The sequence below is a fragment of the Lithobates pipiens genome, unplaced genomic scaffold, assembly GCF_037356315.1.
Source record: "Lithobates pipiens isolate NorthernLeopardFrog02 unplaced genomic scaffold, aLitPip1_a1.2 Scaffold_8, whole genome shotgun sequence".
Taxonomy (NCBI): domain Eukaryota; kingdom Metazoa; phylum Chordata; class Amphibia; order Anura; family Ranidae; genus Lithobates; species Lithobates pipiens.
In genome coordinates, this window is record NW_027507903.1 from 668117821 (window position 1) to 668189909 (window position 72089).

A 72089-nucleotide genomic window follows, 5' to 3' on the forward strand; every position below is an offset into this window, starting at 1 on the left:
AATCTCTGTATTCCTCTGCCGTTAAGTAGTTCACTAAAGGTGGACTCACGGTCAGACTCTTCTCCGAAGCAACCTTCTTCCACCGATTGGATCCAGCCGGACTCGGGGGCGGAACTTCACGCCGCCTCCGGGAAGACTTTACACGCCCCACTTTCTCCAAAAGAGGCATAGTAATTTCCGTAGTGGTGGTAGAAGCAGTGTCCATCTGCTCCAAAGTAGTTTCCTCAGCAGTCTCAGTAGCAGCCATAGCGGCATCTCTCTCTGGGATGTCAACAACGACAGGTGTTAACGCGGTGGAAGGCTTTACTGAAGGGGCGAATCTGGCCGACTCCTTGGTTGTCACGCCCGTGGCCCAGTCCACGCGGTAGGCCCTTGGTGGCGTGACTGACTGCTCCACTTTGAAAGTGTACTCTCCACACTTCTTGCACCTGGAGAAAGGCCAAGGTTTAGTGACCAGGCCGTCGCACTTTCCGCACAGCATACCCAGGCCCTCAATGTCTCCAGTGGTAAACAGCACGAACCGCCCCTGCGGCAGCAGATGAATGCCCATGTCCGTAAGTACAGTACCAGGCAACTGTATTCCTGCGTGACCCCTTCCAAGAGGCATCCTGGGTCCTGGCGCAGGCTGCATTCCTGGAACACGGTACATTTTCCAGAAAAAGACTTTCTCCAAACTCCAAGAAAGTATCGACCAGTCTTTCCTCTTTCCACGACACACTCTCACGAGGTGCCTTGTGCAGGAAAGAACAGCTCAGACTCCTCCCACTGGGATGCTAGGGTTGCGCAACTTCGCTGGCTTTTCGGCAAGGGCTCCTCCCATGCTTACGCACCTCAGTGAAAGTCAGAGTAAAGATAGCGCCGTTACAAATACACAACCCTCTGTCCTTGCTTTACCATGTGTACAGTTCCTTTTGTAAGCTAACGGTAAAATCCCGGACTACGATATCTCGATGATATCCTCATATTTTCCAAGTCCCTGGAGAGCCACCACACAAATGTCTGTCGTGTGCTTCAGAAACTAAGAGAGAACAATCTCTATTGTAAACTGGAGAAGTGCGAGTTCCATCGTGAACAGGTTACATTCCTGGGCTATGTCATTTCCACTGCTGGTTTTTCGATGGACCCAGAGAAACTTTCAGCAGTCCTACAGTGGCCTTGACATGTGGGTTTACGTCCTCTGCAGTGTTTCCTGGGTTTTGCCAACTACTATCGGAAGTTTATTCGTAACTTCTCATCTCTGGCCAAGCCCCTGACTGATATGACCAGAAAGGACGGTAACCCACAGAGTTGGTCTCCGGAGTCCATTAAGGCCTTTGAGACTCTCAAGGCTGCCTTTCTTTCTGCTCCTGTGTTGGCACATCCTGATCCTACGTTGCCTTTTATCCTAGAATTTGATGCTTCTGAGACTGGAGTTGGCACCCTTCTATCTCAGCGTCCTAACTCTGAGAGCGCTATGCATCCATGTGGCTACTTTTCCAAGAAATTGTCACCTGCTGAGTGCAATTATGAGATTGGTGACAGAAAGCTGTTGGCGATCATTTTAGCCCTGAAAGAATGGAGACATCTCCTTGAAGGTACCACTGTGCCTGTTCTTATTCTTACTGACCATAAGAATCTTACAGTCTTGTCTGAGGCTAAGCGACTCTCTCCCAGAAGGGCGCGATGGGCTCTTTTCTTGTCGAGCTTTAATTACATTGTCTCATTCTTACCCGGTACTAAGAATGTAAGGGCTGATGCCTTGTCACGACAATTTTCCTCCAGTTCCAAGTCGGAGTCGGAGTCGGTTGCGGTTCCTATGATTCCTCCTGATCGTATCTTGGCTACGGTTCGCACCATTCTTACTCCTCTTTTGGGTGACAAAATTCTTGCTGCTCAGGTCCATGCTCTTCCTGATAAACCTTGTGACTGCTGCTTTGTCCCAGAGAGTCTCCGTACTGCTGTGCTCCAGACTTACCATTCTCCCAAGGCAGCTGGCCATCCTGGGAAGAATCAACTCATTTGGGCCATTTCCCAACAATTCTGGTGGCCTAGTCTACGGCTGATTTTACTGCCTTCGTAGCTGCCTGTTCCGTGTGTGCTCAGAGTAAGACTCCACGACACCTTCCAGTGGGCCTCCTACAACCCATACCCAATGGAGAGAGGCCCTGGACTCACCTGTCAGTGGATTTCATTGTGGAGTTGCCCAACTCCCAAGGCAACTCTGTTATCCTTATGGTGGTTGACCGACCGGTTCTCAAAGATGTGTCATTGTATTCCACTTAAGAAGTTGCCCACCTCTAAGGAATTGGCTTCCATTTTTGCTCAGGAGATCTTTTGCTTACATGGGCTACCCAAGGGGATTGTCTCAGACAGGCGCAGTCAGTTTGTCTCCCGGTTCTGGCGAGCCTTTTGTGCACAGTTGGGAATCCAGCTTGCGTTCTCTTCTGCGTACCACCCACAGTCTAATGGCGCCGCAGAGCGAACCAATCAGTACTTGGAGCAATTCCTACATTGCTATATTTCTGACCATCATAACAACTGATCAGACCTATTACCATGGGCAGAGTTTGCTCACAACAGTGCCTTGAATTGTGCTTCCTGATTGTCTCCATTGTCTCCATTTATGGCGAATTATGGTTTCCGAACCTCCCATGTTGCCTGACTCGTTTGTTCCGCAGAGTATTCCTGCGTTAGAGGAGCATCTCTGTGGTCTTCGTTCCACTTGGGTACAAGTCCAGGAGGCTTTGCGTCATGCTAATGATAGGTACAGACTCCATGCTGACCGCAGACGCCTGCCTGCGCCTTCCTACCAGGTTGGAGACAGGGTCTGGCTGTCATCTCGCAACCTCCGGCTTCGTGTTCCCTCACTGAAGTTTGCATCTCCGTATCCTTCGCAGGATTAACCCAGTGGCTTATACCTTCTTCCTAGTATGCGCATCTCAAATGTGTTTCATGTCTCCTTATTGAAACCGTTGGTCTGTAAACGATTTACCACCTCTGTGCCATCCCCTCACCCTATTCAGGTTGAGAATCATGAGGAGTATGAGTTACAATCCATTGTTGGCTCCCGTAGGTTCCGTGGGCGCACACAGTACCAGGTGCATTGGAAGGGGTACGGTCCGGAGGAACGCTCCTGGGTTTCATCCTGGGACGCACATGCCCCTGTCCTCCTCCTCGAGTTCTATAGACAGTTTCCCCTCAAGCCCGGTGGCCCTCCGAGGGAGAGGGGTCATTGAGGAGGGGGTACTGTCAGGGCAGGCTTAGCCGTTCCTTCTCTGGGCTGGCAACTCAGCTGTCGGCTAATTGCCTGCTCTCATTTCTCTCCACAGTTACCAGCTGTTCTTGATCATGCTCGTCTGACCTGCCTACTTAAAGCTGTCCAGCTCACTTCACCTCTGCCTTAGCCTTGGTCACATCACAAGAAACCATCTCCTGCGGTTCTGTTTAAAGACTGGCTTGCTGACATCCCTTCTGGCTCCTTATCCTGCTTGCTGTTGCTCTACTTGGATCCCTGACTTCTGGCCTGGCTGATTACCCGATCTGGTTATTGAACTCTGGCCTGGCTAATTACTCAATCTGGTTACTGGACTCTGGCTATGCTTTGACTACGCTTTTTCTATTTACCTTTTTATTTTTTGAGATAGCAGCCCAAGATATACCCACTGAGCTGGAGAGCTTGATCTCGTTTGCCATCCTTATTGATTACAGACTCAGAGAAAGACTTTCTCTTAAGGAGCGCTTGCGGAAGCCTCCTGTATGTTTGCCTCTGAGCTTTGTAGTCCCACCCATGCCTCCCTCACCTCCAATGCCTTCTGGTACCGAGTCGGTCATTGACGATGAACCCATGCACCTGGGCTTCACGCGTCTCTCTTGCGGATGAGAGAGCCTTTACGAGGAGGGACAGATTGTGCCTTTATTATGGCCAGGCGGGTCACTTTTTGAAGTCTTGTCCTACCCGTCCAGGGAACGCCCAAACCTTGAGGTCCTGTCATGGACAGACCTTAGGTGGCGTTGTTTCGTCCCCAGTTATCCAGAAGGATAAGCCCCTGGTTTCAGTCACCCTTTCTTGGGCTGAGTCGTCCATCGAGATACAGGCTCTAATCGACTCTGGGGCTGCAGGCCTGTTCATTGATGTTTCTCAGCACTTGATTCCACTGCAGCTGCATGACACTCCACTTGCCATTGAGGCTCTTGACGGGAGACCTTTACAGCATGCCCATGTGACTCATGAGACGGTTCCATTGTCCATGGCCGTAGGGGTGCTTCACCATGAGATAAATTGGAATTGGATTATTTCCTCACCCAGGTTTCCACTGGTTATTGGTTATACTTGGTTACAGAGGCACAACCCCTCTTGATTGGCTCCGTGCTGAGGTTCTCTCCTGGTCACCACAATGCAGTGAGACATGCTTCCTGAAGGTATCCAAAGTCCTGTGCACCTCTTCACTCCCCTCCCTGCCGGAGGTGTACCGCGATTTTAGCGATGTCTTTGATAAAGGTCAAGCCGGTAGTTTGCCTCCACACCGGTCTTATGATTGTGCAATTGACCTTCAACCTGGTGCCATACCTCCTCGTGGCCGGGTTTACCCTTTGTCGGTCTCGGAGGATAAGGCCATGGAGGAGTATGTTGCTGATGCACTTTCTCGAGGTTTCATCCGCAAATCCTCATCTCCTGCTGGTGCTGGTTTCTTTTTTGAAGAAGAAGAAGAGCGGTGAACTGAGACCTTGTATAGATTATAGGGGTCTCAAACGTGTCACGATTAAGAATGCCTACCCGATTCCATTGATTATACAGTTATTTAACCGCCTCAAGGGAGCAACATTTTTCACGAAGCTTGACTTGAGAGGGGTATACAATCTCATGCGCATTAAGGAGGGCGACGAGTGGAAAACCACGTTTAATACCAGAACAGGCCATTATGAATACCTGGTAATGCCTTTTGGCCTTTTTAACGCTCTGGCAGTTCTCCAGGAATTTATTAAGGATGTCCTCTGAGATTTGTTGCAATTGTGTGTGGTGGTTTATCTCGATGATATCCTCATATTTTCCAAGTCCCTGGAGAGCCACCACACAAATGTCTGTCGTGTGCTTCAGAAACTAAGAGAGAACAATCTCTATTGTAAACTGGAGAAGTGCGAGTTCCATCGTGAACAGGTTACATTCCTGGGCTATGTCATTTCCACTGCTGGTTTTTCGATGGACCCAGAGAAACTTTCAGCAGTCCTACAGTGGCCTTGACATGTGGGTTTACGTCCTCTGCAGTGTTTCCTGGGTTTTGCCAACTACTATCGGAAGTTTATTCGTAACTTCTCATCTCTGGCCAGGCCCCTGACTGATATGACCAGAAAGGACGGTAACCCACAGAGTTGGTCTCCGGAGTCCATTAAGGCCTTTGAGACTCTCAAGGCTGCCTTTCTTTCTGCTCCTGTGTTGGCACATCCTGATCCTATGTTGCCTTTTATCCTAGAAGTTGATGCTTCTGAGACTGGAGTTGGCGCCCTTCTATCTCAACGTCCTAACTCTGAGAGCGCTATGCATCCGTGTGGCTACTTTTCCAAGAAATTGTCACCTGCTGAGTGCAATTATGAGATTGGTGACAGAGAGCTGTTGGCGATCATTTTAGCCCTGAAAGAATGGAGACATCTCCTTGAAGGTACCACTGTGCCGGTTCTCATTCTTACTGACCATAAAAATCTTACATTCTTGTCTGAGGCTAAGCGACTCTCTCCCAGAAGGGCGCGATGGGCTCTTTTCTTGTCGAGCTTTAATTACATTGTCTCATTCTTACCCGGTACTAAGAATGTAAGGGCTGATGCCTTTGTCACGACAATTTTCCTCCAGTTCCAAGTCGGAGTCGGTTGCGGTTCCTATGATTCCTCCTGATCGTATCTTGGCTACGGTTCGCACCATTCTTACTCCTCTTTTGGGTGACAAAATTCTTGCTGCTCAGGTCCATGCTCCTCCTGATAAACCTTGGGACCGCTGCTTTGTCCCAGAGAGTCTCCGTACTGCAGTGCTCCAGACTTACCATTCTCCCAAGGCAGCTGGCCATCCTGGGAAGAATCAACTCATTTGGGCCATCTCCCAACAATTCTGGTGGCCTAGTCTACGGGCTGATGTTACTGCCTTCGTAGCTGCCTGTCCCGTGTGTGCTCAGAGTAAGACTCCACGACACCTTCCAGTGGGCCTCCTACAACCCATACCCAATGGAGAGAGGCCCTGGACTCACCTGTCTATGGATTTCATTGTGGAGTTGCCCAACTCCCAAGGCAACTCTGTTATCCTTATGGTGGTTGACTGGTTCTCAAAGATGTGTCATTGTATTCCACTTAAGAAGTTGCCCACCTCTAAGGAATTGGCTTCCATTTTTGCTCAGGAGATCTTTTGCTTACATGGGCTACCCAAGGTGATTGTCTCGGACAGGTGCAGTCAGTTTGTCTCCCGGTTCTGGCGAGCCTTTTGTGCACAGTTGGGTATTCAGCTTGCGTTCTCTTCTGCGTACCACCCACAGTCTAATGGGGCCGCAGAGCGAACCAATCAGTACTTGGAGCAATTCCTACATTGCTATATTTCTGACCATCATAACAACTGATCTGACCTATTACCAGACATAGCCCTGTAGTTGTGAGGTTTCTCAATTTATATATATATATATATATATATATATATATATATATATATTTATATTTATTGTATATACATATTAAAAAATGATCGCCCGTAAAGCTCCTGAAAACTGCCTCCCATTCATTGCAATGAGTGCTTTCACAGTGGGGCGGTGCGATTGCGGGACGGTTTGGGAGTGCTGTATACACCGCTCCTCCACCGCCCCTGTCCATTGCAATGAATGGGCAGCGCTTCGGAAAGTGCCTGAAAAGTGTTTCGGGAGCGCCGCAACACAGGAGTTTTCAACATTTTTTTGGGGCTTAAAAGAGCCCCGTTATTGGCCAAAAAGCACCGCTTAAACAGCGGTAAATCGCTAAAACGAGAGGCGCTTTACCGCTAACGCATGGGCGGCCCCAAGTGAGAAAGGAGTCTTAACCCCCCTCCTGCCCAGGCCAATTTGAGAGAGATTTTTTATCATTTATTTTTTACACAAATAGAGATTTCTTCTCGTGATGTTTAATCACTTCTGGGGTTTTATTTTTGGCTATACAAACGAAAAAAGAATGAAAAAAAAAAAGTTTTTCTTTCTGTCTCTGTAGATTTTGTAAATAAGTAATTTTTCTCCTTCACTGATGTGCGCTGATAGGTGGCACTGATATGCAGCACTGATGAGGCGGCACTGATAGGTGGTACTGATGAGGCGGCACTGATATGCAGCACTGATGAGGCGGCACTGATAGGTGGCACCGATGAGGTGGCACTGATATGCAGCACTGATGAGGCGGCACTGATAGGTGACACTGATAGGTGGCACTGATGGGCACTGATTAGGTGGTACTGATATGCAGCACTGATGAGGCGGCACTGATAGGTGGCACTGATGAGGCGGCACTGATATGCAGCACTGATGAGGCGGCACTGATAGGTGACACTGATAGGTGGCACTGATGGGCACTGATGATATTCAGCACTGATGAGGCGGCACTGATATGCAGCACTGATAGGTCGCACTGATGATATGCAGCACTGATGAGGCGGCACTGATATGTAGCATTGATAGGTGGCACTGATGATATGCAGCACTGATGAGGCGGCACTGATATGTAGCATTGATATGTGGCACTGATGATATGCAGCACTGATGAGGCGGCACTGATATGCAGCACTGATAGGTGGCACTGATGATATGCAGCACTGATGAAGCGGCACTAATATGTAGCACCGATAGGTGGCACTGATGATATGCAGCACTGATTAGGTGGCACTGATATGCAGCACTGATGGGCACTGATAGGTGACACTGATTAGGTGGCACTGATATGCAGCACTGATGAGGCGGCACTGATATGCAGCACTGATATGCGGCACTGATGATATGCAGCACTGATGAGGCAGCACTGATATGTAGCACTGATTGGTGGCACTGATGATATGCAGCACTAATAGGTGGCACTGATGATATGCAGCACTGATGCGGTGGCATTGATATGCAGCACTGATTAAGTGGCACTGATGGGCACTGATAGGTGACACTGATTAGGTGGCATTGATAAGCAGCAGTGATGAGGCGGCACTGATATGCAGCACTTATTAGGTGGCACTGATGGGCACTGATAGATGGCCCTGATTAGGTGGCACTGATAGGTGGCACTGATGAGCACTGATAAGTGGCACTGATATGCAGCACTGATGAGGCGGCACTGATATGCAGCACTGATTAGGTGGCACTGATGGGCACTGATAGATGGCCACGATTAGGTGGCACCGATGAGGTGGCACTGATAGGTGGCACTGATGAGCACTGATAGGTGGCACTGATATGCAGCACTGATGAGGCGGCACTGATATGCAGCACTGATAGATGGCACTGATATGCGGCACTGATGAGGTAGCATGGATATGCAGCACTGATAGGTGGCATTGATATGCAGCACCGATGAGGCGGCATGGATATGCAGCACTGATAGGTGGCACTGATATTCAGCACTGATGAGACGGCACTGATATTCAGCACTGATAGGTGGCACTGATGAGGTGGCATGGATATGCAGCACTGATAGGTGGCACTGATATGCGGCATTGATGAGGTGGCATGGATATGCAGCACTGATAGGTGGCACTGATATGCGGCACTGATGAGGTAGCATGGATATGCAGCACTGATATGCAGCACTGATTAGGTGGCACTGATATGCAGCACTGATGAGGTGGCATGGATATTCAGCACTGATAGGTGGCACTGATATGCAGCACTGATGAGGCGGCATGGATATGCAGCACTGGTAGATGGCACTGATATGCAGCACTGATTAGGTGGCACTGATATGCAGCACTAATGAGGCGGCATGGATATACAGCACTGATAAGTGGCACTGATATGCAGCACTGATGAGGCGGCATGGATATGCAGCACTGATAGGTGGCACTGATATGCAGCACTGATGAGACGGCACTGATATGACGGCACTGATGAGGTGGCATGGATATGCAGCGCTGATAGGTGGCACTTATATGCAGCACTGATGAGGTGGCACTGATATGCAGCACTGATGAGGTGGCATGGATATGAAGCACTGATAGGTGGCACTGATATGCGGCACTGATGAGGTGGCATGGATATACAGCACTGATAGGTGGCACTGATATGCAGCACTGATGAGGTGGCATGGATATGAAGCACTGATAGGTGGCACTGATATGCAGCACTGATGAGGTGGCATGGATATGAAGCACTGATAGGTGGCACTGATATGCGGCACTGATGAGATTGCATGGATATACAGCACTGATAGGTGGCACTGATATGGAGCACTGATGAGGTGGCACTGATATGCAGCACTGATGAGGTGGCATGGATATGCAGCACTGATGAGGTGGCACTGATATGCAGCACTGATGAGGCAGCATGGATATGCAGCACTGATAGATAGCACTGATATGCAGCACTGATATGCAGCACTAATGAGGCGGCATGGATATACAGCACTGATAGGTGGCACTGATATGCAGCACTGATGAAGCGGCATGGATATGCAGCACTGATGAGACGGCACTGATATGCAGCACTGATGAGATGGCACTGATATGCGGCACGGATGAGACGGCACTGATGAGGTGGCATAGATATGCAGCACTGATAGGTGGCACTGATATGCAGCACTGACGAGGTGGCACTGATATGCAGCACTGACGAGGTGGCACTGATATGCAGCACTGACGAGGTGGCACTGATATGCAGCACTGATGAGGTGGCACTGATATGCAGCACTAATGAGGTGGCATGGATATGCAGCACTGATAGATGGCACTGATATGCAGCACTGATGAGGCAGCATGGATATGCAGCACTGATGAGGCAGCACTGATATGCAGCACTGATGAGATGGCACTGATGAGGTGGCATAGATATGCAGCACTGATAGGTGGCACTGATATGCAGCACTGATGAGGTGGAACTGATCTGCAGCACTGATGAGGTGGCATGGATATACAGCACTGATAGGTGCCACTGATATGCAGCATTGATGAGGTGGCACTGATATGCAGCACTGATGAGGTGGCACTGACATGCAGCACTAATGAGGTGGCATGGATATGCAGCACTGATAGATGGCACTGATATGCAGCACCGATGAGGCGGCATGGATATGCAGCACTGATAGGTGGCACTGATATGCGGCACTGATGAGGTGGCATGGATATGCAGCACTGATAGGTGGCACTGATATGCGGCACTGGTGAGGACGGCATGGATATGCAGCACTGATAGGTGGCACTGATATGCTGCACTGATGAGGCGACATGGATATGCAGCACTGATATGCGGTACTGATATGCGGCACTGATGAGGTGGCATGGATATGCAGCACTGATATGCGGTACTGATATCCGGCACTGATGAGGCGGCATGGATATGCAGCACTGATAGGTGGCACTGATGAGGCGGCATGGATATGCAGCACTGATAAGTGGCACTAATATGCGGCACTGATGAGGCGGCATGGATATGCAGCACTGATAGGTGGCACTGATATGCAGCACTGATGAGGTAGCATGGATATGCAGCACTGATAAGTGGCACTAATATGCGGCACTGATGAGGCGGCATGGATATGCAGCACTGATAGGTGGCACTGATATGCGGCACTGATGGGGCGGCATGGATATGCAGCACTGATAAGTGGCACTAATATGCGGCACTGATGAGTCGGCATGGATATGCAGCACTGATAGGTGGCACTGATATGCAGCACTGATGAGGTAGAATGGATATGCAGCACTGATAGGTGGCACTGATATGCAGCACTGATAGATGGCATTGATATGCAGCACCGATGAGGCGGCATGGATATGCAGCACTGATAGGTGGCACTGATATTCAGCACTGATATTCAGCACTGATAGGTGGCACTGATGAGGTGGCATGGATATGCAGCACTGATAGGTGGCACTGATATGCGGCATTGATGAGGTGACATGGATATGCAGCACTGATAGGTGGTACTGATATGCGGCACTGATGAGGCGGCATGGATATGCAGCACTGATAGGTGGCACTGATATGCGGCACTGATGAGGCGGCATGGATATGCAGCACTGATAAGTGGCACTAATATGCGGCACTGATGAGGCGGCATGGATATGCAGCACTGATAGGTGGCACTGATATGCAGCACTGATGAGGTAGCATGGATATGCAGCACTGATAGGTGGCACTGATATGCAGCACTGATAAGATGGCATGGATATGCAGCACCGATGAGGCGGCATGGATATGCAGCACTGATAGGTGGCACTGATATTCAGCACTGATGAGACGGCACTGATATTCAGCACTGATAGGTGGCACTGATGAGGTGGCATGGATATGCAGCACTGATAGGTGGCACTGATATGCGGCATTGATGAGGTGGCATGGATATGCAGCACTGATAGGTGGCACTGATGAGGTGGCATGGATATGCAGCACTGATTAGGTGGCACTGATATGCAGCACTGATGAGGTAGCATGGATATGCAGCACTGATAAGTGGCACTAATATGCGGCACTGATGAGGCGGCATGGATATGCAGCACTGATAGGTGGCACTGATATGCGGCACTGATGGGGCGGCATGGATATGCAGCACTGATAAGTGGCACTAATATGCGGCACTGATGAGTCGGCATGGATATGCAGCACTGATAGGTGGCACTGATATGCAGCACTGATGAGGTAGAATGGATATGCAGCACTGATAGGTGGCACTGATATGCAGCACTGATAGATGGCATTGATATGCAGCACCGATGAGGCGGCATGGATATGCAGCACTGATAGGTGGCACTGATATTCAGCACTGATATTCAGCACTGATAGGTGGCACTGATGAGGTGGCATGGATATGCAGCACTGATAGGTGGCACTGATATGCGGCATTGATGAGGTGACATGGATATGCAGCACTGATAGGTGGTACTGATATGCGGCACTGATGAGGCGGCATGGATATGCAGCACTGATAGGTGGCACTGATATGCGGCACTGATGAGGCGGCATGGATATGCAGCACTGATAAGTGGCACTAATATGCGGCACTGATGAGGCGGCATGGATATGCAGCACTGATAGGTGGCACTGATATGCAGCACTGATGAGGTAGCATGGATATGCAGCACTGATAGGTGGCACTGATATGCAGCACTGATAAGATGGCATGGATATGCAGCACCGATGAGGCGGCATGGATATGCAGCACTGATAGGTGGCACTGATATTCAGCACTGATGAGACGGCACTGATATTCAGCACTGATAGGTGGCACTGATGAGGTGGCATGGATATGCAGCACTGATAGGTGGCACTGATATGCGGCATTGATGAGGTGGCATGGATATGCAGCACTGATAGGTGGCACTGATGAGGTGGCATGGATATGCAGCACTGATTAGGTGGCACTGATATGCAGCACTGATGAGGTGGCATGGATATTCAGCACTGCTAGGTGGCACTGATATGCAGCACTGATGATGCAGCACTAATGAGATGGCACTGATGAGGTGGCATAGATATGCAGCACTGATAGGTGGCACTGATATGCAGCACTGATGAGATCGCATGGATATACAGCACTGATAGGTGCCACTTATATGCAGCATTGATGAGGTGGCACTGACATGCAGCACTGATGAGGCGGCATGGATATGCAGCACTGATAGGTGGCACTGATGTGCACTAATTAGGCAGCACTGACTGGCATCACTGCTGGGCACTGCTGGGGCTGCACCGATGATCAGTGCCCTGATTACCTGTACAGTCTCCCCTGTGAGGAGATGCTTCTGATCGTCTCTCCTCTGCTCACCCTCTGTCAGTGTAGAAGTAATACTCTGCAGAAAGGAACAGCAGCCATACTCTGCAGAAAAGAATAGTAATAATGCTCTGCAGAAAGGAATCAAAGAAGTACTCTGCAGAAAGGAATAGAAGTAATACTCTGCAGAAAGAATACTACTAATGCTCTGCAGGGGGCAGTGATACTCTCTAGAAGGGAATAGTTATTCTCTGCAGCATAGGATAACAGTGATAATCTGCAGGAAGTTATAGTAGTAATACTCTGCAGTAGGTGCAGTGATTGTAGGTTGGGGGCGTGTCACTCTCTCCAGCTCCTCCCTCTGCTCATCCTAGGACCGTAAAAAGGGCGGGGCTCTCCACGTGGCCCCGCCCCAGTATCGGAGAGCCCAATCATCTCCCAAGCACGCTTCTATTTTTGTAGTTTGTCCTTATACGTTTATGTTACTATAGTAACTCGGCCGCCACCAATCACGACGCAGCCATTGCTTAATCCCGCCCACTGGCCGAGACTCCCTGCAGCTGTCAGCGCAGTGCCCATGCTCCTAAGTGTCCAATCAGCGGCCCCATCTCTATACCAACAGCCAATCCATGGCCTGGTTTCTTGGTGTCCGGTTGTTGCTTTTGTTGCGAGCCGGGATTGGTGAGTGAGAAAGTTCCTGTGACCAATGAGCGGCGGAGTCAGGAAACTTCCGGCCAATGAGGGTAGAGCCGTGTGTGTGCAGGCAGAGCGGCGTGCGGCGTGATGGAGGGGATCGAGGTGGAAGTGAGAGCCGAGACCGGAGCCTTCTACACGGTGAGTGAAACTACCCGAGGGGGAGGGGAGAGTACCGGGACAGGGCCTACTCCTAATCTCACAAATACCATCCCCCACCATAATCTCTGTACACCCCTCCCCCATACCTACCACTGTACCCCAATACTGACCATCCCATCCCCCCCCCCCATAATCTCTGTACACCCCTCCCCCACACCTACCCCAATACTGACCACCATCCCATCCCCCAACACCCCCCCATAATCTCTGTACACCCCTCCCCCACTCCTACCACTGTACCCAAATACTGACCACCATCCCATTCCCCCAATACTGACCACCGTACCATCCCCCACCATTCCTCCTCACCCCCCCCCCATAATCTCCGTACACCCCTCCCCCACTCCTACCACTGTACCCAAATACTGACCACCATCCCCCACCACCCCCCATAATCTCTGTACACCCCTCCCCCACTCCTACCACTGTACCCCAATCCTGACCACCATCCCCCACCACCCCCCATAATCTCTGTACACCCCTCCCCCACTCCTACCACTGTACCCCAATCCTGACCACCATCCCCCACCACCCCCCATAATCTCTGTACACCCCTCCCCCACTCCCACCACTGTACCCCAATACTGACCACCATCCTATTTCCCCCCAATACTGACCACCGTACCATCCCCCACCATTCCTCCTCACCCCCACCATAATCTCTGTACACCCCTCCCCCACTCCTATCACTGTACCCCAATACTGACCACCCCCCTAATCTCTGTACACCCCTCCCCCACACCTATCACTGTACCCCAATACTGACCACCATCCCATCCCCCACCACCCCCATCTCTGTACACCCCTCCCCCACACCTACCACACACTAATATGCCCCCCCTACCAATCCCCCACTCTACCCCAATGCTGACCACCATCCCCCCCCCCATTGCTGACCACCGTCCCCTGTCCTCCCCCCTCCCCCCATTGCTGACCACCGTCCCTTGTCCCCCTCCCCCCAATACTGACCACCATCCTGTCCCCCAATACTGCCCCCTGCCCCCCGTCACTTCCTGTCTATCAGGGCGGGGACACTCTCACCTCCTCTCTCTCTGTCTTCCAGGGTTATGTTCAGGATGTTCACGAGGAGACCGTCACTGTGTCCTTCCCCAACAAGTGAGTACACATGGCAGGGCCGGGTCTATGGATATCAGGAGTCCATCGGGGGAGGGGGGACTCCACCATTGGGATTTCTATCAGCCCCACCAAGGAGAACTGGGAGATCCCATGGAACACCCCAAAGTGACCCGGAACACCAGTTGAGGCTCCCAAGGGGTAAAAGAAGCCAGCAGGCGGCAGCCTAGCGGATAACTAACACCCCCCCCCCCATGGGGCCCTCGACTTCCTCCACCACCCCCCCATGAAGGGACCTTCATGGTGGGATCACCAAAGATGACCACCAAGGATGCTTTTACTAGAATTTGTCTTGTATCTTTTTTTTTTTTTTTCTTTTATAATAATCCCTGGTGATCCTTCCAATGATGGTCCTTGTTTAGGCATTTCCTTTTATGAGGTGACAACGTCGGAGCATGTTGTCACGGGACATGGACAGATGTTGTCACACTATACCAGGAAGGGACCTTTGTGGTGGGATCACCGAGGATACTTTTAATGGAAGTTGGCTTGAATCTCTCTTGACGATCCTTTCAAAGATGGTCCATGTTCAGGCACTTCCTGTTATGGGGTGGCAGCGATCTCCCACTTGCTCTCCTACGTTGTCACCCTGTCACTGTCCTAAATGGTGACCAGGAGCTCCCAGTGAAGGCGGCAGGAAGAAGGTAATAATGTCATCCTATCAGGATTTATATCTCCTAACTTTGTGTCTTACCCTTCCCCCCCCTCCAGCTCCTTCCCCGAAAGACAAGTGCCCATCTGTGAAGTGAGACTACCGCCCCCTGCTGCTGAGAGTCTGGAGATTTCCGAGGAGGACCAGGTGGAGGTAATGACCCGCCACAGCGAGACCGATACGATTGTACGTAGGGGTGGGTGTGTATTAGAATGAATGTAACCTGTAAACTTCCTCCCCCAGGTGTTGTCCCACCCCAACGATCAGGAGCCCTCCGGTTGGTGGTTGGCTCAGGTCCGGATGATAAAGGGCGATGTGAGTACGCGGGGCACTCGGATTTGGGGGCGGGGGGGCACTCAGATTTCAGATTTGGGGGCGGGGGGGCACTCAGATTTCAGATTTGGGGGCGGGGGGGGCACTCGGATTTCAGATTTGGGGGCGGGGGGGGCACTCGGATTTCAGATTTGGGGGCGGAGTGGGCTGCGCACTCGGATTTCAAATTTCACGTCTCGCTGTCCTCTTCGATTCCTCAGTTTTATGTGATAGAATATTCGGTCTGCAACGCCCCGTACAACGAGATCGTCACCGCCGACCGCCTGCGACCCGTCAACCAGAACCAAGTGGGTCGGATCTTCTTCAAATACTGCCTGCCGATCCCAGAGGACCTCCGCAAAATGTGAGTTGGAGCGTGGTGATTGGCTGGAGTGTATGGGCGTGGCATGTTATGGGTGGGGCTATACAGCAACCCTGCCTTTTTTTAAATATAGGGTCCCCCCCCCTATTATTATTATTTAAATATTTTATTTTTTGGGGAGGGGTGAGGAAGAAATCTGCTTTTAAAGCCCCGCCATCAACTTTTTGTGGCCTCTCATAGTCCCCACTTACCCCTCCTTGTCTCCTGTTGCTCTTCATACATCTCAAAGCCCCTCCCAATCAAATCAGCTTCCTCCTGAAGACACCCCCCCCACTTCATACACTTTAAAGTGCACCCCACTTAACCCCCCCCCCCATAAACTTTTGCTGCCTCCTGTAGCTCTTTATGCATCTCTAATTGACTACTCCCCCACCCCCCCCCTTTCAGTAGCCCCCCCACTTCCCCTCCATTGACCTCCCCATCACCCACTTGTCTCCTATTGCTCTTCATAAGTCTCAAAGGGTCTTGGCAATCTTCTTATACCCTAGACCAGCGTTTCTCAACTCCAGTCCTCAAGGAGCCCCAACAGGTCATGTTTTCAGGATTTCCCTCAGATGAAACGGCTGTGGTAATTACTAAGGCAGTGCGACTGATCAAATCACCCGTGCAAAATAATGGAGAGCCTGAAAACATGACCCGTTGGGGGCGCCTTGAGGACTGGAGTTGAGAAACACTGGCCTAGGCCAGTGATTGGCGAACCTTGGCACCCCCCAGATGTGTTGGAACTACATTTCCCATAATGCTCATGCACTCTGCATTATAGTTGAGCCTCATGGGAAATGTAGTTCCAAAACATCTGGGGGTGCCAATGTTCACCAAAAGCTGCCCTAGGCTAATGACCAGACAAAAAATGGTGGGCTGTATAAGGGATTTAGTGGCAGTAAATAAAGTTTTTACTATCCAAAGTTAAAACAACAACAAGGGCAGAAGATTTAATGGCAAGATGAAAAAAATCACTGTATTTGGCCACTAGATGGCAATATGTATAATCATTGATTATGAAATTGAAAATATTGTATTTGGCCACTAGATGGAGCAAAGTATAGGAATTTTGATGATATGCAGCTCCCTCTAGTGGCCAAATACAGTACTTTCAAATAATCAATTCTACATTTGGCCACTAGATGGCGATGCAGTACTTTCAATTTAATAATCAATTATACGTATCGCCATCTAGTGGCCAAATGTAGAATTGATTATTTGAAAGTACTGTATTTGGCCACTAGAGGAAGCAAAGTATAGGAATTTTGATACGATATGCAACTCCCTCTAGTGGCCAAATACAGTACTTTCAATTTAATAATCAATTATACGTATTTGGCCACTAGAGGGAGCTGCATATCATATCAAAATTCCTATACTTTGCTCCATCTTGTGGCCAAATGCAGTACTTTCAATTTCATAATCAATGATTATTCGTATCGCCATCTAGTGGCCAAATGCAGTGATTTACATTCAAACCGCACTGGATTTTGCCTATTTGGTCTCTTGCCACACCATGAATGTACATTCACCTACATAGGGTGGTTATGTGACTTCTTAATGAGTCGGCTACCTTTTTGTTGGGAATTTAAAGTGGAGGGCCACCCTGAAAAAAAAAAAACATACATTAAAAATTTAGAAAAAAAAAATGATTTTTTTTTTTAACTTGCCAGAAATGCCTGCTGCTAGGCACATCGTCCTAATCTGCCTCTTCCTCTTCCGCGGAGATCTTCTGTTTTCTCTCCTCCGTGCGGCGTCTTCTGGGTAATGGGTCGCGCTGTGTTCTGGGAACTGTGTGTCCCAGAACACAGCGCGCCCTGTTCACAAAGCGCTGCGTGACTCGCGCAGTAGGAAATGGGTAGTGAAGCCGCAAGGCTCCACTGCCTGTTTCCCTTATCCAAAATGGCGGCGCCGGGACCAGAGAGCCGAGGGACGGGTCAGCCTCGGGTGGCCGACATCACAGGCGCCCTGGACAGGTAAGTGTGCTTATTAAAAGTCAGCAGCTACAGTGTTTGCAGCTGCTGACTTTTAACTTTTTTTATTTTTTTTTAAACCGGCCCTCCTCTTTAAACTGCATTTCTCTTTGTATATTTTTGGTATTGGTGGTCTGGGGGGGGTGGGGGGAGACACTCCTTGATCAGCAAATAACAACATGTTTTTGTCCTAAATTGCGTTTTTTTTTCCCCCCTTCCTTTTTTGTCTTTGTAGTTCAACCAATGTGGAGGTCCACAAGGAGTTTAAGAGAGTGGTGGGGGCCAACTGTGTCTTTATGGACAAAACTGGAACTGAACTTGTTGTACTGGTGAGATTGGATCTGGGGGGGGATTCACATTAGATGGGGGGCCTTTTAGAACTGGTACCTAACGTCCCTCCTTCTTCCCCCCCCTTCTTTTTTTTTTTTTTTTTTCCTCAGTCCACAGATGAGACAGTCCTCAAACGGTCGTCCCTACTCAGCGACATCCACCTACGTGCGCTACGTACCAAACTCAGGTTCATCACCCACAACGAGGAGGCAGCTAAACAGCTCGAGGTGAGGGGGGAGGGGTTTGCCTTCCTCCTGAAGGGTGACACACATAGAAGAGGGCAAGGGGTCTGTCCTCCTCCTCCCTCCTCCCTCCTCCCTCCTCCTCCTCGTACATAGAAGAGGGCAAGGGGTCTGTCCTCCTCCCTCCTCCTCCCTCCTCCTCCTCCTCCTCCTCCTCGTACATAGAAGAGGGCAAGGGGTCTGTTGTCCTTGTTCTCCTCCTCCTCCTCCTCCTCCTCGTACATAGAAGAGGGCAAGGGGTCTGTCCTCCTCCTCCAGGGTGATGCACATAGAAGAGGGCACGGGTTGGCTGATGCCTGTAGAGGGAGGAGGGCGGGGGGGGCACGGGTTGGCTGACGCCGGTAGAGGGAGGGGTGGCACAGGTTGGCTGATGCCGCTCTGTCATTACAGGTCAGTAAGGCAAGGGGTTTGTCCTCCTCCTCCGTAATGCACATAGAAGAGGGCAAGGGGTCTGTCCTCCTCCTCCTCCAGGGTGATGCACATAGAAGAGGGCACGGGTTGGCTGATGCCTGTAGAGGGAGGGGCGGGGGGCACGGGTTGGCTGATGCCTGTAGAGGGAGGAGGGCGGGGGGCACGGGTTGGCTGACTCCTGTAGAGGGAGGAGGGCGGGGGGCACGGGTTGGCTGACTCCTGTAGAGGGAGGAGGGCGGGGGGGGCACGGGTTGGCTGACGCCTGTAGAGCGGGGGGCATGGGTTGGCTGACGCCTGTAGAGGGAGGAGGGCGCGGGGCATGGGTTGGCTGACGCCTGTAGAGGGAGGAGGGCGGGGGGGCACGGGTTGGCTGACGCCTGTAGAGGGAGGAGGGCAGGGGGGCACGGGTTGGCTGACGCCTGTAGAGGGAGGAGAGCGGAGGGGGCACGGGTTGGCTGACGCCTGTAGAGGGAGGAGAGCGGAGGGGGCACGGGTTGGCTGACGCCTGTAGAGGGAGGAGGGCGGGGGGGGCACGGGTTGGCTGGCGCCGGTAGAGGGAGGGGTGGCACAGGTTGGCTGATGCCGCTCTGTCATTACAGGTCAGTAAACAGATTGCGGTGGCGTATCGAGAGGAGTTTGCAGTTCGGGAAGATCTGATTGGTCTGGCTATCGGGGCACACGGGGTGAACATCCAGCAGGCTCGGAAAGTTCCCGGAGTGGCGGCCGTTGAGCTGGACGAGGACACGTTTACATTCAGGATATACGGAGAGGTGATGCTATGTGATTATTGGTGGAGTGCATACTCTGTAATGGCGGTGAAATAATAGTTAGTGGTTTTTGTCTCCTTCCGCAGTCAGAGGAAGCCGTTCGCAAGGCTCGGGGGTATCTGGAGTTCTCAGAGGCCTCAATGGACGTCCCGAAGGCTCTTGTGGGTAAGTGGTGTCCTGTCAGATGTATTATAGTATATGTATGAGAGAGCTCCTCCTCCTTTTTTTTTTTTTTTTTTTCTCTTCTCCCTTCCCCCTTTGTCTATTGAGGAAGTTAGAAAGTTGTATAGTGTTGGGTTATACTGCCCCCTATAGAAGATGTGGACACTGGCAAACGCATCCAGGGTTACCTCTCCTCTACCCATCATACCTTTTGTTTTTTTATGCTGGTGTCCTAGGAAGAATCGGCCGGAATTTGAGCTGTCGACGGACAGCTTTACCCCATAGGGTGGTGCTTCTTGTCTGTAGGAGTAGCTTGGCTGGGGTAAGGAACCCTTCCTAGTCTTGCACAGGGACAGCGCGATGTTGTGATGTAGAACTTTTCACCTTTTTTCTCCAGAGATAATTTTTGTATTTCGCCTTAATCAGAACATCATTCATTCTTCTCCCATCTGTGGAGATCCAATTCCTCATAAGAAGGTCCGTTTTTTTTTTTTTTTTTTTTTTTTTTTTTTTTTCTTCCCCTCTTTTCTCACCCCCCCCCCCCCCCCCATTATCTGGGCTGAGCGTCCCATCTTGCTGTCACTGCTTCCTTTCCTGATGGTCCACCTTATGGCAAACCAATTGGGCAATCCTTGATGGCTCGGGCACCCCATCATTCAAGCTAGTGGTGTTTGAGAACAGCTTCCACCTTCTTCTGCCTAGGTGCGCTCTTCTGGATCTTTTAGTGCCTCTTGAAGAATTGTTGGGCATCAGGCTGCGGTTTCTCAGATCTGTAAGGCTTCCACCTGGTCCTCTGTTCATACCCCACCCAACCCCCCCCCATCCGATGGAAGTCCAGGCCTCCTCTGATGCCAGCTTTGGATGTAGCAACCTTGAGGAGGAACTCTATACAGTGCAAGTTCTGATGGGTGTTTGTGATCCTGTTTAGTGTTTTGTTGTGTTCTCCACCCCTTAGTTGGATTGATTTTGGATGTGTCACCTTTTTATGACTTCCATTAGAGACTTTCTCGATAGATGATAAAATAAGTTTGCCTTTTCTTTTTCTTTCTTTCTTTCTTTTTTCTTTCTTTCTTTTTCTTTCCTGCTCTTGGTATTGCTTTGCCATGCTTAGGAGTAAAAGGGGCGAGGCCTGGACCGGACTTCAAATGATTTCACATTGTTGCGTGTAAATATCCGTTATAAATGATCTCTGGGACATTTGGGAGGGGGGGGGGGGAGTATAAACTTATTGGATCTTCAGAGAAGTAATTAAGCCAAAAGTGGTTTTGGCCTCAAGGTTACCATGTATAGAGTTGGGGGTAGTAGTAGTATGCAAATTTTTTTTTTTTTTTTTTTTTTTCTTCGGTCGCAGATTTGTAAGTGAGGGGGTTGTAGTTTTGGGGTAGAGTGGGGAGGGACTGCATTATGGGGCTTTGGTGTGAATGGATTGCAGTGTGCGTGTGCGTTTTTGGGCCGAGGGGGGGGGGGGGGTGCAGTGTGTGGGTTTTGGGGCTGAGGGGGTTGCAAGGTGTGGGTTTGGCGTGTGATTGTTGGTTGTATTTTATGGAGGAAGGGTGTGGTCTGTTGCATTTAAAACCCCATACACACTATACAAAAGTATGTAGTGCAAGGGCCTGATTGCATACAAATTTAATCTCTTTAGATTTACCAAAACCATATAATATAATATGGAGGTAAAATCTTAAGACAAAAATCTGCAAAAAAAAAAAATCTAATAGTGTGTATGGGGGTCTAACGGAGTGCTGCTTGCAATGGTAAATACTTTCCTTTTTGGGTCTCTTCAATGCAAGGCCCTTCCCAGCACAACCTTTTTCCACCTAAACCATCCCCATCCGTCCCTCCTTAGTGCAGACCCGATCCAAGGGCCCCTTCCCGTATTCACTGTACATGAATGTCCGGATAAGCTGGTCACCCATAGGAATGAATGGGGCCGCAACCAGGGAGGTCTTTACTGGAGAGGCTGGATGGGGCCATAGAGTGCCGCATTTGACTGGCTGGCGGGGGTTTGATTAATTTAAGGGTGAAGTCCCAGTAAAATCCTCCTCCTTTTTTATAGAGCTTGATCTTGTAGTGGAATCGGTGTGGTGTCACTCCTGTCATTTCATGCGTGGGGTTTTTTTTTTTTTTTCTTCTTCCAGGAAAGGTGATCGGGAAGAACGGCAACGTCATCCAGGACATCGTAGATAAATCCGGTGTTGTCCGGGTGAGGGTGGAAGCCGAAGCAGATGCCACAGAGGAGACCAAAGAGGTAAAAATCCATTCACAGCTCCGTGTTTATGGAGAAATATCAGCGCTCAACCACAAGTCAGATAAGATACAAGGCTCCTCCCCCTTTCTTCCTTCTCCCACTGACCACCAATGTAAGGGACATTCTTCCCACTGACCACCAATGTAAGGGACATTCTTCCCACTGATCACCAATGTAAGGAACATTCTTCCCACTGATCACCAATGTAAGGAACATTCTTCCCACTGATCACCAATGTAAGGAACATTCTTCCCACTGACCACCAATGTAAGGGACATTCTGACCACCAATGTAAGGGACATTCTTCCCACTGACCACCAATGTAAGGGACATTCTTCCCACTGATCACCAATGTAAGGAACATTCTTCTCACTGATCACCAATGTAAGGGACATTCTTCTCACTGATCACCAATGTAAGGAACATTCTTCCCACTGATCACCAATGTAAGGAACATTCTTCCCACTGATCACCAATGTAAGGAACATTCTTCTCACTGATCACCAATGTAAGGAACATTCCTCCCACTGATCACCAATGTAAGGAACATTCTTCTCACTGATCACCAATGTAAGGAACATTCTTCCCACTGATCACCAATGTAAGGATCATTCTTCCCACTGATCACCAATGTAAGGAACATTCTTCTCACTGATCACCAATGTAAGGGACATTCTTCTCACTGATCACCAATGTAAGGAACATTCTTCCCACTGATCACCAATGTAAGGAACATTCTTCCCACTGATCACCAATGTAAGGAACATTCTTCTCACTGATCACCAATGTAAGGAACATTCCTCCCACTGATCACCAATGTAAGGAACATTCTTCTCACTGATCACCAATGTAAGGAACATTCTTCTCACTGATCACCAATGTAAGGGACATTCTTCTCACTGATCACCAATGTAAGGATCATTCTTCTCACTGATCACCAATGTAAGGAACATTCTTCCCACTGATCACCAATGTAAGGATCATTCTTCTCACTGATCACCAATGTAAGGGACATTCTTCTCACTGACCACCAACATAAGGAACATTCTTCTCACTGACCACCAATGTAAGGAACATTCTTCTCACTGATCACCAATGTAAGGAACATTCTTCTCACTGATCACCAATGTAAGGGACATTCTTCTCACTGATCACCAATGTAAGGAACATTCTTCCCACTGATCACCAATGTAAGGAACATTCTTCCCACTGACCACCAATGTAAGGAACATTCTTCCCACTGACCACCAATGTAAGGAACATTCTTCCCACTGATCACCAATGTAAGGAACATTCTTCCCACTGATCACCAATGTAAGGAACATTCTTCTCACTGATCACCAATGTAAGGAACATTCTTCCCACTGACCACCAATGTAAGGAACATTCTTCCCACTGATCACCAATGTAAGGAACATTCTTCCCACTGATCACCAATGTAAGGGACATTCTTCTCACTGACCAGCAATGTAAGGCCGCGTACACACGCGGGGACTGTTCGCTGAAACTGTCCGCTGAAACCAAGTTTCAGCGGACAGTCCGCTCGTGTGTGGGCTTTCAGCGGACAGTTTCAGCGAACAGTCCGCTGAACAAGGTTTTTCGGAAATTCCGAAAAACTGTCCGCTGAAATCTTGTTTCAGCGAACAGTCCGCTCGTGTGTAGGCTTGTTCGTCAAACGAAGTTCCGCGCATGCTCAGAAAGGATTTACACGCCGAAAGTTATAATGCAGTGTATAGGATGTCGTCTTTTTCGTCCCGTCGTACGTGCCGTTCACGTCATCGCGCACGGTTTCAGCAAACTGTTCGTCCGTCGTGTGTGGCCATGTCCGTCCATGCTAATTTTGAGCGGACTGTTTGCCGAAACTGTTTGACGGACAAAGTTGGACGAACAGTCCCCGCGTGTGTACGCGGCCTCAGGGACATTCTTCTCACTGACCACCAATGTAAGGAACATTCTTCCCACTGATCACCAATATAAGGGACATTCTTCTCACTGATCACCAATATAAGGGACATTCTTCTCACTGATCACCAATATAAGGGACATTCTTCTCACTGATCACCAATGTAAGGGACATTCTTCCCACTGATCACCAATGTAAGGGACATTCTTCTCACTGACCACCAATGTAAGGGACATTCTTCTCACTGATCACCAATGTAAGGAGCATTCTTCCCACTGATCACCAATGTAAGGGACATTCTTCTCACTGACCACCAATGTAAGGGACATTCTTCTCACTGACCACCAATGTAAGGGACATTCTTCTCACTGATCACCAATGTAAGGGACATTCTTCTCACTGATCACCAATGTAAGGGACATTCTTCTCACTGATCACCAATGTAAGGGACATTCTTCTCACTGATCACCAATGTAAGGGACATTCTTCTCACTGATCACTTCTGATGATCCCACTGTTGTCTCACCTCTTGTCTTGCAGGGTATGGTGCCGTTCTTGTTTGTGGGGACTCAGGACAGTATCAGCACAGCGTTGGCCCTCCTGGAGTACCAGATCTCCCATCTTCAGGTCTGTCTGTCTCTCTCCTTCTACAACGAATGGAATGGTCCTGTTCCTGCCCTCAGGACTCTGTGCATTTTTTTTTTTTTTGTTTTTTTTTTTTGTGTTTTCCTTTTTATATCAGGCTGGAGGCACACATTACTGCCATATTGTATAAAAGGCAGAGGCTGACCATACACTGGAAAAGTTAGACTAGTTCACCCTAATCCTATTGCAGGGATCTTGGTGGGATCCCTGGCAGATATAACCCATGGTGTTTGTATTAATACCAGATTCTATTTGTACCATTCATGGGTTATCATGTGACCAGCTCCCGCGCTCTATCATGTGACCGATTTTGTGCCTCATGATTGGCCCAGAAGTCCATAGTGATGTGTTCTAGCCGGTTTGTAGCTTTTATTGCGCCCCCCCCCCCCCCCCCGGTTCCTGGGGCCATACGCAGCAGCGTGGGAACGAGGAGGAAAGGTGAGTAGATGCTGCTGGGGGAGGGGGAAAGGGTAAGGGACTCTTCTACCTTTCCCTGCATGGGTAAAGGAAAGTGTAACTTTTGAGATAAGTGACCATCTCCCAAAAATGAGCACGAAGGACAAAGGCTTCAATAGTGTGTTATCTTTTTCAAACACAGCTCATTTATTGCATGAAAAACTTTCAGTTGGATGTACAAAAACCTCTTGCTGGCAATAAAAATTCAAAAAGTGTCGCTCCGCCCGACATGTTTCGTCATACGTGACGTCTTCCAGGGGCACCGGAAGTGCGGGTGTTCATTTTGAATTAGAATTTTTATTGCCGGCAAGTGTTTTTTTTATATGATGGTTATTTGCATCAAAGAAAAAAAATTTTACTCGATAAATTGCACTATTGGAGCCTTTGTCCTTCTGTTTGCTCCATGCTCATTTTGGGAGGTTGTACCTTCGAGGAAGGATGACTGATGGTGGCCATTGAGTGAGGAGGACGCCGCCCAGAGTTTGTTTACACACTTTGAAACTGGGATCCGTCTCGGACCCCGCAATGAGCTATATCTGCTGGTGTGTGTGTGTGACCTCGCTACTAACACAGGAGGTCTACTCCTTCTGGTAAGAGGTTTTTTTTTTTTTTTTTTTTCTTCTGGCGTTTGCCTCACGGAGGGATTCATGTTTTTAGTGGCAGTGGAAACCCTGAAAAATCTTTCCAGATCTGTATCGCCGTGGAGACCTTGCATTGCCATCTGCTCCTCCTCAACCTGTAGCCCCAAAACTAAAAGGGATAGGTTTTGTGCTCTTGGGTGCTCCTCAGAAGGAACCATCCCTGGAGGTCCCTGTGCTCCCCTAGATTGTCAGAACATGCTGGGATCCTTCTGCCGGTACCCCTTGCTGAGCATAGCGTACCTTCAGAGGCATCCATGAGACCTGATCACCTGGAGACAGGTCCTCCTTCCATGACTGCAGAGGAATTCCCTGACTAAGCCCATTTACAAGCAAAACGCGTTAGTTGGAGTCTGCATCTAGCAGGAAATGTACTCCTCCTTTTTAAATTTAGACTTTTGGTCTTGGCAGCCGTGCAGCTAAATTTTTATTTTATTTTTTCTTCCCAATCTCCCTGGATATGGGAGTGGTCTATGAGGATCCTGTGTGTGTGTGTGTGTGGGGGGGGTTATGTAAGGTTATTCAGGTCTAGGTCAGTTCCTGTGGCAGGCATCCGCTTCTTAATCTAGAATTGTAATCGTGTAGTATTTGCATGAAGGACGTTACTGTCCTGCAAAACGCATCTCCCTCTGCTCTCCCGGCCCTTATCCCGGTAGTCACCCCTGTGTGTCTCTTTCCCTCCTCCCCCCCAAATCCAGGAACTGGATCAGCTTCGGATGCAACGCCTGCAAATTGAGGATCAGCTGAAGGGCCTGGGAGGCGGGGTTCGCATTGGCCCCTCCCGGTTGGAGAAGGAAAGGATCGGAGGGCAGCTAGAAGGAGGTACCACCTTCGCCTCTGTCGCCGGTAGAGGCCGAGGAAATTACGGTGGGTTTTAGCGACTCTGCTGATAAAATGGGGGGGGGGGGGGGGTTATGAGGTTGCTAAACGCAATACTTTATATTTATGGTAAAAGAGGTTTTATTGAGGAACCTGTAAGGTTTTCCGGATTTTATGATGTCCAGAGATAATTTTCAGAAGCAAAACGGACTTCCTGTTCTATAGAGTTCTCTTAACCCATTCCAAGGGCTGGCCAGTTTTCTACCATGCAGGGCGGAGCTTATTTGATGACCTCGTTTCTATATATATATATATATATATATATATATATATATATATATATATATATATATATATATATATATATATATATATATATATATATATATATATATACCCAGCCAGAGATATCACTAATTTTTATTTTTTTTAGCATTTTATAAGGCTGAGCAATTTTCACAAGGAGGTTGGTGGCAGCATTTGATTATATATATATATATATATTCACCTTTTGGTTTAGCTGCAGCCATGTAACTACAAGTCCCAGTGTAACGGAGTCTCAGGCTTCCTCTGCTCAGGTCTTGTGCGGTGTGTCTGTATGGATTGTTACTGTCTGGCTTTTTTTTTTTTGTTTTTGGCCCTTGCAGCTCCAGGGTCTGGGGACCCGCATTACCCTGCTCGGAACGGCGGTGTTGGTGGTGGAAACCGGCCGAGACCGTCCCGCAGGAGAGTCGCCGATGAAGAGAGAACGATATTGGGTGATCAGGATGTGGGGGCTGGGCACCCGGTCCAGAATGGAGTAGGTAAGTGGCTACCTCCCTTCTTCTTCTAGCCCCAGTTGAGATTTACATACAAGTGATTGAGCTGTGTAGCTCTATATGGGAGATTCCATTAGAGAGTCTGAAAGCAAACAGTTTGTGCAAATATATATGGCTGGTCAACCAAACAAACACCATATGGTGTGTGCTGGTTAGTGGTGCTATATATATATATATATATATATATATATATATATATATATATATTATAATTTTTTTTTTTTTTTTTTTTATTTCACTGAGGTGGTTACAGGCCCCTTTTTTAAGCTTTGGAATGCACTTCTTCTTTAGCATGAACTGCAGCATTGGTAATGGATTTTTTTTTTTTTTTTAACTACAGACTTTCTCTTATCCAATTACAGTATGGGAAGGTTCTGATCCTGATAGTGACCCATCTGTCCTTTTATGCGTTCAGAAAGGACATTTCTCCCCACCCCCACCTCCACCAAGGGGGACACAAACAATGGCCTGACTGATCAGAGCAGGGCTCTGCTAGTAGGAGGTACTGACCATTAGGTCAGCAGGGGGGCCCCGGCTGTCAGGAAGGCTATGTGGGGGCCCTCATGGTTTTTTACTTTCAAAATATTTTATTTTTAAATGATATACAATACAGTTTTAGTACGTTATATTTCATAAACAATAATGAGTGGAAAATGGCAGCTTGTTGAAGGGGGGGGGGGGGGCATTTATCAAATAGTCATATAATGAGAAGAGCTAAATACATCCCTACTAGGCCAGTCAAAAAGAAAAATCTTGATGAGGCATGACACTTGAAAGGTGGAGATATCCCTAATACCCCCCCCCGGTACCCCTAACGGGTTCACACTGCACCGGGAAATAAATCCCTACCACCTCCCGCCCCTGGGTCTAAAAAAAAAACATCCAATTAGAGAAATTAAACGGAAAGAAAGTTTCCCTAGCCACTTAAGCCCCGGACCATTTTGCTGGCCGAAGACCAGACCACTTTTTTGCGATTCTGCACTGCGTGGCTTTAACTGACAATTGCACGGTCGTGCGACGTGGCTCCCAAACAAAATTGACTTTATCCCCCCCCCACAAATAGAGCTTTCTTTTGGTGGTATTCAATCACCACCTGCGGTTTTTATTTTTTGCGCTATAAACAAAAAAAGACCGACAAAGTTGAAGAAAAATGCATTATTTTTGTACTTTTTTGCTATAATAAATATCCCCCAAAAATAATATAAAAACAAACTTTTTTTATTTTATTTATTTTTTTCCCCTCCGTTTAGGTCGATACATATTCCGCAAAAGTTATGTTTTGCAAAATGGGGGATAGTTTTATGGCATTTTAACTTTTTTTTTTTTTTTTTTTGTTATCGTGACTAGGGCTGAAACAACTAATCAATTATGAAATTAATCGATAACTATTTTCATAATCGATTAATCGGCCAGTAACAAAATGGGGTTAAAGTTAATGAGCCTGATGATATTTACCAGATTGACCCTTTAATAGTATATACACTATATATCCTCTCATAGTATATGCACTATATCTCTCCTCTAATGGTATATACAGTTATATATCCCCTCTAATAGTGTATATACAGTATATCTCTCCTTTAATAGTATATGCAGTATATATCCCCTCTAATAGTATATACAGTATATCGCTCCTCTAATGGTATTTACAGTATATCTTCAATAGCATATACAGTATATCTCTAATAGTATATACAGTATATCTCTTCTGTCTGTTATTCTCAGAGTGGATTCGATATTTTGCTCCCTAACCATATAGTTGGTTATTTATATTCACCACTGCATATAGAGATATTTAAGAGTAAATTGCCTTTTTTTTTAAACTTTACATATTTAACTAAATTATACACCACGCTTTTTTTTTTAAGGTGATTAATCGAAACAATAATCAGTCAACTAATCGATTATGAAAATAATCGTTAGTTGCAGCCTCGTGACTGCAACATTACGGCAGACACATCGGACATTTTTTACACATTTTTGGGACCATTGTCATTTTATACAGCAATCAGTGCTATACAAATGCACCGATTACTGTGTAAATGGCAGTGAAGGGGTTAACACCTACACTGTCACCTAGTGGTTAAGTGTGTCCTAGGGGCGTGTTTCTAAGTGGGGGGGCGTGGCTGTGTGTGACACGTCACTGATCTCTACTCGGGATCACAGGGAGCAGAGAGACCAGGGACACTGTCACTAGGCAGAACGAAGAGATGCTTGTTGTACATTATCATCTCCCTGTTCTTCCTCCCACGTGAGACGATTGCGGTGAAATGCATAAGAACTACAATTTAGTTCTTTGTTATCTGCTGCTATTTCTAATTAAAAAGTATAAATGTGCAGCACATTAGAAGTAAACACTCTCTGAGACACGTTCAGCTCGGCTACTTCTAACTTCTGATTTATTGGTGGACGGTGTTAATATTTTATACAGAAAGATAAGTCATTGCTATGTCAGTCTAATTGGTACATCTTATTGGTTAAAATACAAGAGAAATGAAGAAACTTGATGCTTGAAGTTTGGTTGAAGCTGGTTCTGTTATCTCAAATGCATTCTTCTAACGCGTGGGATGTAGGGGGTACCCGCCATCTTTAAGAGCCAATCTGTATACTACATAATAAGTAAGGAGCGTAGAAACCTGTATACACATAAGCAAATAGACATTTTCTGATTTTATCATTATGTACATTAGATTCCTTCACAGCGGGAGTCCATGGGACCCGCGGTCTGACTCGCGGAGGTCCCGACCGGTGCCCGCGATGGCACGGCAGCAGGTACGCCCATTTGCCTGTCCGTGCCATTCTGCCGAAGTATATCGGTGTGCGCCGGTCGGCAAGTGGCTAGAGTCATTTCCAGGTACCCAAGAACAGGGAATAACAGAAGATGTAGTAAAGAGAAAAGGGGGGGTGTCTAACCAAAGACTGTGTGAGGGTGGAAGCCGGTGGGACACCGTGAGGAAGAGAAATCCCTATAGATTTAGCCCATGGATCCCAGGTTCTTTCAAACTGCAGGGTCGAGTCAGATGGGATACTGGCTAATTTTATTTTTTTTTTTTCTTGAGTCATTATCCAAGAGGTTTTCCTTCTGACTTCCAAGAGCGAAGGGCTTGGGTTTCTTCCATGCTTTTAGCTATTGTGAGTTTAGTTGAGTTTTAATGTGTCCTATCGGACCGTTTTGTCGGATATTCCGACTGTGTGTGGTCTGCATCGGACTGCTTCTGTCGGAATATCCGTCGGACCAAGTTTTTCAACTTGCCGGTAAAATTTTCTGACAAAATGCTCCGATCGGACATACTCCGATCATGTGTAGCCTACTCCGACGGACAAAGTGCCACGTGTGTTCAGATCAAATTCCTAAACCAAAGCTATTGGCTACTAGCCTGAATGTAGTCCCATCGTAACGAAATAACGTCATCCCGTTATGTACAATCGGATTTTCCGACAACTTAAGCCTCATACACACAATCGGACTTTGTACAAACTTTTCCGTGGACTTTTGTACAAAGGGCGTGGTCCACAAGTTTGTATTGCATACACACGGTCTGACTTTTTGACAACAAACACGAACGTGGTGACATCACAACGTACTGACGCCACTTCAAAAGAGGACGTTCAATGACTCCAGCGCCACCGTTGGTCAACTTCTGTATTGTAGTCTGATCTTTTGCATTGGTTCTGAGCATGCGTGTTTTGTACCTTGTACAAAAGTCCGATGCTTTTGCATACACGCGGTTGGACTTTGCTCCATCGGACTTTTGTTGCCAGAAAGTTTGTCCGTTCGCACAGCCAACAAAAGTCCGATGAAAACAGAAAAAGTTTGTCCGATGGAGCGTACACACAGTCGGATGTTGCTCCAAAACAGCTAATTTGCATGTTTGTTGTCAAAAAGTCCGACCGTGTGTATGCAACATCACTTCCGGACCTCTTCCGGTATTAATCCGTCGGAATTACTCCGACGGATTTGGTTGTCGGAATCTCCGACCGTGTGTAGAAGGGCTAAGACAAGTAGGATCCGCGGTTGGATATATGGCAGCTAGCTTAGTGGGAGTTAAATGCCACCTGGTTAGAACTGTTGGCTTCCATCAGGGAAAACCTTAAGAATTCCCTTGAAGGACTTTTGAGCAGGCCAAATGCCAGGTGTCCAGGTCCCAGTTGCGTTTTGGAGATCGGATTCCCAAGCTTCCATATAGGAAGATTCTGTTGTAGGGTGAGTGAGGCATGTGTAAATCAGAGAGATACCTCCCTTATGCTCCATGGCTTGGCCACACCAATTTTCATATTTCCTGAATTGGGGCAGTAGTGGCTTGTCCTTCCAAACTTGGGGTAGAAATAGTGGTATTTTGTTGAAGCTGAGTCTTTCAGAGTCTGGGAGCTTTCTTTTTTATTTTATTTTTTATTTATTTTTTATTTTTATTTAATCTTTTATTTTTTGGCGTAGTAACTAAAGTTTATAAGACCAAAGAGTCAAAGTGTGCTATACGGTATAGTCCCTTGTCCACCAACAATTGAAATGGTTTTATGTCTAAGCCGGGGGGGGGCGGGGTTCCGGGTTATTAAACAGATGTACAAGACTACGAGGGGCCGTCCTGTGGAGACAAGGGCCGGATGATTTCTTAGCCCTTGTACACACGGTCGGACATTCCGACAACCAAATCCGTCGGATTTTGTCCGAAACTGTTGCATACACACGTTTGGACAAAGTTGTCGGAAACAGAACGTGGTGACGTTATTTCGTTACGATGGGACTACGTTCAGGCTAGTAGCCAATGGCTTTGGTGTAGGAATTTGATCTGAGAATGCGTGGCACTTTGTCCGATCATGTGTAGAGAATTCCGATCGGACTTCATTTTGTCGGAAAATTTTACCAACAAGTTGGAAAACTTGGTCTGTCGGATACTCCGACGCAAACAGTCCGATGCAGACCACACACACAGTCGGAAAATATCCGACAAAACGGCCCAATAGGACACATGCCGTCTGAATCTCCGACCGTGTGTAGAAGGGCATAGACTGTCCCATAGCGCACAGGATTGCGGTGTGTATGTGGTGTTTTTTTTTTTTTTTTTTTTTTTTTTAAGGTGGACACCACAGAAGATATTCCAGGGATAAGTGGGGTATTACCTGTCTTGATATTGATCCAGTCTGGTTTCTCAGACTTTGAGCAGATCATGGAAAGCTTTGCTAATCTAGCAGCAGCTGTATAATATTTGTATGAGTTAGGGAGGCCTAGTCCTCTCTTGCTTCTATGAAGTAACAATGTGTGTTGGGGCAATCGGGGAAACCAGAGGTACCCCAGGTGAATTTTAAGTATTTTGCTCTGTAGCTTTCTTTCAAGTGATTTATCTTTATTTATTATTTGGGATGAAAAGAGATCTAAAATAGTATATAATTTTTGGGAGCAAGGTCATTTTGATCGAATTGATCCTACCTATCCAGGAGAGTTTGTGTTTGGACCAGATCTTAAGGTCATTTTCTAATTTCTTGTATACTGGAGGGTAGTTGTGTGTGTGTGGAGAGTCTTGAAGCGCGCTGTCGGGGTCGATGCCCAGGTATTTGAGCTATCATTCCACTCAAATTTGAATGACTGTTTTAATATGGATACGCTTGAGAGGGGAAGCGAGATGTTAAGGGCCTGTGATTTTGTGTAATTTACCCTTTTTTTTTTTTTTTTTTTTTTTTTTTTTTTAGGCCTGATTTTTTTTTTTGAAAAGTTTTTTTTTTTTTTTAGAACTTGACAAATGTTGGAGATAGGTTAAGTCACAGATAGGATATCATCTGCGAAAAGTCCGCATTTATGAGTTTGGTCTCCACAAGAGAGAGACCCCCTTTTTTATATTTGGATTTTGTCGAGTGGCTTTCGCCAATGGCAAATATGAGAAGGGGAGAGCAGACGCTCCTGCCTAGTGCCCTGAGCTATAGTTATTGGTATAGAACAGTGATGGTGAACCTTGGCACTCCAGATGTTTTGAAACTACATTTCCTATGATGCTCCACTACACTGCAGAGTGCATGAGCATCATGGGAAATGTAGTTCCAAAACATCTGGGGTGCCAAGGTTCACCATCACTGATATAGAATAATGTCCTTGTAGGCGAATTAGTACTTATTTTTTTTTTTTTTTTATTTTTTTTTTTTTTAGGATGAGAGTATAGGGATTGTAAATGGCCTATGAAGCGCCTTTGCAAAGCCCCAGAGCTTTCTATGAGGGAAAATATTTATGGCCAGGAAATTGTCAAAGGCCTTCTGTATGTAACTATATTCTTTTCACTTATACATAGGCCATGCTAGGATTGCTTGCTTGCTCTTGATTCACACATTTTTATCTTCGTGCACTATATATATATATATATATATATATATATATATATATATATATATATATATATATATATATATATATATATATATATATATATATATATATTTTTTTTTTTTTTTCATATATTTGTCCCATTTAAAAGTCACTTTTCAAATTAGGGTGTCTTTTTATACATCCATATAAATACAGAGCTAGACCAACATCCTTAATATTTATTTATAATTATACTTTTAACCAAAATCAAGTTATCACTAGTTAGCATATGTGGTATAGTATATTATATTATTATTATTTTATATTATATTACTATGTATTTAACTTCTTGACACTTTTATATTCCATAATAATAAAATATATATATTCCTTGAAATATGGTTGTATACATGCTTCACCACAACGCTCACTTGTGGTTATTTCATTTTATTCATTTTCTTTCACTTTTTCACATGTTTTAATCACATGCTTAATACGTATACACAGATAACTTTATTTTTTATTATTCATTAATTGCATTAAAGTGAACTTTATTTTTTATTTATTTTTTCTTGCACATTTTATTATGCATACACATTACAGAGAGTTGGCATGAGATTGATCAGTGACACGTGTTGAGACCTCATGTAATCAGTTTGATCCAATTGTGCTGGTGTCTTACCAAAATTAATTAATTTACCATGTGTCTTGCTATGAACGGTATATATTTGTTCGCTCTAGTGATTGTTGGCTATGAGTAGGTACTCTTGGTAGTGTGAAATGCGTTGGCTTGTATTGCTGTGGTTTGTACAGTGTGATCCTGTTTTTTTTTTTTTTTACAATAAAAGGCATCAAAAATTTTCTTTCGGAGTGCGGCTGTCCAGAGATTTTCAGTTGCCTTTTATTGGTTGTAAGCCTTTGCAGGCACCCGGGGCTCTTTATTCCTGGACGGAGAGGTCGTTTGTGTTCCTGTGGACCTGCCTGGAGCGGTGGTATCCCTTCTCTCTACTCCAGAACATATAGATATAATGACCACCGAGTAATCTGAGAGAATTGTCTCTTTGGTGTGAGCGCTGAGTATACCTGGGATGTAGGGGGTCAGAATATGATCTATTCTCGCATATGTGTTAGGGTTTGAGTAATGTGTAAAATCTTGTTTGGCGGGTTTTACTTCCCTCCAGGTGTCGGCTTGACAATGTGCTGAAATTATTCTAGTTTTTTTTTTTTTTTTTTTTATTTTTTTTTTTTTTTGCTTTCTTTGATTGGGCGAGTCATTTTGGCCCTTGATGGGGTTTGGATTTATCCAATACCTGATCGAATGCTGCATTCGAGCCTCCCCCAATTATGGGGGAAAAAAGGAAAAAAAACTGCGCTATGATAAAAATTAGGGCTGCAACTAACGATTATTTTCATAATCGATTAGTTGGCCGATTTTATTGTTTCGATTAATCGGTTAATAACCTTTAAAAAAAAAAAAAAACAGTGGGTCAAATTGACGTTCATTTTCAACCACAGTGACGGGACAATTTGGAAATAATAGAAAACTTCTTAGTCAAAGGAATTTTCAGACAGTGTATGTGATTTTCGCTCCGGAAAAGACATTCATTTTAAAAACAGAATGTTAAAAACAAGTGAAAATTTCAAACAACATTCTTTCATTTAGTGAATGTACAAAGATTTTTCGTCTGAATATTCTCATCTGAAAAATTGATCGGTGTGGCCAGCATAAGGCATACCTAATGCATTTTTTTCTTTTGATCTGTTTCTGCCGTGCTTTTTGCTGTACGTTTTTTGATTTTTGCGCACATGATTTTACTGCAATTTGCATTTTTTTGGGCAGATTAAAAAACACAAATTGCTGCAAAAACGCATTACATGTTTTTCTGCAGCTTTTCCATTGAAGTATATTGAACCAATAAAGCACCATTTTGCGTTAAAAGTCCCCCGACCCTTTCAGATGTGAACGTGTCCCATAGGAAATCATGTAAATTAACTGTAGTGCATTTCTGCAAAACTCACCAACACACAGATGTGAACCAGGTCACATTTAGTAACAAAATGGGGTTAAAAAAACTAAAATGAGCCCTTTATAGTAAAAAAAGCAGATTTTAGTTTTTAGTTTTTTTTTTTTGTTTTTTTTTTTTTTTAACCCCATTATGTTACTGGCCGATTAATCGATTTATGAAAATAATAGATTAATTTCATAATCGATTAATCGACAACTAATCGATTATTTCAGCCCTAATAAAAATATACTAATCGTCCACAATGGAACTTTGATCAGACTGTATTACATAATTACAGAAAAAAACACATGAAAAATTGAGTAAGCTGCGCTAAATCATAAACCCACATAAAATTCAACGAAGTAAAAAACAGACAAAATTTCAATAATTAATAATGTGCAAAATTAGGTCTATTACCCCCAGCCCTAAAGAATAAGGGTTATAGGGTAATTGATCACAGTGAACAACGGAAAAAGAAAAACAGAAAATATAAAACAAAATAGTGAACACCCAATGTGTAAATTATATAGACTTTTAAATTCCAACAGAGTCCAATATATAGATGAAATCGTCAAATCTTCTACTGTGTAGCAAGTGCTTGATCCACCACCATACAGCCAAAATGACTCCTTACCAGAATTTCATGACCCCCCACTACAGAGGGTCACCAACAGCATGGAACAATAGATATCTCCCACTTCAGAAGGGTCTCAGCTGTTCTCCACCGTCCAGTCAGCTAAAAAGGAGGCCATGGGTTCAGGGATTTTTTTAATCTAAGCAAACAAGATTTAACGGATTCCGAAAAAAGATTACTAGATAAAGTAAAAAAAAAAAAAAAAAAAATTAGCCTGGCCTCTGTTTGGAGCGTAGTGTGGTACTAGGGAGTAAAGTTGTCCTATTGTACCAGTAGGATTCTCCCTTTGGGATCAATATACTCAGAAGCCGTCTCAAATTTCAACAATGGAGACTACGTTTTTAGTTTTCATCAACGTTGACTGTCTGTAGTCCTTTGTATGTAGTAACCGGCACATATGTGACTAGCGTGTACAGTTTGTTGGAGGAGTCTTCATCCTTATTACGCTTCCTGGACAAACGAATACGGTATGGAACATTCCTGATTCCTTTGGCCCACACCGCTTTGTTCAGCCTGGTGTCAATATGCACATCAGGAGTACGCATTTCTTTCACTGCAAATTTGCGGATTTCCTTCAGCGCATGAGGAGCAAGTTTCTTGAAACCAATGCCATGGATCCGCTTGTGAATATTGATGGTGTATTCCCTAGTAAGTACCTCATTGATGGCAGAGCAGCCCCTTTTCTTCTCACCTCCCTTTGCTGGCGCCATCTTCTTCTAGGGACAATGACAGAATTTTTTTTACACTATTTGGAGACTATGACAGCTACCCCTCTGGAGATGTTGTGTGTGTGTGTGTATGTATGTATGTGTATATATGTGTGTGTGTGTGTGTGTGTGTGTATGTGTGTATATATATTATATATATATATATATATATATATATATATATATATATATATATATTATAATTTATTTTTATTGAGGTGTGTGGATGTATAAATTTGGGACTATACCGTAAAGGAAAGCGCGCCTCTTGGAGTAGGAGGATATCTATTTTGAGAGATTTCTAGTAGTCTAAAAAAAAATGTTCTCCTTTTTGACTGGGAAATTTCAACTCTGTACATTGTGGGATGCTATTTTAAGGTGGCTATGGGCCATGGAGATCATTGGAGGCATACACTCGTAAACGAATTTCTCACTCGCCTGTAGTAGTCTTCCGACCCGGGATTGTTTTAAAGGGTTTCGCCCAATAGGCAAGTGAGGTAGGCGATGTCCGTCGTTAATCTGAGAATTAGAATTTCTGTAATAGATGGAAAAGTTAGACGTGCGGATATGAAAAGGGGAACAAAATGGGAAGAAGATAGATTAGAGAGAAGTCTCCTAACATGTAAAATCAGGGTTCGGGGAGGGAGACAATCTGTGTCTGTGACCCGTGGGGTTCACACAACCTAACCCTCAGAGACCCCCGTGGGTTTCCAAGGGGTGGGTGGAGGCACATGCGGGCCACCCCCGCACAAGACGCCCATAACAGAAATGATCATTTAACATTAGCACGGTGAGTTATTCTTAGGCAATTATGCAATATCACAACCCCCAGTAAGTCAAGTCTTTCAACTGGACCGTGATCGTCTTCCACGGTCATGTGTTCTTGTCAGACATAAGAGTAAAGCTGTAGCATATAGACCAAAAATAGTAAGTCCATGGAACTTTGAGATAATGTGGATCTGGCCAGGGGGATAAAAAAAAAAAAAAAAAGGGGGGGAACTTAGGAGGGGAGAATCCCCAAACAAGGGTCACAGATACATCTGTGGTCAGACTTGAGGTCCGAAAGAGAAACGTGGTGTTAGAGTGGGAAAAAATCCTCGATCAGATGGGACCATTATCCTTTTTCTTTGTCTTTCCTTTGTTCTATAGAGGAGCCTGTGGGTTCGTTGGATTGGGTTTCTTAGCCAAGCTGGTACTGGTATAGGTGTCCATCTCTGCTTCTTGTGAGATGATGAGTTTGAGTTGTAGCAGTAATTGTTCCCCTTCCTGGAGGCTGGAAAAGGAGTAGGATTTCCCTTTGTCATAAACTGCAAATGGAAAGGCCTATCTGTATTTTTGAGGTCCTTCTGTGTTAGGACCAGTAATGGTTTCAATGCCCTCCTGCATTGACGTGGCGGGATAAAGAGCTGCGAAAAGCTGGATCAAGTGGCCTGGACAAATTACTTGGGGCGCAGATCTGGCCCATTTTCATGACCTCTTCTGTCTCAGAATAGAAATGGGGTTTTGTAATAACATCTCTGGGTTTTCCATCTTTCCTGGGAGGTCCCAGGGCTCTGAGGGTCACATCTGAACCCCCCCAGTTATAGAATGAGGGTCACATCTGAACCCCCCCCCCCCCCAGTTATAGAATATGAGGGTCACATCTGAACCCCCCCCCCAGTTATAGAATATGAGGGTCACATCTGAACCCCCCCCCAGTTATAGAATATGAGGGTCACATCTGAACCCCCCCCCCCCAGTTATAGAATATGAGGGTCACATCTGAACCCCCCCCCCAGTTATAGAATATGAGGGTCACATCTGAACCCCCCCCCAGTTATAGAATATGAGGGTCACATCTGAACCCCCCCCCCCCAGTTATAGAATATGAGGGTCACATCTGAACCCCCCCCCCCCTAGTTATAGAATATGAGGGTCACATCTGAAACCCCCCCCCCCAGTTATAGAATATGAGGGTCACATCTGAACCCCCCCCCCAGTTATAGAATATGAGGGTCACATCTGAACCCCCCCCCCTAGTTATAGAATATGAGGGTCACATCTGAAACCCCCCCCCCCCAGTTATAGAATATGAGGGTCACATCTGAACCCCCCCCCCCCCCCCAGTTATAGAATACGAGGGTCACATCTGAACCCCCATTACATAAAAGGGGTGTCCGCTACAAATCAATGTATCTATTCATATTTCTCTTCCAGATGATAGATCAAAGACCCCACCACACAAGAACCACAGCCAGTCCAACTCAGGAGACGCAGCCAGCCAACCACAGAACAGACAAACTGGTGAGTGTGCAGAAGAGCTTATAGTCTAATGGGGGCGTCCTGCTCAATCGCCTTTTTAACCACTACAATACAGGGCACTTTCGCCCCCTTCCTTCCCAGCCAAATTTTCAGGTTTCCGCGTACTCGCAATTTCAATGACAACTGCGCGGTCATGCTACGCTGTACCCAAATGAAATTTGTATAATTTTGTTCGCACAAATAGCTTTTATTTTGGTGGTATTTATTCACGACTCCGTTTTTTATTTTTTGCGATATAAGCGAAAAAAAGAGTGGAAATTTGGGGGGGGGGGGGATGGGGGGACAATATTTTCTTCTTTCTTTCTTTCTTTCTTTCTTTCTTAAAAGAAGTCCAATACAATCAAATTTTGTCATAAATTTAAGCCAAAATGTGTTCTGCTACATGATCAGTTAAGTGTATAATAATTGGTTTGTGTGATCACGGACATATGTACGCAAATGATCATGTACAGATGTGTGCAGGTGATCACGGACAGATGTGTGCAGATAATCATTGGGACATGTGATTTTAGTGGAACAGGTGTTTTTATTATTGAGGACATGTGTGTTTTGGGGACATTGTGTTTACACTGTGTGGTGACGTGTGTTTTCACTAGACTGGTGAAAAAAAGCTGTAAAGAACAGCTCATACTCACTGATCACCAGCCGGCTGCAGCGATCCGTTCTCCTCAGCGACGACTTCCGTGTGAGGAGAGCCGATTGCCTAGCAACCGGCTGTTTGTTTACATCACATGACGGTCGTGATTGGACATGTCGTGATCAGGAGGGCCAATCACAGAGCCCTCCTGCCGACCCAAGATGCGCCGTGTCTGGGTGACACGAGCGCATCGGGTTTGTGCCGCTGCGCGAGCGATTTCCCCCAACTTCTGAAGGACGTTCAGGAACGTCCACTCAGAAGTAGCGAGCTCCCACCCTGCCGTATATGTACGTTGGCTGGGTGGGAAGTAGTTTATGAGGGTCCGGATAATTACATTGAATAGGAAACGAGGGTCCTGATTAGACTATTCAATTTGTTTTAGTTCCGAATTTTTTTTAATGAATTTTGACTAATTTTGTTCCGAAAATTAGGAAATTTTTAAATTTCGGAAATTGAAAAATTCAGAAATTTCAGATTTTCGCAAATTGGAAAATCTGAAAAGAAAAAGAATCGGTAAAATTCGAAATAACTATTATAGGTATTGGAATTTTGCTTTTACACTTTTGTCTGTGTGTGAACATAACAAGTACTAATTTTATCCGAAGTTATGAATTATCTAAAATAATGAACGTTGCATCTAAACGAATGGAAAGTAACAAACTAATAATAATAACAAAAGCTTTTTATTATTGTTAATAATTTGTTCCGTTAGTTTTCGTTTAGATGCGGCATTCGTTATTTCGGATAATTCGCAACTTCAGATAAATTTGTATATTTATTATGTTCACAAACAGCCAAATTTGAAAGGAAATTCCAATACCTATAATTTAATAGTTTATTATTTCAATATTATTTATTTCAAATTTTACTTTTTTTTCTGCTTTTTTCAGAAAAAAAAACAAACGAACGAAACCAAAACGAACAAATAATATAGGAAACAGGGGTATGAGGGTCTGGATAATTGCATTGTATAGAGGACAAGGGGCTATGAGGGTCCGGATCATTACATCGTATAGAGGACAAGGGGCTATGAGGGTCCGGATCATTACATCGTATAGAAAACGGGGGGGGGGGGGGGGGGGTGTTTGAGGGTCCAGATCATAACATTGAATAGGAAACGGTGATGTGAGGGTCTGGATAATTACATTGTATAGAGGACAAGGGGTTATGAGGGTCCAGAACATTACATTGAATAGGAAACGGGGGTATGGGGGTCCGGATAATTATATTGTATAGGAAACGGGTGTATGAGGGTCCTGATCATTACACCTCCCATCTACTAGAGGAGATATGAAGCTGCGTTTATTATTATTATAATAATAATATTGTTTTTATTTTTTCCTCCTATAACTCAGATGACACGTCACCAACAGATTCTGTGACGCCAAAGAAAGACGCCAGAGCGAGACGCTCAAGGGGCAGCAACACAAAGGTGAGTGTACTGGGGGGGGGGGGGGGGGGGTTTACACGTGGGGGTCGGTCTGCTTGTACAATCTCTCGCTACATTTACCAGCAGTCCTACAGAACGGTTCCTTTTTTATATCCCCTCCGGTGGGTGGGTGGGCGGCCCTCGCACTGTGTCGTTATTGGGCAGTGTAATTGACCTTGTACAGTGTGGTGGGCTTTAGGTTTCAGACACATGAACTCTAAAAAAAATATCTCCTTTGGTACAAGATAGGTCAGGCGGACATTCTTTCTCTTGAGGAATAGTACATGGGCTCTCCAAAAATAGCTTCGGACATCCACAGCTGCAGATGCCATTGACCAATGCTATATATCTCCTCTTCTACCTCGAGTGCCACACTCTACTGCCCAAATGCTCGTGGGAACACTGTGTGTAATCAGAACATGGGCTCTCCCAAAATGGCCACCAGAGTAGATGGGCTCACCCAAAATGGCTCCAGTAGTCCCCAGCTGCAGACACTTTTTGGTCTATTATCTCTTCTTCCTCTTGGTGCCACATTCTATTAAGGGGAAAAACTCGCCCAAGCTCAACCACTGTATAGTATAGTTGGTGTGTAGAGTAGTCGGTGCTCTGCCTAATTAAGCTCGCAAAAGATCCATAGAAAGTACAAGCCGGCAACTCTACCGCTTCTCCATAGAGAATATTTAAGCATTACAGCATCGTCCAAAAATTGACGCGTTTCGGCCTTCATCAAAAGCATACATTTATGCGTCATCTTTTTTGGATAATGCTGGTGCCAGGAGGGCGTCCAGGGACGTCCTTGACTTTGTGGTGGTATATCTAAATGATGGGTGTAGCTACATGCATCATTCGGATACCGGCTTTTTCAGCCGGTGATTCCCTACACCATAAGAATGATCATAGCAGCTGTTCTGCTGCTTGATCGTTCTTACAGGCGGCGGGAGAGAACGTCCCCTCTCCCACCGCCCCTCCGGTGCTTCAACTGTCTCACCGCTTCCATTGGTGAGTTGGAGAATGGATCCGCCGGCCCCCGGATGGTGATCATAGAGATTTCCGGCAGAGCAGATGGGTCGCCGGAGTCTTTATGATCGTTCGGAAGCCGGATGCGATGTTATGACGTCACGCCCGTCCTTTGCATTCAAAAAAATGGCGCCGCCTCGGCTGGGAAGCTGGGATCTATTTTTTTATTTTTATTTTTTTCAAAAAAAGTGTTTGAAAAATTGCTGCGCAAATACCACGCGAAATTAAAACTTGCAATGACCGCCATTGTATTCTCTAGGTTCTCTGCTAAAAAAAAAAAAAAAATGTATACTCTATCTCTCTATAAAAGTCATTTTCTAGCAAAAAAATAAAAATAAAAATAACTAACTTGTTAACAACAAATGAGGAAAGAGGCTCGGTCTTCAAGTGGTTAAAATATTTTTCTATGGAGAAAGCTGTCCAGTTGCCAGCCTGTACTTTCTATGTCACATTCTATGGGATGAAAACTCTCTAAGCATTTCTGGGAAAAAAAATAAAAATAAAAGATACTGCTCATCCCAAAGGTACACGTTCCCCAGCCACTCTGTCCCAGGTGTCTGTTCCCATATTGGCTCTTTCTGGCCACATGATTCATGCAGTGGATAAAGGAAAAGAACTGCACTGTTAACTTCAATCTACCTGTTTCCCTGAAAATAAGACCTAGCGTGAGGGGGGTGTAGGGCTTATATTGCAGCCATCACCGACAAATAAGCCCTACCCTGAAAATAAGACCTACGAAGGCTTTAACTAGGGCTTATTTGTGGGGTAGAGCTTATATTGCACCATCACCGACAATCACGCTAGGTCTTATTTTTGGGGAAACGGGGTACTGGTATACGACTAATCCACCTGAGCTCCTCTTTATGGCTTGTGGATTCACAGTTATCTAATTTGAACTGCAGGAGACTCTTGGGCTCTATACCTTCACCCCTTCCCTTAAAAAAAATAAAATAAATAAATTTCTATCATCCCCCCCCCCCCCCTTAGTTCCTCACTGTACTATCCAAATACTAGCAAGAGCTCTATGCTCCATTAGGCTCTCCCAAAATGGCCACCAGAGTACAAGGGCTCTCCCAAAATGGCCACCAGAGTACAAGGGCTCTCCCAAAATGGCCACCAGAGTACAAGGGCTCTCCCAAAATGGCCACCAGAGTACAAGGGCTCTCCCAAAATGCCACCAGAGTACAAGGGCTCTCCCAAAATGGCCACCAGAGTGCAAAACTGCAGCTGCCCTTGGTCAATGCACTGGCCCCTCTACTTCCCTTTTTAGTGTCTCAAGCTACTGTCCAATTGCTTGCAAGAGCACTATATTCAAATGGTACATGGGCTCTCCCCTTGGTTTTTGTGCTCCGGCTCCTTCTTCCCTCTAGTGCTCTGTCAAAATGCCCATTTGTAACTGTGTGTGGGGGGGGGGGGGAGAAACATGGGCTCATCCAAAATGGCCCCTGGAATCCACCTCTACAGACACCTTTTTTTTGGTCTAGTCCAGTGATGGCGAACCTTGGCACCCCAGATGTTTTGCAACTACATTTCCCATGATGCTCTGGCACTCTGCAGTGTACTGGAGCATCATGGGAAATGTAGTTCCAAAACATCTGGGGTGCCAAGGTTCACCATCACTGGCCTAGTCTCTTCCTCCTAGTGCCACATTCTGTTGGACAAAAACTGTAAGCTATGTGGGGGGGGGGGGGGGGGAGGGGGAATGGTTCCCATCAGACTTCAGAAAGACTTGCGTTTGGGCCCCTTTCACACAGAGGGCGCTTCTAAACTGCCAGTAAAAACACTGAGCGCTCTTGAAGAGCTTTCCATTCATTTCAATGGAGAAGGGCGTGTTTTTGTTTTGTGGGTTTTTAGATTTTTTTTTTTTTTTTTTTTTTTTTTTTTCACCGCCCTGCCAGCGCACTGCCCCAGTGTGAAAGCATTCATTTATTTTAATAGAAATAGGTTTTCGTAAGCTTTTCAGGTGCTTTTTTATTTTTAATTTTAAAGAGTGAAAGCGCTTGAAAAGCGCCTCGGTGTGAAAGGGGTCTTAATATAGTCATGTTGTGCCACTGTGAGCCGGCCCTTTATGCAGTTGCTGTTTTAATGGGAACGTAGGAGTTATAAAAAAAAAAAAAAAAAAACCAAAACCTAAATAATTGGCAGAACTGGATTGTCTACTATGTGCAAGAGATTATATCGACCACCAGAGGGCACTGTGCTACCAAGTGATGCTTTGATAATAATATATGTTCTTCAATTCCAGGAGATTACTGGATAACCGAAAAATGTATACATGACCCGCGAGAAGCTGCCACAACGACCGGACTGACCTCAACTGTATCCGCTACCCGTCTACAGTTCTCTGCATACACACACAATAAACCGTGAGCCTTTCGACTCCTCCATGTCTTATATGTACAATTATTATTATCTATGCACATCCAATACACTGAGAGCCTCCCGACTCCTTGTCCTCAGTGTACAATTCTCTGTATACCACCAATGCATCCAATAAACCCGAGTGCCCCCCCGACTTTGTGTCTTCTTTTTATTATTGTACAATTCTCTATGCACATCCAATACACCAAGATAAATCAAGAGCGCTCTAACTTCTGAATAAACAGAGAGCCCTCCGTGTCTCCTCCGTGTACAATCCTCCATATACAACCAATACACCGAATAAACAGAGGGCCCTCCGACTTCTATACACAGTATGTCACAAAAGTGAGTACACCCCTCACCTGTTTGTAAATGTTTTATTCTATCTTTTCATGTGACCACACTGAAGAAATGCCTGATGAAAGGGGGGTCCTGCGTGACTCCTGAAACGTCCCTCTTCTATTTTTATTTTATTTTTTTATACTATGGGATTAAAATTTTGGACCCAATTTTGGAGATCCTGGTGGGCTGGTGACACTTCCTTCTCAACACTGAAGAAATGACACTTGTCTACAATGTAAAGTAGTGAGTGTACAGCTTGTATAACAATGTAAATTTTCTGTCCCCTCAAAATAACTCAACACACAGCCATTAATGTCTAAACCGCTAGCAACAAAAGTGAGTACACCCCTAAGTGAAAATGTCCAAATCGGGGCCCAAAATGTTGATATTTTGTGGGGCCGCCATTATTTTCCAGCACTGCCTTAACCCTCTTGGGCATGGAGGTCACCAGAGCTTCACAGGTTGGCACTGGAGTCCTCTTCCCCTCCTCCATGATGACATCACTGAGCTGGTGGATGTTGGAGACCTTACGCTCCTCCTTCTTCCGTTTGAAGATGCCCCACAGATGATCAATAGGGTTTAGGTCTGGAGACATGCTTGGTCGGTCCATCACCTTTACCTTCCGCTTCTTTAACAAGGCAGTGGTCATCTTGGAGGTGCGTTTTGTGTCGTAATGTTGGAATATTGCTCTGCGGCCCAGTCTCTGAATGGAGGAGATCATGCTCTGCTTCGCTATGTCACAGTACATGTTGGCATTCATGGTCCCCTCAATGATCTGTAGCTCCCCAGTGCTGGCAGCACTCATGCAGCCCCAGACCATGACACTTCCACCACCATGAATGACTGTAGACAAGACATACTTGTCTTTGTCCTCCTCACCTGGTTGCCTCCACACACACTTCACACCATCTGAACCAAATAAGTTTATTTTGGTCTCATCAGACCACAGGGCAAGGTTCCAGTAATCCATGTCCTTAGTCTGCTTGTCTTCAGCAAACTTTTTGCAGGCTTTCTTGTACATCATCTTTAGAAGAGGCTTCCTTCTGGGACGACAGCCATGCAGAACAATTTTGATGCAGTGTGCGGTGTATGGTCTGAGTACTAACAGGCTGACCCCCCCCTACAACCTCTGCAGCAATGCTGGCAGCACTCATGTCTATTTCCCAAAGACAACCTCAGGATATGAGACTGAGATGGTGTCCTCAACTTCTATGGTTGACCATGGCAAGGCCTGTTCTGAGGGGAACCTGTCCTGTTATACCTCTGTATGGTCTTGGCCACCGTGCTGCAGCTCAGTTTCAGAGTCTTGGCAATCTTCTTATAGCCTAGGTCAGTGATGACGAACCTTGGAACTACATTTCCCATGATGCTCATGCACTCTGCAGTGTAGGGGAGCATCATGGGAAATGTAGTTCCAAAACATCAGGAGTGCCAAGGTTCGCCATCACTGGCCTAGGTCATCTTTATGTAGAGCAAGAATTCTTTTTTTTATTTTTTTCTTTCCACATCCTCAGTTCTTTGCCATGAGGTGATGAGAGAGCGAGAGCTATAACACCAAATTGAACACACCTGCTCCCCATTCAACCTGAGACCTTGTAGCACTAACGAGTCACACGACACCGGGGAGGGAAATGGCCTATTGGGCCCAATTTGGACATTTTCACTTAGGGGTGTACTCACATTTTGTTGCCAGCGGTTTAGACATTAATGGCTGTGTGTTGAGTTATTTTGAGGGGACGGCAAATTTTACACTGTTATACAATCTGTACACTCACTACCTTACATTGTAGACAAGTGTCATTTCTTCACTGAATGAATGGAGAACACTTCAATTTTGTGTCCTCAATGAACAATTCTCTCTGAACAACCAGATGTAAATGGAGAGCCCTCTGACTTGGTTCATTGCAGTGCATTGGTGGTGTCCTCCTATGTACAATTCTCTCTACACCACCAATATACCAGCGTAGACCGAGAACCCTCCAACTCTGGTGTATTGGTGGTGTAGAGAGAATTGTACATAGGACACCAGAGTAGACTGAGAACCCTCCAACTTTTGTGACCTCCCATGTCCAGCACTCTACAGCCAATACACTGAATAAAGTAAGAGCCCTCCAACTTGGTTGTATGGAGAGAATTCTACATGGAGGACATGGAGTCGGAGGGCTCTCTGGTCTACTTGGTCTATCGGTTGGGTCTTCCGTGTAAGATTCTCTCTATACCTGTGTCTCTCAACCATTTTTTTTTTTTTTTTTATGTGTCCTATAAACTGTACAACTCAGTAGAACAACAAACAGCAATCTTTTTAGGTGGTGGGAAGTAAAAAGGGGGGGGAGGAAAAAAATATATAACTAAAATTTAATATGGTTGTATAAGTGTACACACGATCGGATTTTCCGCAGACAAAACATCAGACTTTTGTCAGAGCGTTTGGCCAATAACTTGTCTTGCATACAAACGGTACACAATTGTCAGCCAACAAACACGAATGTAGTGATGTACTATGTGTGGCTTTTCAGCTCTTTAGCGTCACCTTTTGGGCACCTTCTGCCAATGTTGTGAGCATTGATTCCGAGCATGCCTGTTTGGACTTTGGTCTGACGGACTAGTCAAAAATCTGACAACAGACAGCTGTCCGCTGAAAATTTATAAGCCTGCCATCCAACATTTGTCCGTGGAAAATCTGCCAACAATTGACCGATGGAGCGTATACACGGTCGGTTTTTTTTTTAGCCCCAAAGGTCTGCCATCACACAATTCCAGTGGAAAATCTGATTGTCTGTATGAGGCTTTACACTGATACGTTATTGAAGCACCTTTTGATTTTATTAGAGCACTCAGTGTTTTTGGGTAGGAGTCTAGCAGCATGGCACATCATGACTTGGCAATATCTGCCCCGCTCTTCTTTGCAGAAACACTCCAAATCTGTCAGATTGCGAGGGCATCTCCTGTGCACAGCCCTCTTCAGATCACCCCACTGACTTTCAATGGGATTCAGGTCTGGGCTCTGGCTGGGCCCTTCCAAAACTTGAATAATCTTCTGGTGAAGCCATTCATGTGTTGATTTGGATGTATGCTTTGGGTCGTTGTCATGATGAAGGATGAAGTTCCTCTTCTTCATGTTCAGCTTTCTAGCAGAAGCCTAAAGGTTTTGTGCCAATATTAACTGGTATTTGGAACTCTTCATAATTCCCTCTACCTTGACTAAGCTCTGTTCCAGCTTGAAGAAAAACCGTCCCAAATCATGATGCTGCCACCACCATGCTTCACGGTTGGTATGGTGTTCTTTTGATGAGGTTTTTTGCAACAAAAAAAACATATCTTTTGAAATTATGGCCAAAAAGTTCAACATTGATTTCAGACCATGACACATTTTCACTTCATGCTTTTGGCAGACTTCACATGTACTTTTGCAAAATTTAGCTGGGCTTGGATGTTTTTTTTTTTTTCTTGGTAAGAAAAGGGCTTCCGTCTTGCCACACTACCCCATAGCCCAGACATATGAAGAATAGGGGAGATTGTTGTCACCACACAGCCAGTGCTTGCCAGATATTCCTGCAGGTCCTTTTAATGTTGCTGTAGGCCTCTTGGCAGCCTCTGTGACCAGTTTTCTTCTCGTCTTTTCATCAATTTTGGAGGGACGTCCAGTTCTTGGTAAGGTCGCTGTTGTGCCAGATTTTCTCCACTTGATGATGACGGTCTTCCCCGTGTTCCATGGTATATCTAATGGCTCGGAAACTCTTTTGTACCCTTCTCCTGACTGATACCTTCTAACAATGAGATCCCTCTGACGCTTTGCAAGTTCTCTGTGGACCATGGCGTCTGCTGTAGAATACCACTAAGAAAATGTCAGGAAAGACCTACTAAAACAGCTGAACGTTGTTTGGGGCTAATCGGAGGCAAATTAAATGATGGCAGGTGTGTACAGACTCCTATTTTAATATGAGATTTGAATGCAATTGCTTAATTCTAAACACAGCTACATCCCCAGTTATAAGAGGGTGTGCACACTTACGCAACCATATATATATATATAGAAATAAAAATTTTTTTTTTATATTCCCTCCACGTAAAGGATTTCAGCTTGTTGTTCAACTGCGTTGTACAGTTTAAAGGTCACAATAAAGGTGGAAAACATTCTGTTGGCGCTATATAAATCCACAAACTGTTGGCGCTATATAAATCCTGAATATTAATAATAATTCAGAAATGATTCATCTTTGTCTGTTTTTTTTTTTTTTTTTTTTTTTTACGTCACAGAAACTTGACATTTTAACAGGGGTGTGTAGACTTTAAAAAAATAAATAAAAGATATCGTAAACAGTAGATATAGTAATTTTTTGCCAAGGCACTGACTAAACATCAAGGCATCCTGGTTGCAAGAGGCTGCTCTATACAACCCATACACCAGAATAAACCAAAAAGGGGTTTCATTTTAGTTAGGTGTATGGGTTGTCTACAGAGACCTTTTTATACTGAGGACCCAACCAATGGACCAGAATAAAGCAAGAATCCTCCAACCTCGGGCCCCATTCACACCTGAGCGTTTTGTAGCTTGAAGCTAGAAAAATCGATTTTTTCTCAATGGAGATGGTTCGCATCTCCACTCCAAGTCGCATGAAGCTCAAACAAGTTCTGGACCCTTTTTTTTGTCGCTTGAATCGGGCAGATTTGGTTGTTTTTCTTCTTTTTACATTGGTGACCTTTTTTGCCCTGCACAAAATCTTGGCAAAACGTGGTAAAAAATGTCATAAAATCACGCGATTTTCTAACTGAAAACGCTATGCTCAGGTGTGAATGTGTAAGTGTCCTAATGTATAATTCTCTCTCTCTCTCTCTCTCTCTCTCTCTATATATATATATATATATATATATATATATATATATATATATATATATATATATATATATAAAAACCAATACTCTGGAACATACTGAGAACTTGATGTACAATTCTGTCCAACAATATACCAGAGAAAACCGAGAGCCCCTCAAACTTTGTGCCCTTAATGTACAATTCTGTTGAGACACCAAGTCAGAGGGCTCTTGGTTTATTCCAAGGTATTGGTTTTGTCCTCCATATACAATACTCCTTAAGGCCCGTACACACGGTCGGACTTTTTGACAACAAACATGCAAATTAGCTGTTTTGGAGCAACATCCGACTGTGTGTACGCTCCATCGGACAAACTTTTTCTGTTTTCATCGGACTTTTGTTGGCTCTGCGAACGGACAAACTTTTTGACAACAGAAGTCCGATGGAGCAAAGTCCTACCGTGTGTACGCAAAAGCATCGGACTTTTGTACAAGGTACAAACACGCATGCTCAGAACCATTGCAAACGATCAGACTACAATACAGAAGTTGACCAAAGGTGGCGCTGGAGTCATTGAACGTCCTCTTTTGAAGCGGCGTCAGTACGTTGTGACGTCATTACGTTCGTGTTTGTTGTCAAAAAGTCCGACCGTGTGTATGCAATACAAACTTGTGGACAACACACTTTGTACAAAAGTCCACGGAAAAGTTTGTACAAGTCCGACCGTGTGTATGGGGCTTTAAAGTGGTGTTGCCACCAAAAAATTAAAACTGCTTAAAATTCGTAAAAAAAATAATTGGCAAAAAAAAAATTTTTTACTCACCTCTAAATACCGGTTGCTAGGGGGTCCCTCGTAATCTGCCTTCCTCATTGCCCGGGCTGGTGACATCACTTCCCATCGCGCCGCACATTCACCTGGGACCTGTCATGTGTCCCAGGTGACTGTACGGCGTATCACGGCGCCCTGCGCCGCTCGCGCATGCGCAGTGGGTGCCCGGCTGTGAAGCCACAGCCGTGTGCCCACAGTATGCATGATGGCGCCGCGAGGGGGGGGCTTCGTTCCCCCGCATCGCTGGACCCGGGGGCAGGTAAGTGTCCGATTATTAAAAGCCAGCAGCTGCAGTATTTGTAGCTGCTGACTTTTAATTTTTTTTTTTTTAGGGGGTACCCCACTTTAACCACTTCAATACCAGGGGGGCACTTATACACCTTCCTGCCCAGACCAATTTTAAGCTTTCAGCACTGTCGCACTTTGAATGACAATTGCGCGGTCATGCTACACTGTGCCCAAACTAAATTTTTTATCATTTTGTTCCCACAAATAGAGCTTTCTTTTGGTGGTATTTGATCACCTCTGGGATTTTTATTTTCTGCTAAACAAATTAAAAAAAAAATACAGAAAATCTTGAAAAAAAACAAAAAAAAGTTTTTTTTTGTTTCAGTTACAAAACTTTGTAAATAAGTACGTTTTCTCCTTCACTGATGGGCACTGATAAGGCGGCACCAATGAGGTGCCACTGATAGGTGGCACTGATATGCGACACAGACACTGATAGGTGGCATGGATAGGTGGCACGGATGGGCATGGATGGGCACTGATAGGCGGCTAGGATGGGCACTGATAGGCAGCATTGTAATTTAAAGTATTTTAGGGATGGATGCCAATCAGTGCCAAACAATAATGCATGCCAATCAGTGATGCCCATTGTGGGCACTAATTGGCATTCATAATGGGCACTGGCTGGCATCCCTGGTGGTCTAGGGGGGCATACCTGGTGCTGGGCATCCCCTGGTGGTCTGGTGGCGTTCCTGGTGGTCCAGTGTGGGCATCCTCGGGGGGGGGGGGGGGTGCTAGACAATGTAGCTACTCTTTTTAGGGTTAGGCAGTGTACAGAGTATAGAGTTCAGAGGAGTGCCCCCCTGTAGACAGGTCTGTCTACTACCTCTGTATTTGGCTCTGTGTTTACAGGTGACAGTGGAGAGCAGAGGGTGCGAGCTGGAGGTGGTGGAATAGAGTTCCACCAAGATCTGACTGCAAAACTGTGTGAGAGGGCCACATAACAAGGCCTGGTGAGACAGATTTGGACCACAGGCTTTGTGTTTGACATATGTGGTCTACACCATTGGTTGCCTACCCTATCCAAGGCCAAGTTCCCTTCCCTATCCTCAGGTCTCTCTATTGTAACTGAGGAATTTGTGACCAAATTCCCCCAATTCCTCGAAGTTGATAACAGCTGAGGCTATAAGCATGCTTTGTTTCCATCCCTTGCAGAGTCTACCTGTGACCTTTCTGGGGCCTTAGATCGGGTCAGGCCACCGGTCACTGTAGACTTCTCTGATCCAAGTCTGAAGAGTTTTTAAGGCACCCCAGTCACCTTCTGTCACCTAGGAATTACAAGGTGTCATTTTTGGCCTTATTGATACACTATGCACTACTCTGCATTTAGAGGATCAGCCTGCCATCTGTAGCCTTGGGTTATTCAACGCAAGACCCTTCAATTACACCCACTATTTGAGGTATTCCTTTGTATGAACTGGATGCACCCTGAAGGGTCCTAGGCCTCCCATGTCAGTGTGTTGGAACGGTTCACCTTGAGAAGGGAATCTGTTAAACAGTGGTCTATGCCCAATCACTGGATCCACCAGTGACCTACCTAATAGGGAATCTGCTAAACGGGTAAAGGGCTTGCTTACCTTTTAAGCATTCTTAAGACAGACGGTTACAATCCTTTTCTAAATCCCAGTTTACTATGGCAGTTTCTACAGTTTGTCCCTTGCTGGCTGTAACCCTGGCCTGTCAAACCATGGTGGAATGGGTTGGATATCTCCACCACAGTTATAGACCTCCTTCTCAATTGAGTGTGTAGAACAGATGCCTTACGCCACGTACACACGAGCAGAAAAAGTCAGACGGGAGCTTTTCATCATATAATCCGATCATGTGTATGCCCCATCGGTCGAAAATTCTGACGGACCTAGAAATGGAACATGTTCTAAATATTTCAGACGGAACCAATTCCTATCGGGAAGACCGCTCGTCTGTATGCTCTTCCGATGGACCAAAAAACGACGCATGCTCTGGAGCAAGTACAAGATGGAATTTATTGGCTTCTGGCTATTGAACTTCCTTTTTCTAGTCCTGTCGTACGTGTTGTACGTCACCGTGTTCTTGACGGTCGGACTTTGGTGTGATCGTTTGTACGCAAGACAGTTTCAGCGGAATTCCGTCTGAACTCCGTTGGAAAAACCTTCAGAGTTTATTCCGATGGGAAAACCGGTCGTGTGTACAGGGCATTATGCTTTGGCTTTGATGGCTTATTTTAAATGTCCAAACGTATGCCCAGTATGGTTCTGCTGTCCATTCCGATGTTCAGAACTCTCTGGGTAAAGACGGAACACTGTTGCCACATCCAAAGAGAGTCTGGCTTGCTTGGCCTTGGAGGGACAGCGTTTTATTGACCCTATACATGATACTCTGATCAAGGGTTCCACAGGAGGCCAGTGTGTACATCTGCCTCAACATTGTAGGAATATAGAGAAGTCAGCTGCACCCCATCCTTCTTTCTCTTTTCTGCAGTAGCTGTCCTAACTTTTGCTAGATCCCTTCAGATCCTTGTGTAGTTTGTCCTTGAGGCATTCAGGTGCAGAAGAACCCCTTGTTAGGCTCAAAGGCTAAATCCTGGCTTCTGGGGTCCTCTTCAGTTGCTAACAACTAGATAAAGTTCTCGGGTACCTCTCATCTCTGGGCCCCATCTTCAGTCCCTGTGTAAGCTCGGCCTATTAAGGGACACCGCTCTTTTCCTTCTGAAAACTTCCCTTGGGCTAAACCTAGACCCTAAGTGATACAGTGTACCCCCCATGTCCTCTCTCTCTCCACATGGATTCTCTGAGCTACGAAGGTCAACTGGGACCAGTTTTGACTGTCAACTGTATAGAGATCCACATCCTTGGCGTTGCTCACGATCACTTGATACCTCTCAAATAGTTTACTCCTGTGGTTGGCCTAGGGCTTTTTCCTACAATCCCCATTGTGGGACTCTGCTTTGAAGTGAGCAGGTCGTTATGGATCCTAGGGAACTGCATCTGCCTAAGGGCTCAAAGCCTGCAAGATCTGGTTTTATCAGGTTTCGTGCCTGTCACCCTTAGGAGATAGCCATTGTAGTCCCTTGCTGGAAAGATCCACAACATGTCTAACTTTCAGCTCTCATTATCAAAGAGAGAAAGGTTGCCCCCTGTCTCCTTTACAAGAGCATAGGGTGTTGGAGAACTCCTTCCTTCAGAGGCGTCTCCCCTTCTCCCATCTCTTCATGGGCCATCCAGCCCACCGATTTGCTGTTGTGGTTTCAGTTCTTAACCACTTGACCACTGGGCACTTAAACACCCTTAATAACCAGACCAATTTTCAGCTTTCGGTGCTCTCGCATTTTGAATGACAATTACTCAGTCATGCAACACTGGACCTATATGAAATTTTTGTCCTTTTTTTCACACAAATGGAGCTTTCTTTTGGTGGTATTTAATCACCGCTGGGTTTTTTTTTTTTTGTGCTATAAAAGAAAAAATACCGAAAATTCTGTAAAAAAACGAATTTTTCTTTGTTTCTGTTAGAAAATTTAGCAGATTAGAAATTTTTTCTTCATAAATTTTGGCCAAAATTTATACTACTACATATCTTTGGTAAAAATAAGTACAAATTGGTGGATATTATTTGGTCTTTGTGAAAGTTATAGAGTCCACAAGCTATGGTGCCAATATCTGAAAATTGATCACACCTGAAGGACTGACGGCCTATTTCAATTCTTGAGACCCTAACATGCCAGAAAAGTACAAATACCCCCCAAATGACCCCTTTTTGGAAAGAAGACATTCCAAGGTATTTAGTAAGAGGCATGATGAGTTTTTTGAAGTTGTCATTTTTTCCCACAATTCTTTGCAAAATCAAGATTCTTTTTACTTTTTTTTTTTTTTTCACAAAATTGTCATATTATCAGGTTATTTCTCACACACAGCATATGCATACCACAAATTACACCCCAAAACACATTCTGCTATTACTCCCGAGTATGGTGATACCACATGTGTGAGACTTTTACACAGCGTGGCCACATACAGAGGCCCAACATGCATGGAGCGCCATCAGGTGTTCTGGAGCACCCAGGACAATTCTGACATTTCTCTCCTACATGTAAAAATCATCATTTATTTGCTAGAAAATTACATAGAACTCCAAAACATTATATATGTTTTTTTAGCAAACACCCTGGAGAATACAATGGTGGTCTTTGCAACTTTTTATCTCGCACGGTATTTGCGCAGTAATTTTTCGAATGCTTTTTTTTGGAAAAAAAACTGTTTTGTGCTTAAAAAAAAAAAAAAACACAGTAAAGTTAGCCCAATTTTTGCATAATGTGAAAGATGAAGTTACGCTGAGTAAATAGATACCTAATATGTCACTCTTCAAAATTGCACACGCTCGTGGAATGGCGGCAAACGTCGCTACTTAAAAATCCCCATAGGCGACGATTTACATTTTTTTTACTGGTTATATGTTTTGAGTTACAGAGGAGGTCTGGGGCTAGAATTATTTCTCTCGCTCTAACGTTCGCAGCGATACCTCACATGTGTGGTTTGAACACCGTTTTCATATGTGGGCGGGACTTACGCATGCGTTCGCTTCTGCATGTGAGCACATGGGGACAGGGGCGCTTTAAAAAAAACATTTTTTTTTTATTGTTCATTTTACTTTATTTATTTTAGTTTGACATTTTTTTCCCCAAAAATAATTTTTTTGATCACTTTTATTCCTATTACAAGGAATGTAAACATCCCTTGTAATAGGAATATGGCATGACAGGTCCTCTTTACAGTGAGATGTGGGGTCAATAAGACCCACATCTCACCTCTAAGCTGGGAAGCCTGAAAAAAAAAAAAGATTCTGGCTTTGATCGTATTAGCGATTCGGTAGAAGCACCGGAGGGCGGCGGGAGATGTCTATGGCTGGGTATTGCAGGGTATCACCGACTATGGCTGGGTATCTCAGAGCATGGTGTTGCAGAGTACTGCGTTGTAGAGCATTGCAGGGTATTGGCGGGTGTTGCAGAGCATTGCAGAGTGTTGCAGGGTATCGGCGGGGGTTGCAGAGCATTGCAGAGTGTTGCAGGGTATCGGCGGGGGTTGCAGAGCATTGCAGAGTGTTGCAGGGTATCGGCGGGGGTTGCAGAGCATTGCAGAGTGTTGCAGGGTATTGGCGGGTGTTGCAGAGTGTTGCAGGGTATTGCAGAGCGTTGCGGAGTGTTGCAGGGCATTGCGGAGTATTGCAGAGCGTTGCGGAGTGTTGCAGGGCATTGCGGAGTGTTGCAGGGCATTGCAGAGTGTTGCAGGGCATTGCGGAGTGTTGCAGGGCATTGCGGAGTGTTGCAGGGCATTGCGGAGTGTTGCAGGGCATTGCAGAGTGTTGCAGGGCATTGCAGAGTGTTGCAGGGAATTGCAGAGTATTTGCAGGGAATTGCAGAGTAATGCAGAGTATTTGCAGGGAATTGCAGAGTAATGCAGAGTATTTGCAGGGAATTGCAGAGTAATGCAGAGTATTTGCAGGGATTTGAGGGGTTAATTTTCGGTGAGCAGCGATGTGGGCACTGCAGATGCAGCCCACATCGCTGCTGACACCGATCTCTTCCCCCTCCGCTGTACCGATCGGTACAGAGAGGGGGAGGGAGGAACCGGCGTCATAACATGACGCCGGCTTGTTTACAAGTGATCACTCCGTCATTTGACGGAGCGATCACGTGGTAAACGGCCACGATGAGCGGCCGTTTACCGTGATTCGTGATGCGCCGGGTCCACTGGACCCAGCGGTCACGGATGCTCTCGTGTGCGCGCCCCAGGGGGCGCGCGAGAGCAGAATTCTAGGAGGCCGTTAATTAACGGCCTCTTAGAGTTAAACAACCGCCCTGATGCCGTTAATCGGCAATGGGCGGTTGTTAAGTGGTTAATACTGTCCATTTTAACTGGCTCTAATGAGCAGATGGTTCCTGGTGTGTTTATGCGGCGTATCCTCCAGCTGGCTGGGAGGCATTTGTATATCAGGAGAGGTAGCTGGCTTCTGCACTGGACAAGACCAAGGCCGCGTACACACGGGCGGATTGTCTGTCCAACTTAGTCCGCTGAACGGTGTTTCAGCGGACAATCCGCTCGTGTGTGGGCTTCAGCGGACTTTTTCAGCGGACAGTCTGACGAACAAAGTCTTACGCAATTTCCGTAAGACAGTCCGTTCAAACTTGGTTTTGTCCGTCCAAACTTGGTTTCAGCGGACAGTCCGCTCGTGTGTAGGCAAGTTGGACGGACTAAGTATGGCGCATGCTCAGAAAGGATTTACACGGCCGAAGGTTGCATTGCAGTGTATTGGACGTCGTTTTTCTAGTCCCGTCGTACGTGCTGTACACGTCATCATGCACGCTTTCAGCGGACTGTCTGCTCATCGTGTGTGGTCAAGTCCATTCATGCAAATTTTGAACGGACTGTCTGTCGAATTGTCTGACGAACTTAGTTGGGCAGACAATCCGCCCGTGTGTACGCGGCCCAAGAAGCTTGCCATACACCATACAATTTTCTTATTCAATTTTCTTTAGATTTACCTTCAACTATGTAGTGCAAGAGCCTGCCTGATTGCATACAAATTCAAAGTGTTTAGGTTTAACCTCCTGTTATATGCTTTTGGTAAATCTAAAAGAAAGTTGTACAAGAAAATTGTATAATGTATGGCCAGGCTTAGTCTCATTCACACTGTTTTTTTTTTTTTTTTATCTTTATTTAGTATTTTTTCCATACAAAAAATATAAAACAGTATACAAATATATGCATCCTATAGCCCTACTGCCTCGTTATATTTCTTTGTTAATTTAAACAGTTTCCATTGTTCCCATTTCTTTCAGGATTTATTTTTTCCACTCTCCTCGTCCTCTTCCCATCCCTCCATTCTATACATATCCTCTACTTTTCCTATCCATTCCCTCAGGTTTGGGGCTTCCACCTGTCTCCAATTTTTTGGAATCAAGCTCTTTGTTACGTTTGTTAAGTTTCCTATGAGGGCCTCTTTATACTTTTGAGTTGGGGTGTCTGTACCGTGAAAGAGACAAGTCCAAGGGTTTTCTAGTACCTGAGTTCCTGTTATTATTTTTATTAGAGCTAACATTTCCCTCCAGTACTTTCTAATTTTTGGGCATTCCCACCAAATGTGTGCCGCACTCCCTTGCTGTCCACACCCTCTCCAACACGTCCCAAGTTGATCTTCTTGGTATCTCCTCATCATATCTGGTGTCCTATACCACCTAACAAGGCTTTTGTAATTCATTTCTATTGTGTTAAAGTCTCATTCACACTGTTAACCTTTATGAAAATTCTATTGGATTGGGTTCCTCTCTACTTGTAACCTTTGGTCATGAAGTCTTTCACCCTGTGCTACAGGTGAAGGTCATTGTTGGAGGGCAGAACACTCTGGCCCCCTGCCATATATATGTCCTCTGATGAGAACAGGAAATGTTCACTGGTGCCTTGGTCCTCTTCCTGGGCTGATTCCGTTTTTTGAGAAAGGTTCTTAGGGAATTCCTATAAATTTGTGTTCATCTCTAATTGTAACCTAGTCATGGAGTCTTTCGCCCTGTGCTGCAAGTGAAGCTCATTGTTGGAGGCCCATTGTATCTATAAGGTGTTGGCGGGCAGAACACTCTGGTCCCGTCATACGTTTCCTCTGACGAGAACAGGAAATGTCCTGTAGGGGCTAGGTCAGTGATGGCGAACCTTGGCACTCCAGATGTTTTGGAACTACATTTCCCATGATGCTCCAGTACACTGCAGTGTGCCAGAGCATCATGGGAAATGTAGTTCCAAAACATCTGGGGTGCCAAGGTTCGCCATCACTGGGCTAGGTCCTCTTCCTGGGCTGTTTCATGTTTTTCAGAAAAGTTCTTTGGGCTCTTTTTTCATTCCTGTGCCTCCATGAATGCTGATGCTTCACCTAATCTGGGTGATCAGAAGTATTCATAGATCTATGGCTTGAGGTCGGGGATACGCAGGGTTGGTCTTCAGCTGGACTCCTCTTCAGCAACGCCAGTAGTACCCCTTGGTTTCAACGATGATGCATTATATTCATCCTCCGTTCTACCTGGTCATTTCCATCTCACAAGTCTGGAGCTTGGGTCTCAATCCTATTTCCTGCCTACCCTTGTAAGGGTGTTCCTCATGCACCATATTCTTTCAGTCATGCTGATCTCGTGGGATCAAAGCCTTGCGTTCCTTGGCAGACTGAGTTGCATCAAATTCCCTTGAGGCTGTTGTGCTTGAAAGTGTTCAGGAGTTTCCCTGGTAAGTCTCGCTTAGCAAAGCTAGTTGTCTGCCTCGGGGTTATGCAATTAGCGAACCTTCAGCTGTCCCATCATGCCTAGACAATATCTTGACACAGTTTCCGTCCCATGACCATAGGGATCAGGGGGTGTAAGGCTTAAGGCCTTCCCTTTGACACCATGTGACTTTTTATTTTTTATTTTTTTCACCAGAACCTTTTTCTTTTTCCTGTTGATATGTTCCTTTCAGGCTCTTGATGCCTTTTTATGTTGACCACATCAATCTTTTCTTCCCCACTTGATGAATCTATGTCAAACCTGTTTTTTTGGTGGGTTCTGGCTGATCACCGATTCCAGTTGGTATTCCCTTCCACGTGGAATCATGCCCCATTGGCAGTGACCTTTGCTTCTTGGTCTGAGCTTCTAGTTGAATTTCCCTTCCATCCCTTTTGGTCGTGTTGGTGGCTCCCTTATCTGGTAGGGGGCTCTCCCAAATCCGGCTCAGATTTGGTGTTGGTCCTTCAGACATCCTTTGGGCTGCAGGCAGTCTTCAGTTCCTTTTCGGCCTGTTAGTGGTTGCTAATATGTTTTCCACCTTCCACTGGCCTGCTTTTGGACATTCTGACTGTATCTGGATACCTGTGTCCCTCAATGGATGAGAAAGAAGAAAATTGTGTTTATTGAATTTCCTTTTACTTGTAGTCCATTGAGGAATGCAGATCCCACCGCTCTTGTTTTAGTCCATGGTCTTGGTATTGCACTGAGGCCAAAGAGTAGAGGAGTGGGCTGGCTTACAATTTTTCTAATTGCCAGTAATCCAGTAGGTGGCAGTATACCTGAGTCGATTTGAATTCCTGTTTCCTTCAATGGACTCCAAGAAAATATTTTTAGTGCCAAAATTTCCATTTAAGGATGCAATGAATTATTTCTTAATTACAGGAACAGGGAGAACATGCAAACATGCATACCATGTGGGTAAGGTCCTGGTTTGGATTTAAACCAGGAACCCCGAATGCTACAGGGGAGATAACCACTAAGCTATTGAATACAAAGTTCTATTACTTTGTGTCTGCCTTGAGCTCAGCTTTAATCTTTAGGTATGGAAGGAGTTCTTTTTAGTAAGAGTTGCAAGGCTGTTCAATAGTCATCCATGGGGGACTGCTAGCAGCAGATGATGTAGATGACCCATACATTTTAAATAAGGGGTGTACACTTTCCTAAAGTGATACAAAGTTAAAAGTTAACTACCTTTTTAGGAATACAGAGCAGGATACATTACATGCTCAGGAAGGAATTTCTTCAGTTAAAGCAAATAAGCCCATACTTTCTTTATAAGGGTTGTTTTTGAAGGCTTGGTAGATTGTTGCCTGTCAACTCCAAAAAAAATTGATTTTATCTAGTTTTACAGAAGGTAGGGGGAATGGTCAGAGAGTATTTTTCACGTCCTGTTTCTGACACCAGCTCCCAGGACAGGAAGTGAACATAAATCTTCCTTCTGGGGGAAACAGGAAGCAATAATAACATGCCAGAGGTTCTAAACTTTTCATAATTTATATTGCCAGTTTCCCCATGTTGGGGATTCACCTTTTACTTCCTGTTCTGGCTCACACACATGAATGAGAGAGGAAGTGGAGAACTTTCACCTCCTTTCAGGAAGTGGATTTCCCTGGACTTCCTGTTCAGCTACTCTTCAGACAGGATGTCTAGAGAAATCTCCTAAATGGGGTCATAATTGTAAAGAGTTGGCAGAAGTTCTAACCCTTCTCTACACTCTCTGAAAATAGTATTTGGGCTTTAAAGGTTGAGGGCACTTTAATGCCGCGTACACACGAGCGGACTTTACGATGGACTAGGTCCGACGGTACGAATCCGCCGGACAATTCGATCGTGTGTGGGCTCCATCGGACCTTTGCTGTCCAAAAATCTGACGGACTTTAGAAATAGAACATGTTTCAAATTTTTCCGCCGGACCCAGTTCCTATAGAGAAATCCGCTCGTGTGGATGCTACTCCGATGTGCAAAAACCGACGCTAAGGCAGCTATTGGCTACTGGCTATGAACTTCCTTATTCTAGTCCAGTCGTACGTCATCACGTTCGAATCCGTCAGACTTTGATGTGATTGTGTGTGGCTAAGTCCGTTCATTTGGAAAGTCCATCGGAACTCTGTTGGGAAGACCGTCGGACCTAAAGCTGAAATATCCTTTTTGACCCAACCCAACTCATCTCATCTCATCTCATCTCAACCCAACCCAACCCAACCCATCTCATCTCAACCCAACCTAACCCAACTCAACCCAACTCAACCCACCCCAACCCACCTTCCCCTGTAGCTGAGTCATGCTTGCCTCAATCCAACTGCTGAGGTCTCCAGTGTGTACATTCTACACTGCAAGTCTCACGCTCATGGCCACACCTGCATGCTACTCGCTACAGCCCAGTAGACCTCTATGAGTATCTTTCAGATCTTCTCTGACCTCAGGACAAAGCCCCATAGAAGTCTATGCACTACACAATATTGTGCAAAGAAAAAGAATACCCTTATTAGAAAGTTACCACATATACAGTAATAATAAAGGGCACTGTATTGCCACATGAGCAAAAATAAAACCCACTAAAAACAATGCCTCCCAGGTGAACCAGAATGGATGAGACTGGTGGAGCTGAGGTTCCATGGACACTCACTGGCCACTTTATTACGTACACCTGTTCAATTGCTTGGTAACACAAACTGTTAATCAGCCAATCACATGGCAGAAACCCAATGTATTTAGGCATCTAGACGTAGTGAAGATGACTTGCTGAGAGGAGATTTAAGTGACTTTGAAGTGGCATGGTTGTTGGTACCAGACGGGCTGGTCTGAGTAATTAAAAAACAACTGCTTATCTAATGGGATTTTCACGCACAACCATCTCTCGGGTTTACAGAGAATGGTGAGGAAAAGAGAAAATATCCAGTGAGCGGCAGTTGTGTCAGAGGAGAATGGGCAGAACGCCTTGTTGATGTCAGAGGAGAATGGGCAGACTGGTTCCAGATGATCAAAAAGCAACAGTAACTCAAATAACCACTTGTTACATCCAAGATATGCAGACACAACAGATCTGAACGCACAACACATCGAACTTTGAAGCAGATGAGATACAGCAGCAGAAGACCACACCAAGTACCACTCCTGTCAGCTACAAACAGGAAACTCCTGCTACATTTGGCACAGGCTCACCAAAATTGGATATTAGAAGATTGGAAAAACTTTGCCTGATCTCATGAGTCTCAATTTCAGCTGCGACATCCAGATGGTGGGGTCAGAATTTGGAGTAAACATTGTGAAAGCATGGATCCATCGTGCCTTGAATCAACGGTGCGTGGTGGTGGTGGTGAGGGGGGTATTTTCTTGGCATGCTTTGGGCCCCTTAGTATCAATTGAGCATCGTTTAAACACCACAATCTACCTGAATATTGTTGCTGACCACATCCATCCCTTAATGACTACAGTGTCCCCATCTTCTGATATCTACTTCCAGTAGGATAATACACCATGTCACAAAGCTCAAATCATCTCACCACTGGTTTCTTGAACATGACAATGAGGTCACTGTACTCCAATGGCCTCCACAGTCACCAGATCTCATCCAATAGAGCGCCTTTGGGATGTGGTGAAACGGGGGAGTCGCATCATGGATGTGCAGCCGACAAATCTACAGCAACTGTGTGATGCTATCATGTCACTATGGACCAAAATCTCTGAGGAATGTTTCCAACACCTTGTTGAATCTATGTCAGGAAGAATTAAGGCAGTTCTGAAGGCAAAAGGGGGTTCAACCTGGTATTAGCAAGGTTTACCCAATAAAGTAGCTAGAGTGTATATTGTGGTCTCCCATTGCTTCATCAGGGGTGACAGTGAAGTAGAAAGGAGGCTTTAAAAACCCACTTGGTATATAAATTGCCACCAGTTGGCAGATGTGACATCAAAGGGCTTTGAAAGGACAGATTTTTGTTCCACAAAGAGGAACAGGAAGCGAAATTGAGGGAAATTGGGAAAATGACACTTGAGAGAACTGGATAGTCCTTAGATGCATGGCTTCTTGTTAAGGTGACACATTCTCACCAGGACAGGGAAATGAGGAGAACTCTCACCAACAAGGCCCACTGAGAGCAGTATAAACTCAGGCTCTCAATCCGTGCTCCATCCAATCCACAAAATACAAAAACAAGTTTTGACTGCTTTGCAGGGTGCCCTATGTTGAGGACACTGCTGATCCATGCTCTTCCCATGTTTGAAGTTGATAATTATTTGTACACAGTGCTAACCCAATTCTATTGAGAATTCATGAAGACTGAGATTTAAAAAAAAAACATCTTTCAAAGAACCATTACAAGAGGCCTTATAGTTACATGGTTAGTAAGGTTGGATAAAGACACCAGTCCATCCAGTTCAACCTGAGTGAGTGTCTACAATTGTCCCTATCCCTGTACATTGCACACTCACATCGGTCCCTACCCTCAAGGAGCCCACAAAATAATACCAAACCATTGATAAGGTCGTAGATCTAACCATCGATAAACCATCATAAGAGGCCTTATATCTAACCATGAATGAATGATAATAGGGAGCCTCAGATCTGAACATCAATGAACCATCAAAGGAGGCCCCAGATTTGACCATTGATGAACCATCATAAGAGGCCTCAGATCTGACCATCCATGAAACTTCATAAGAGACCTTATGTCGAAAAATCGATTAACCATCATAAGAGTTCTTGGATCTGACAATGCATAAACCATCATACCAGGCCTCACATCTGACCATGGAAGAACGATAATAAGAATCCTCAGGTCTGACTATCAATGAGCTATCCTAAGAGGCTTCAGATATGACCATCGATAAACCATCATAGGAGGCCTTAGATTTGACCATCAATAAACCACCATAGGAGGCTTCAGATCTTACCATCGATGAACCATAAAAGGGGGTCTTACATCTGACCATTGATAAACTATAATAGCAGGCCTCAGATCAGACCATCATAAGAGGCCTCAGATCTGACAATTGATGAGCCTTTATGGAAGGCAATAGATCTTACCATCAATAAACCAACATATGAAGCCTCAAATCTGACCATCAAAGAACTATAATAGGGACCCTCCGATCTGGCCACTGATTATCTAACCATAGATGAACCATCATATTAAGCCTCAGATCTGACCACCAATGAATCTTCATAAGAGGCCTTATATCAAACTATTGCAAAACCATCAAAAGAGAAACGGATGAATCATCATAGGAGGCCTCATATATGACTATGGAAGAACAATAAGAAGCCTCAGATCTAACCATCGATGAGCCATCATAGGCGGCTTCAGATCTGACCATTGAAGAGCCATCATAGGAGGATTCAGATCTGACTATTGATGAGCCATCATAAGAGGCTTCAGATCTGACCATTGAAGAGCCATCATAGGAGGATTCAGATCTGACTATTGATGAGCCATCATAAGAGGCTTCAGATCTGACCATTGAAGAGCCATCATAGGAGGATTCAGATCTGACTATTGATGAGCCATCATAAGAGGCTTCAGATCTGACCATTGAAGAGCCATCATAGGAGGCTTCAGATCTGACTATTGATGAGCCATCATAGGAGGCTTCAGATCTGACTATTGATGAGCCATCATAGGAGGCTTCAGATCTGACTATTGATGAGCCATCATAGGGCCTTTAGATCTGATCATCAATGAATCATCATAGCAGGTTGTAGACATCTAACTTGTAGGAGGTCTCATATCTGACCAGGATAAACCATAAAAGAGGGTGTCTTACATCTGACCATTAATGAACCATAATAACAGGCCTCAGATCTGACCAGCAATGAGGCATCATAGGAGGCCTTAGATCTGACAATTGATGAACCATCATAGGAGACCTCAGATCTGACTATTGATGAACTGTCATAAGAGGCCTTAGATCTGACCATCAGTGAACCATTATTACACCCTATACACGCTATTAGATTTTCTGCGGATTTTTGTCTTCAGATTTTCGGCGGACTTTTGTCTTCAGATTTTCTGCAGATTTTTGTCTTCGGATACCAAAACCATAAAATATGAGGTCAAACTTCCCCGCATACACACGATCGGACATTCTGACAACAAAACCATGGATTTTTTTTCCAACAGATGTCGGATCAAACTTGTCTTGCATACACACAGTCACACAAATGTTGTCGGAAATTCTGAAATGACAAGAACGCGGTGACGTACAACACGTACGACGAGCCAAGAAAAATTAAGTTCAATAGCCAGTGCGATTCTTCTGCTTCATTCCGAGCATTTTGTGCATCGGAATTGTGTACACATGCTCGAAATTTCCAACAAGTTTTGTTGTCGGAAAATTTGAGAACCAGCTCTCAAACCTTTGTTGTTGGAAATTCTGACAGCAAATGTCCAAAGGAGCCTACACACGGTCTGACTTTCCGACAACAAGCTCACAACGAACATTTTCCGACGGGAAATGTTCGATGGGAGTACGTTGTTGGAAATTCCAACCGTGTGTAGGCTCCATTGGACATTTTCCGTTGGAATTTCCGACAAACAAAATTTGAGATTTGGATCTCAAATTTTCCGACAACAAAATCCATTGTCGGAAATTCCGATCAAGTGTACATAATTCCGACACACAAAATTCCACGCATGCTCGGAATCAAGCAGAAGAGCCGCACTGGCTATTGAACTTAAATTTTCTCAGCTCGTCGTACATCACCGCGTTCTTGATGTTCAGAATTTCCGACAAGATTTGTGTGACCGTGTGTATGCAAGACAAGTTTAAGCCAATATCCGTTTGGAAAAAAATCCATGGATTTTGTTGTCGGAATATGCGATCGTGTGTACGAGGCATAAGAGTTTCAATTTCTATGCAATCAGGCAGGCCCTTGCACTATATGGTTTTGGTAAATCTGAAGACAAAAATGTGCAGAAAATCTAATAGTGTGTATGGGGCTTTAAGAGGCTTTATATCTGACCATTGATGAACCATAATAAAAAGCCACAGATCTGGCCAACGAACCATCATTGGAAGCCTTAGAACTGACAATTGATGAATCGTCATAGGAGGCCTCAGATATGACCATCAATGAATCATGATAAGAGGCCTCAGATCTGACCATCCCATATCAGTCCATCAAACTATCATTGGAGGCCTCAGATCTGACCATCCCATATCAGTCCATCAAACTATCATTGGAGGCCTCAGATCTGACCATCCCAGATCAGTCCATCAAACTATCATTGGAGGCCTCAGATCTGACCATCCCATATCAGTCCATCAAACTATCATTGGAGGCCTCAGATCTGACCATCCCAGATCAGTCCATCGAACTATCATTGGAGGCCTCAGATCTGACCATCCCAGATCAGTCCATCGAACTATCATTGGAGGCCTCAGATCTGACCATCCCAGATCAGTCCATCGAACTATCATTGGAGGCCTCAGATCTGACCATCCCAGATCAGTCCATCAAACTATCATTGGAGGCCTCAGATCTGACCATCCCAGATCAGTCCATCAAACTATCATTGGAGGCCTCAGATCTGACCATCCCAGATCAGTCCATCAAACTATCATTGGAGGCCTCAGATCTGACCATCCCAGATCAGTCCATCAAACTATCATTGGAGGCCTCAGATCTGACCATCCCAGATCAGTCCATCAAACTATCATTGGAGGCCTCAGATCTGACCATCCCAGATCAGTCCATCGAACTATCATTGGAGGCCTCAGATCTGACCATCCCAGATCAGTCCATCGAACTATCATTGGAGGCCTCAGATCTGACCATCCCAGATCAGTCCATCAAACTATCATTGGAGGCCTCAGATCTGACCATCCCAGATCAGTCCATCAAACTATCATTGGAGGCCTCAGATCTGACCATCCCAGATCAGTCCATCAAACTATCATTGGAGGCCTCAGATCTGACCATCCCAGATCAGTCCATCGAACTATCATTGGAGGCCTCAGATCTGACCATCCCAGATCAGTCCATCGAACTATCATTGGAGGCCTCAGATCTGACCATCCCAGATCAGTCCATCAAACTATCATTGGAGGCCTCAGATCTGACCATCCCAGATCAGTCCATCAAACTATCATTGGAGGCCTCAGATCAGACCATCCCAGATCAGTCCATCAAACTATCATTGGAGGCCTCAGATCTGACCATCCCAGATCAGTCCATCAAACTATCATTGGAGGCCTCAGATCTGACCATCCCAGATCAGTCCATCAAACTATCATTGGAGGCCTCAGATCTGACCATCCCAGATCAGTCCATCAAACTATCATTGGAGGCCTCAGATCTGACCATCCCAGATCAGTCCATCAAACAATCATTGGAGGCCTCAGATCTGACCATCCCAGATTAGTCCATCAAACTATCATTGGAGGCCTCAGATCTGACCATCCCAGATCAGTCCATCGAACTATCATTGGAGGCCTCAGATCTGACCATCCCAGATTAGTCCATCAAACTATCATTGGAGGCCTCAGATCTGACCATCCCAGATCAGTCCATCAAACTATCATTGGAGGCCTCAGATCTGACCATCCCAGATTAGTCCATCAAACTATCATTGGAGGCCTCAGATCTGGCCATCCCAGATCAGTCCATCAAACTATCATTGGAGGCCTCAGATCTGACCATCCCAGATCAGTCCATCAAACTATCATTGGAGGCCTCAGATCTGACCATCCCAGATCAGTCCATCAAACTATCATTGGAGGCCTCAGATCTGACCATCCCAGATCAGTCCATCAAACCATCATCGGAGCTTCCGGTGCTCAGAGGACTAAGGCATGCCACACATAGCTTTATTTCTCTCGGTATACCCATTTGGACGGAGAAACCTTTGATGGTTATTGTGGTCATTGACAGCCATAGCAGACACAAGTCAACTGACAATGATCCACCAATCTATATTTAAATTGACTTTTGTCTAGCTGAGTGGTGCCAACAGGGGCATCTATAGCTTGAAATTTGGTCACTTCCACAGGAAGTAGGAGAAACCTGAGAAGAGTCTGACTAGCTTCATATATCCTCCTACATCCCACAGAAATCTCCATACCCACCACACAAAGCCAGACTGGAAGGACCGCATTCCAAGGACCACTCATTGTCAGCTGAAGGCAAAGGCTTCCCTCCCTCACCGGGATGAATAACAATACAGTGCTGGGGGTCTCCACCCAGATCACTAGCCAAGAGAAGTCCTCCTGTGCACAGTCCACAAACACAATACAAGTACAGATACCGAGAATTACACCCGGCATACAGGACAAGAGAAGTAGTACTGTGCAGAGACCATACATACAGAATAAGGACAGATACCGAGAATTACACCCGACATACAGGACAAGAGAAGTGGTACTGTGCAGAGACCATACATACAGAATAAGAACCGATACCGACAATTACACCCGGCATACAGGACAAGAGAAGTGGTACTGTGCAGAGTCCATACATACAGAATAAGAACAGATATCGAGAATCACACCCGACATATAGGACAAGAGAAGTAGTACTGTGCAGAGTCCATACATACAGAATAAGAACAGATACCGAGAATTACACCCGACATACAGGACAAGAGAAGTAGTACTGTGCAGAGACCATACATACAGAATAAGAACCGATACCGACAATTACACCCGGCATACAGGACAAGAGAAGTGGTACTGTGCAGAGTCCATACATACAGAATAAGAACAGATACCGAGAATTACACCAGACATACAGGACAAGAGAAGTGGTACTGTGCAGAGACCATACATACAGAATAAGGACAGATACCGAGAATTACACCCGACATACAGGACAAGAGAAGTAGTACTGTGCAGAGACCATACATACAGAATAAGAACCGATACCGACAATTACACCCGGCATACAGGACAAGAGAAGTGGTACTGTGCAGAGTCCATACATACAGAATAAGAACAGATACCGAGAATTACACCAGACATACAGGACAAGAGAAGTGGTACTGTGCAGAGTCCATACATACAGAATAAGAACAGATACCAAAAATTACACCCGGCATACAGGACAGGAGAAGTGGTACTGTGCAGACTCCATACATACAGAATAAGAACAGATACCGAGAATTACACCCGACATGCAGGACAAGAGAAGTAGTACTGTGCGGAGTCCATACATACAGAATAAGAACCGATACCAAAAATTACACCCGGCATACAGGACAGGAGAAGTAGTACTGTGCAGACTCCATACATACAGAATAAGAACAGATACCAAGAATTACACCCGGCATACAGGACAAGAGAAGTGGTACTGTGCAGAGTCCATACATACAGAATAAGAACAGATACCGAGAATTACACCCGGCATACAGGACAAGAGAAGTAGTACTGTGCAGAGTCCATACATACAGAATAAGAACCGATACCGAGAATTACACCCGACATACAGGACAAGAGAAGTGGTACTGTGCAGAGTCCATACATACAGAATAAGAACCGATACCGAGAATTACACCCGACATACAGGACAAGAGAAGTAGTACTGTGCAGAGTCCATACATACAGAATAAGAACAGATACCGAGAATTACACCCGACATGCAGGACAGGAGAAATAGTACTGTGCAGAGTCCATACATACAGAATAAGAACCGATACCGAGAATTACACCCGACATACAGGACAAGAGAAGTGGTACTGTGCAGAGTCCATACATACAGAATAAGAACCGATACCGAGAATTACACCCGACATACAGGACAAGAGAAGTAGTACTGTGCAGAGTCCATACATACAGAATAAGAACAGATACCGAGAATTACACCCGACATGCAGGACAGGAGAAATAGTACTGTGCAGAGTCCATACATACAGAATAAGAACCGATACCGAGAATTACACCCGACATACAGGACAAGAGAAGTGGTACTGTGCAGAGTCCATACATACAGAATAAGAACCGATACCGAGAATTACACCCGACATACAGGACAAGAGAAGTAGTACTGTGCAGAGTCCATACATACAGAATAAGAACAGATACCGAGAATTACACCCGACATGCAGGACAGGAGAAATAGTACTGTGCAGAGTCCATACATACAGAATAAGAACCGATACCGAGAATTACACCCGACATACAGGACAAGAGAAGTGGTACTGTGCAGAGTCCATACATACAGAATAAGAACCGATACCGAGAATTACACCCGACATACAGGACAAGAGAAGTAGTACTGTGCAGAGTCCATACATACAGAATAAGAACAGATACCGAGAATTACACCCGACATGCAGGACAGGAGAAATAGTACTGTGCAGAGTCCATACATACAGAATAAGAACCGATACCGAGAATTACACCCGACATACAGGACAAGAGAAGTAGTACTGTGCAGAGACCATACATACAGAATAAGAACCGATACCGAGAATTACACCCGACATACAGGACAAGAGAAGTGGTACTGTGCAGAGTCCATACATACAGAATAAGAACCGATACCGAGAATTACACCCGGCATACAGGACAAGAGAAGTGGTACTGTGCAGAGATCATACATACAGAATAAGAACCGATACCGAGAATTACACCCGACATACAGGACAAGAGAAGTGGTACTGTGCAGAGACCATACATACAGAATAAGAACCGATACCGAGAATTACACCAGACATACAGGACAAGAGAAGTAGTACTGTGCAGAGACCATACATACAGAATAAGAACCGATACCGAGAATTACACCAGACATACAGGACAAGAGAAGTGGTACTGTGCAGAGTCCATACATACAGAATAAGAACCGATACCGAGAATTACACCCGGCATACAGGACAAGAGAAGTAGTACTGTGCAGAGTCCATACATACAGAATAAGAACAGATACTGAGAATTACACCCGACATACAGGACAAGAGAAGTAGTACTGTGCAGAGTCCATACATAAAGAATAAGAACCGATACTAAGAATTACACCCGACATACAGGACAAGAGAAGTGGTACTGTGCAGAGTCCATACATACAGAATAAGAACAGATACCGAGAATTACACCCGACATACAGGACAAGAGAAGTGGTACTGTGCAGAGTCCATACATACAGAATAAGAACAGATACCGAGAATTACACCCGACATACAGGACAAGAGAAGTGGTACTGTGCAGAGTCCATACATACAGAATAAGAACCGATACCGAGAATTACACCCGGCATACAGGACAAGAGAAGTAGTACTGTGCAGAGTCCATACATACAGAATAAGAACAGATACTGAGAATTACACCCGACATACAGGACAAGAGAAGTGGTACTGTGCAGAGTCCATACATACAGAATAAGAACAGATACCGAGAATTACACCCGACATACAGGACAAGAGAAGTAGTACTGTGCAGAGACCATACATACAGAATAAGAACCGATACCGAGAATTACACCCGACATACAGGACAAGAGAAGTGGTACTGTGCAGAGTCCATACATACAGAATAAGAACCGATACCGAGAATTACACCCGGCATACAGGACAAGAGAAGTGGTACTGTGCAGAGATCATACATACAGAATAAGAACCGATACCGA

The 72089-nt window shown here is 45.3% G+C and overlaps 1 protein-coding gene and 1 pseudogene across 1 annotated transcript; one reads left to right on the plus strand and one right to left on the minus strand.

Moving 5' to 3' along the window:
- Nucleotides 1-13544: 13544 nt before the first annotated feature.
- LOC143961917 (RNA-binding protein FXR2-like) lies at nt 13545-45137 on the plus strand. Its single transcript, XM_077471253.1, has 16 exons — nt 13545-13707; nt 14792-14844; nt 15574-15667; nt 15758-15829; nt 16048-16190; nt 18399-18492; nt 18604-18720; nt 19746-19916; nt 20000-20078; nt 22214-22323; nt 24767-24853; nt 26664-26832; nt 27432-27587; nt 39435-39521; nt 41532-41608; nt 44868-45137. Exons 1-16 carry the CDS (start codon nt 13657-13659, stop codon nt 44880-44882), a joined length of 1575 nt encoding a protein of 524 aa, XP_077327379.1. The 5' UTR covers nt 13545-13656; the 3' UTR covers nt 44883-45137.
- Nucleotides 36838-37243, minus strand: LOC143964265 (large ribosomal subunit protein eL31 pseudogene; annotated as a pseudogene).
- Nucleotides 45138-72089: the final 26952 nt, after the last annotated feature.

Coding starts and splice junctions, on each gene's coding strand:
- LOC143961917 (XM_077471253.1), top strand. CDS start 13,657: ATGGAGGGGATCGAGGTGGAAGTGAGAGCCGAGACCGGAGCCTTCTAC. Junction 15,668..15,757: donor CCGAGGAGGACCAGGTGGAG/GTAATGACCCGC, acceptor TTCCTCCCCCAG/GTGTTGTCCCACCCCAACGA. Junction 20,079..22,213: donor CGTCCCGAAGGCTCTTGTGG/GTAAGTGGTGTC, acceptor TTCTTCTTCCAG/GAAAGGTGATCGGGAAGAAC.